The sequence below is a fragment of the Lactuca sativa genome, chromosome 8, assembly GCF_002870075.4.
Source record: "Lactuca sativa cultivar Salinas chromosome 8, Lsat_Salinas_v11, whole genome shotgun sequence".
Lineage (NCBI taxonomy): Eukaryota > Viridiplantae > Streptophyta > Magnoliopsida > Asterales > Asteraceae > Lactuca > Lactuca sativa.
The window spans coordinates 259047510-259119598 of NC_056630.2; the positions used below are offsets into that span (position 1 = coordinate 259047510).

The 72089-nt window shown below is 41.9% G+C and overlaps 2 protein-coding genes across 3 annotated transcripts; both read right to left on the minus strand.

Annotated features, from left to right (window-relative positions):
- Positions 1-25569: 25569 nt before the first annotated feature.
- Positions 25570-46441, minus strand: LOC111903583 (uncharacterized). Of its 2 annotated transcripts, none has more exons than XM_052766068.1 (2): positions 45478-46441; positions 25570-25587 (listed from the first exon to the last, which is right to left on the minus strand). In XM_052766068.1, exon 1 carries the CDS (start codon positions 46218-46220, stop codon positions 45486-45488), a length of 735 nt encoding a protein of 244 aa, XP_052622028.1. In that variant the 5' UTR covers positions 46221-46441; the 3' UTR covers positions 25570-25587; positions 45478-45485. The 2 variants fall into 2 exon arrangements, with proteins under 2 accessions (XP_052622028.1, XP_023755118.1); XM_023899350.3 differs by lacking the exon at positions 25570-25587 and adding an exon at positions 29185-29348.
- LOC111903610 (uncharacterized) lies at positions 42053-42508 on the minus strand. Its single transcript, XM_023899378.1, has one exon. The coding sequence runs from the start codon at positions 42506-42508 to the stop codon at positions 42053-42055; it is 456 nt and encodes a 151-aa protein (XP_023755146.1).
- Positions 46442-72089: the final 25648 nt, after the last annotated feature.

Sequence of the window (72089 nt, forward strand, 5' to 3'; positions counted from 1 at the left end):
ACATCTTACAAACATCTTACAAATTCTTTCATAGAAACGCAGACACTAATATACTTATGATCTCACCAGCTTTAAAGCTGATACTCGCTTTCAAAATGACTTGTATTCTCAGGTCACCAGTAGACAAGTACCGGTGCCAGGTTTTGAGAAGACAGAGCTCGTTCAAGACTACTCTTTTATTTTGATGTATATTTTTGGTGTCTATATAACTTGACAGAACATACTTGTATGAAATTATATTATTAATGCAATGGATGATGTTGTTGCTTGTTTACTACTTTGCATTGTTGTGATACTATACATGACGTCCTCCACCCCAGAACGTTTCCGCCGTTCATCAGTTTTGGGGGTGTGACAATAGCCATTACACCAAAGGATAAAAAGAAAAGAACAGAAATACATGAGAAAATCAAAACAAACTGCTACTTTCCTAATTCTGCGTTCAATACAAGAAGACGGATATGACTAGATAATATTGATTACCAAGTCATATTTATCTTATGGCATGGGCCTTATTCCAAACAGACTCAAATAAACGTGGGCTACCCCAAACATAGAGTTCATCCCAATAAATTCCTTCCCTTAAACAAGTAAGCATTAAGCTTCTTGTTTAACATCTTGCACCCCAATTTCCTTCCTGATAAACTCGAATGAATTCAGTGTTAATGGCTTGGTCATAATATCTACTAACTGTTCCTTTGTTCCACAGAACTTTAGTTGGATGACATCTTTATTCACCAATTCTCTGATGTAATGAAAGCGGGCATTTATATGCTTTGTTCTTCGATACATAACTGAGTTCTTTGATAGATTTATGGCTGAACAGTTATCACACATAACCTCCACTGTGCCAGCCTTTTCTTCAAGTTCTTCAAGTAGTCCTTTCATCCATACATAATGACATGCACATGTTTTAGCTGCCACATACTCTGCTTCTGTAGTTGATAAGGTGACCACTTCTTGCTTACGTGATCTCCAGCATATTACAGCACCACTGAACATACATACATATCCTGAAGTGCTTTTCCGGTCCTCTAGATCATGTGCATAGTTGTTGTTTGTGTACACCCTTAACTTCTGACTTTGATCCCTCCCGTAGTGTAGCCCATGATTTATAGTTCCTTTTAAATACCTCGGTACTCGCTTTGCCACAACCATGTGTTCCTCTTTGGGTTTTGACATAAATCTAGCAAACAAGCTGACCACATACATTAGATCTGGTCGTGTTATTGTTAAGTACATGAGACTTCCTATGAGACTCATATATTTGGTGTTATTCACATCCTTCCCTGCTGTGAGCTTCATAAGTTTTGTGCCCGGAACAATTGGATTCTTCACACCATTTGCATCCCACATTCTGAAATGCTTTAAGACCTCCTTTGCATGTTGTGATTGACACAAAGTGATTCCTTCTGAATTCTGTTTTAGTTCCACTCCAAGAAAGAACTTCATCTTCCCTAGGTCGGTCATTTCAAATTCACTTTGCATAGATCTTTTAAATAACCCACACATCACCGAATCATTTCCTGCATAGATCAAATCATCAACATATAAGCTAACAATGATGATCTTCTCCTGCACCTTCTTTACAAACAGTGTATGATCATGGCTGCTTTTCTTGAACCCTTCACGAATGAAATAGGCCTCAATTTGATTAAACCAAGCTCGAGGAGCTTGCTTTAATCCATATAATGCACGCCTTAACTTGTACACCTTAGCTTCCTCTCCTTTCTTTATGAATCCCTTCGGTTGAGTGACATAAACTACCTCCTTGAGTTCACCATTTAAGAAGGCACTTTTGACATCTAATTGTTATACCGTCCACTTTGTTTGTGCTGCCAATGCTAGTAGAGTTCTAATCGTGTCCCAAGGAGCTACTGGGGTGAACACTTCATTGTAATCTACACCTTCCCGTTGTGCGTATCCTTTGACTACTAATTTGGCCTTGTACTTGTCAACCTTTCCAAGTTCATTGAGTTTTGTCTTGTACAACCATTTTACCCCTATAGGTTTGGTTCCAACTGGCGGGTCAACAAATTCCCATGTTGATTCCTTTCTATAGCTGTCATCTTAACGTTCATTGCCTGTACCCATTTGTCATCTTTGCATGCTTCTTCATATGTTACCGGGTCATCCGTGGCACTAAACATTTCAAGACCGACTTCATCCTCATTCAACATCTCTAGAACTGTGTAATAGTCGTTCATCCACACAGGTGGTCTTCGAGTACGAGTGGATGACTCTAGTTGAGGAGTTGGAGTGCTTTGGACCTATGAGTTTCCTGAGGTAGGCGAGACAGGACTGTTAGGATCTTCATGTGGATTTTCAGTTTGGGGCATACCTTGAACTGGTGAGCCTGCTTCAACATCAGAGTTTTGTGTTGAGTTGGGAGGATTTTGTGGTTCTTCTATATTTTCATTTTCTTGTACATGTTCATCATCTTCTACTGTCAGTATTTGTGTTTTCTGGTTCTCTTTAGACCAATCCCAGGCCGAATCTTCATCAAAAATCACATCCCTGCTAATTACTATTTTCTTGCTTGATGGGTCATACATTCGATAAGCTTTTGATTCTTGACTCACCCCCAAAAACACACACTTATGACTTCTTTCATCCAATTATGTTCGTAATTAAGTAGGTATATGGACATAACCTATACATCCAAATACCTTAAAATGCTCAAAACTTGGTTTTGATCCTGTTTAGAACTCTTCAGGTACCTTTTCATCATGATTCCTGCTTGTACATCTATTTAGCACATGACACGCCCACCTTGCTGCTTCTGGCCAGAAATATGCATGCATAGATTTTTTAGTTAGTAGACACCGAACCATGTTCATTAGGGTCCGGTTTCGTCGCTCTGCAACCCTATTTTGTTGTGCGGTGTAGGCGGCTGTAAGCTGCCTTTTAATGCCTCGAGCTTCACAAAATTCATTGAATGCATTTGATGTGAATTCACCACCACTGTAACTTCTTAAACATTTGACATTCATGCCAGTTTCTTTTTCAACAGACCTTTTAAAGATTTTAAAGAGTTCAAAACTTTCATTGTAACATCCGGATTTCTAGGTATTATGTTTGATCATTTATTTTTGAGTAAAAGAGCGGGACTCGACGAGTTGAGTTGTAGACTCGTTGAGTAGGACCGCGATTGCTGACTGGATTAATCAACGGACTCAACGAGTCGGCAAGGGTGGACTCGACGAGTCCGCGCTGTGGAATGAAACCCTAATTCTCTGGGTATGTGCCCTATTTAAAGGCGTTTATGGCCTCCATTTGTGGCTACCAGTCCTGAGAGAGAAACCCTAGAGAACTTGAGCGAGTTGTGAGAGAGATTGAAGTATTTTGATCATTTTTGGTGTGGTTTAGCCAAGGAGAAAGTGTTTCCAGTAAGAGGAGGTCAAGGGGATTGCTATTCTGTGGGTTTCTAGCTTGGATCTGCAATTTTGAGGTAGAAAATCGATCCCTTTTTCTGTTTAGTATGAGATCCTTGAATTTTAGGGTTTTCTATACCCTTTATTGGCTTGATTTGATGCATATGTTGTCCCATTGAGTGATAGACTCTGGATCCGGACCTTTTGAGGTCTAGAGAGTCTTAGCCAACCTGCTTTATGTGATTTCATGGAGGAAATGAGCTTAGGTTTCCCTTTTAGTAGTTATTTCACCAAAAGAAGCTTTTGGGGCGTTGCATGTGTACCAAGATTCTACCTTTACGAGATTATTATGCTTCGGAAGGTCAGATCTATGGATTAGAGACACAGATTTGACCTCAGAAGGTCATTTGAGTATGATCATGGAGGCAACTAGCCGAGTTCATAAGTGGACTCAATGAGTTGAGTCAGGGTTGCCCCGTGATTCGTGACAGGTGGAACCCGTCGAGTGGAAAGATGACTCGACGAGTCAAGAGAGGCTAGTAGGACTCAGAGGACCCGCTTGGACTCGCCGAGTCACCCATGTGCACTCGATGAGTCGGGTCAAAGTTTGACCGTTGAATTTCGTTGACCTTAGGGTTCTGGCCAAGACTGATTCAAGAGAGTTCGGAGAGGGGTAGCATTCCTTCTACGCAATCTTTAGAGATGAGTCTATGAGAGATTATTGATTGGGGATGTTATTGGAATGATAGGAGGAAGCTAGGTCAGGACCTTGAGCACGAGAGTTTATCCGACTTCATTCGAGGTGAGTCTTCTCACTATACATTACCTAGAGTGGTATCTATGTGTAGACCGGAGGGTCTTGTGCGGTATGTGTATGTATGAGATTATGTGCAATGTGATATATGTATGCTATGTGATTGTATAGACCGGACCAGAGGGTCCAACGATATTGACCGGACCGAAGGGTCCAACGATACAGACCGGGCCGAAGGGTCCTACGAGCTGTGACTGGACCGGAGGGTCCAACAAGCTATGGGACTGGAGGGTCCTGCTGAGACACATCGACCGAAGGGTCGTACTGTATCCTCGAGTGGTGTATGTGTTGTATGTGGTATTTTGGGGAACTCACTAAGCATTTATGCTTACAGTTGTTGTGTTACGTGTTTCAGGTACTAGCAAGGACCGTGGGAAGGTGCCGACATGATACGTACACACTGAGAGGATTTATGTATTTGAGATGTTGGGATTTGTTTGTTGTGAGATCATGTGACACAATGGATTACTATGATATTTTATGAATGAAAGTATGTTTAAAAAACGAAAAATTGTTTTTGAAATTTACGTCGTTACAAGTTGGTATCAGAGCCTTGGTTTGAGGGATTCGGGTGCATCTTCGGACGTAGCTGAACTCAAACTGAGGATTTGAGAAAGTTTTTCATAAAATAAACAATTTTCTAAGAGAGTAAAAGATTTTGAGAGAGACAGAACGGAGCAGTGTGTACGATCAGCTAGCGCCCTAACGGTAATTTCCCAAAAATACCCTTGCATTATGTGTTATGAGATATGATATGATATGTTATGCATGTTAGAGTAGGCTAGGTATTCATATTAGGACTAGAGTTGCCTGATTTGTGATGCCTTAGCCTAGGGGATTACTGCTGCTATGAGATGCTTCGAGAGTGAGTAGGTAGCACTGAGGAGCTTATAAGAAGTCTACCGAAGGGTAGCCTATGCGTAGCGAGATGTAGAGTACTTGTGATCTGGGGTCCAAGGAGGAGGACTTGGGGTGAATACTGATGCGGTGTGGGCGGTAGTATAAGGGCCCATACTACCGAAGACATTGTATCAGTGCGCAGTCCAAGTAAGAATCCCTAGGGTACTAGAGAAAATGTAGGGTTGAGTTATCGAGTGCGAGTATGCACGAGCGAGTCTCTGATATTTTTATGTCGAATTTCAGAGACATCATGGTTGGGACATGCCACACACCTGAGAGCAGTAGTGTCAGTGATGAGGAGATCTGCCGATTGATTCATGAGGAGGTGGCTGCGGCCATCCGAGCTGAGATACAAGAGATGTTATGGTCTATCAAGACCACATTGATCGAGACTTTTGATGAGCGGTACGCTGCTCTTACTGATGCTGCTGTTGCTGCGGCCACCACAGCCATCGCTGCTGCCAGGCCATAGGGAGGTGATTCGTTGCTGTACCGAGAGTTCAACAACACGAAGCCACCAGAGTTCGATGATACACAGGATCTGATCGCTACGATGAGATGGATTGTTGATATTGATGGATGTGTCTATACCTGCTCGTGTCCGGAGCATTTGAGAGTAGCGTTTGCGCTGAACCAGCTTAACTTGGGGGCGAAGGACTGGTGGTAGTTTGTATCGGCAGATTACACCCCCGCAGAGCTTACTGTGGTGACCTCAGAGAGGTTCACCACTATGTTTTGTGATGAGTATGTTCCCCCTGTAGTGAGGGAACGACTGGCTCAGGAGTTTTTGTAACATACACGTTTTGAAATCGTGTTTTAAGTAAATAATATTATGAAATATTATGTGAATTTGAATGTTGAGTTCTAACAGATGGTCTTTACTAGAAATGATGTAAAACTATGCTTAGAATTATTCAGAAAGTATTAGAAACCTTAAGAGATTCCAATCAAATGTCAAATAGTGAAATTTAAGGAAAATATAAAATTTGGAATAAGTAAAATTTTATTAGTGAAAGTTGTAGATAATCTCGTTAGAAACATTTAGGCGAAAACCTCATCGAAGTTTGAGTTATAACGAACAAGTTATGACCAATTGAAGATCCGCGACAAAACCGGCACGACACCGAATGACATAAAAATTGAGTTTCTGATAAACTACTTTTTATCCTTAGTGATCTAAACGAAGGTCGTAGTATTCATTAAACCGCGAAGTTCGATAAAAAGAACGCCAAAATCTGACTTCGTATGAGGAAGTTATGAATTTTTAACGGATTTTCTTGTCCCGGTCTGTTAAAAATAATAATATTAAAAATAAAGTTAAAATTAGCCAACAAAGTCTAAATGAAAGTTGTAGAGAATAATTTTACCTATGCGTGCATATAAACGTCACAAACGAAGCCCGTATAAGAAAGTTATGGATTTTACAAGATTTGGCATATTTTTCGAGAAATTTCGCATGAATAGTGCTGCCACGTCATCCCTCGCATACAGCCTCCACGTGTCGCCTTCTGATAAACCGAGGTTTGCTGTGTCGCCTTCTGATTGGACCAAGTCCTAGGTCCACTAAGGTTCGGACACCTTCACATGAGACACCCCTCGGATGACCCTCGCACCTACATGGAGCCTGCCCATTGGACCGAAGTTGGGTCCAATCCGAAGCTGCCGTCCACGAGCCTACTGTTCCGACCCACGTCATCTGACCAATGCGAAGCGAGCACCTGTCCATCTGAGCCTCGCCCTGCTGCCACCTGGTCCGAGCCTCGCAGCCACCTGCCCTCACCCCTCGCTTCGGATTCGAGGCTCGCACCTATATAAGGGGTGCGAGACCTCCTGGTTAGATGTTTGAAAATTTTCATTTTTCACCCCTGTTCCATATTTTCTTACATTCTGACTTCCCCCGAAGCCCCGATACTAATTCCAAAGCCTGAAACACGCCCCGAGACTCCCGAGAAGCCCGAAAAATTTATCTTTTCGGTTTTCAAGCACTACCTTCGCAGAGCCCGGTTATCAAGAAAACTCCTGGTTTTCAATGAAGAAAGTGTTATTTAGAGCCGAAGTGTTGCCCAAATTAATATTTTAGCCCTTGGTTATTTCACGGTGAGTTTATTATATAGGAATAATTGTATGTTATGTGTTATATGTGCTACATGCTTTTCGGTGTTATTATTCCGAGTTATTTTCCCATGTTATTTTTATTCGCTATTTTTAATAGCAAAGAAATACCTTTGACCATGTGATCAGTGAAAGGACTTAGATTCATGTTGGTACTGGTATGTAGCCTCTGGCTATGTAGAACATGTCTCCGTAAGAGAATGATTTCTATTCTATGGTATTGGCAGAAGGTTAGACAGGGCTATAAGCCTGAAATCTACCAAAATGTTAATCCGAAGTTATATGTCTTCTGTGCCATTTGGGCCAAAGCTTTATTGATGTATATTAAGTATGGAAATTGTTATGTCTCATTGATTTTATATCTTTGAATCAAATCAATGATTGATATGGAAAGTTTGTCACATGATTCACATATGCCCTTGTTGTTCCTTGTTCCTCTTTGCCTCTGCTATATTGAAGTATATATATGACATAACGTTATATTGTATCTATTATTAAACTCACCAAGCGTCACTGCTTACCCTCTCAATGTTCAACAAATTGCAGGAGATAAGCATCCAATATAGTTATATACTGGTAGAAGATTTTTGAATAGTTTGAAACTATTGTATCGATAGAAGCTTATGAATAGTTTAAAACTATTGTATTTTGCACTCCCATATGTATAAAACTATAGAATCCTAGGAAGTTATGTAATATATAACACTCTAAAATAGTCAGTTTGTATCCAGTAGTTTGTAACCTCTTTATCAATATAAAATATTATTTTTATGAATATGCAAGTAGCATGTTTTGGAGTAACTATATTGTCAAGTATAAAAGTTTGGGTCTTTCATAAATACGAAAGTGAGGGTCTTTCAATCATGGTATAAAACAGTAGTTTGAGTGAACTAAATTCCACGGATTGGTATTTAGACTTAAACTATTGGAAATTCAATATATGAACTTAATCGTTGTAAGTATAGGGATACAAACCATAGGAAATATATAAGTAAAAGTATTAGGTAATAATAAACTCTAATATTCTAAAATACAATGTTACTCCGTATTGCAGAGCAATGGCTGAACAGGTAAGTAGCCATACCCCTGAGGTTAGTGGAGGTCCTCAACCCGAGGAAGTGAATAGTCCAATATCTCCTCGTGAGGAGCGACTCTTGGGTAAACTTACCGGTGTTATTCGACAGACTCTCAAAGAACACAAAAAGAATGGTGATAAGGGAAAAGAGAAAGCCACTAGAGAATCTTAAAAAGGAGAGATGAAGCATCCCTCGTTCAAAGATTTCAAGAGTAGTGGTGCTATAGAGTTTTCCGATGTTCTCAATCCCATTATTGTTCTTACTTGGATCCAGAACACAGAGAAAGTGTTTCATATTTCTCATGTGGATAATGAAGACAAGGTTAATTACGCTTCCGCAATGCTCATCGGAGAAGCCTTGGTCTGGTGGGAAGCAACATATGAAGCTCTCAACGGGTTTGACCAGGAGAATTTAGACTGGGAAATGTTTAAAACTTGTTTGCTAGAGAAGTATTGTCCTCTAGACATGAGGAGGAGATTGGAGAAGGAATTCCTCGAGCTTAAACAAGGAAGGATGACTGTGAATGAGTATGAAACTCAGTTTAATCAAAGAGCAAGGTTTGCTACAAAGTATATTCCAACTGAAGACGAGAAAATTCAGTTATTCATGGAGGGACTACGACATGAAATCCATGATTTCGTTGCCAATCGAGAAGTTCTGTCATTCGATAAAGCCATTGAGTATGCTCGAAGACGTGAGCATGACTTAGAAATACGTGGTGCCACTTTTACCACTCTGAAGCATACACGTACTGAAAGAACTATTCATGTTCCTTCTTTTCTACCAGCTCAATCCATTCGGATTGAACATGGTAATCAAGTTCAAACTCAAAATGTCTCTCATGGATGCGGCAGATCACAATCTTTTTCTATTCAATTGCCTTCATGTCGTATTTGTGGAAGGAATCATCTGGGCCAATGCAAAATAGACAAGGAATCCATTGTCTATTATGGATGTGGAGAAAAGCGTCATATAAAGCCAGCTTGCCCAAGAAAGGATGTTACTTGCTATGCATGTGGTATTACTGGCCACAAGAAGCATTTTTGACCTACTCTTACTAGTCAGATGACGGGAAGTCAAGCTTCTGTTCAACAACCGGCGAGAAGTCAAGTCCCTGTTCAACAATCAAAGGGTACTCGAACTAAAAAGGAGGAGGTGCCAAAAGCTAAGGGTCGTGCATTCCAGATTACCTTAGAGGAGGCACGCGAGGACCCGAATGTTGTGACGGGTACATTTCTTTTCAACTCTAGACATGCTCACATCTTATTTGATTCTGGTGCCTCAGATTCTTTTGTGTCTTATGAATTTGCGCATTCCTTTCAAATTGCTTGCTTTGTACTCGCACAACCATTTCACATAGATACTGTGGGAAGTATATCATTACTTGCTAATAAAGTCTATAGGGATTGCGTTATAGAAATTTAAGGCTATACTTTTCTTGCTAACCTAATCCCTATCTCCTTGCCCTACTTTGATATTATTCTCGGTATGGATTGGTTATCAAAGAACCATGCAGAACTCTTATGTTATGAAAAGATAGTACGCATTCCTATTGAAGGGGAGAATCTTATCTATGTCTACGGTGAACAGAGACTCTTAAAAATAATCTCTTTCCTTAAAGCTCGTAAATTCATATCGAAAGGGTGTTCTATCTATCTGGCCTACACAGTTGATGTCTCAAAAGAGGAGAAGAAAACTGTAAATGATGTTCCCGTTGTTAACGAATATCCTGATGTTTTCCCCGATGACTTGCCTGGCCTTCCTCCTGATAGGCAAGTAGAATTCCGAATTGACCTTGTGCCTGGTGCTGCTCCGATTACAAACACTCCTTATCGTCTTGCACCAGCTGAGATGAAAGAAATGATGATCCAACTGCAGGAACTACATGACAAGGGTTTCATTCGGCTGGGTACCTCTCCCTAGGGTGCTCCGGTACTATTTTTCAAGAAGAAAGATGGATCAATGCGAATGCGCATTGATTATCGTGAGCTGAATAAGGTAACTATGAAGAACAAGTACCCACTACCTCGCATCGACGATTTGTTCGATCAACTTCAGGGTGTTAGCTATTTCTCAAAGATTGATTTAAGATCTGGCTATCATCAGTTGAAAGTTCATGAGCAGGATGTACCGAAGACTGCTTTTCATACTCGATATGGGCATTATGAATTCCTTGTTATGTTGTTTGGTTTAACAAATGCTCCCGCTGTATTCATGGATATGATGAATCGGGTATGCCGCCCAGTGCTCGATAAATCAGTCATCGTATTCATTGATGATATTCTAATCTATTTGATGTCTGAAGCTGATCATGTCATTCATATTCGTGCAGTATTAGAACTACTTCGAAAGGAGAAACTATATGCTAAATTCTCCAAATGTGAATTTTGGCTTCGCCAAGTTCAATTTCTCGGCCATGTTATTTCTAGTGACGGTGTATCCATAGATCCTATCAAAATCGAAGCCATTCAAAATTGGGAAGTGCCCCGTAATGCTTTCGAAATTCGTAGTTTCTTGGGTCTCGCGGGATATTACGGGAGATTCATTAAAGACTTTTCTCGTATAGCCGTACCTCTCACGAGTCTTACACGGAAGGAAGTGAAGTTCAAATGGGGTGAAGCCCAAGAAAAATCTTTCTCAACCCTAAAAGATCTTTGACTCATACTCCAATCTTATCACTCCCAGAAGGTGATGATGATTTCTCCGTGTATAGCGATGCTTCAAGATTGGGACTCGGTGGTGTGTTGATGCAACGTGGCAAAGTGATAGCCTATGCCTCAAGAAAACTGAAAGATTATGAAAAAAATTATCCCACTCATGATCTCGAACTCGCTGCAGTGGTATTTGCCCTAAAACTTTGGAGGCATTATCTATTTGGTACAAAATGCCAATTATTTACCGACCACAAAAGTCTTAAGTACATATTCCGTCAGCAAACTTTGAATACGAGACAACAACGAGCCATGGAGCTGATCAAAGATTATGATTTTGAAATCCTATATCATCTTGGAAAAGCCAACGTAGTTGCCAATGCACTTAGTAGAAAGGTTTATCGCAATAGTATGTGTTAGGCTATTACTCATACTACAGTAAAATTCACTATTTTAGATGAATTAGAGAAATGGCAAGAAGAGGCCCTAAAGCCATAAAATGTGATGAAAGAAGGGATGATACATTATAATGATGCTTTACTTGATGATCTGCGAGGATTAAAAGTATTCAAGAATCGGCTGTGGATTCCAAAGATTGGTGGATTGAGACAGAAGATTTTAGATAAAGCCCATAAATCTAAACTGTCAATCCATCCTCGTACAAGTAAAATGTACTATGATGTAAGAGTTGATTATTGGTGGCCTGGATTAAAGAGAGACATTGGAAGATATGTACATGAATGCTTAGTATGCTTACAAGTCACAGCAGAGCACCAAAAGCCTTATGGAACCCTAGAAAGTCTTAGTGTTCCTGTATGGTAATGGGAAGAACTGTCCATGGATTTAATTACCAAATTGCCAAAGACTGCTAGACAGCATGATAGCATTTGGGTAATCGTCGACCGTCTGACTAAAAGCGCTCATTTTCTTTCCATGCGTGAAACGGCTCCAATGGAGAAATACGCACAAGTATACTTCGATGAAATGTTGCAAGACATGGTGTGCCACTAAAGATCATTTCCAATCGTGATACTCGCTTCACTTCTCACTTTTGGGCAAGTATGCAACGTGAATTAGGATCTCGAGTTGCTCTTAGCACAGCTTATCATCCCCAGACAGATGGTCAGACGGAGAGAACAATCCAAACAGTAGAAGATATGCTTCGTGCATGTGTCTTGGAGTTCGGTAGTAACTGGGATAAATACTTACCTCTTTTCGAATTCTCGTATAATAACAGTTACCACGTGTCACACCGCAAAACCGAGAACGACAGAAACGTTCTGGGCCAGAGGACGTCATGTAAAGTATCACAACAATGCAAAGTAGTAAACAAGCAACAACATCATCCATTGCATTAATAGCATAATTTTAAATACAAGTGTGTTCTTTCGTAGTATACAACAACATAAAGAATAATCAAAATAAAAGACGAGTCTGGACTGCTCCGTCTTCACAAAACCTGGTCGTCGTACCTGTCTATTTGTGACCTGAGAATACAAGTTATTCTGAAAGCGAGTATCAACCAAAAAGCTGGTGAATTCATAAGTATTAATGTGTATTTGATTTGTAAAACTTGTAATGAAAGATTTAAAATTTGTTTTGAAAGAAAGTTTGTATAAGTATGAAAATGTTTGTAAGTAGTTGAAAACCTTTGAAAAACCGTAGAAATCCTTATGATTCCTATTAGTATAAAAGAAATCTTCTACTAAGACCTAACTATTTTGAAAGTAGCCTTCTACCAAGACTCGACTGCTTTGAAAGTAGCCTTCTACCAAGACCCGACTGTTTTGAAAGTAGCCTTCTACCAAGACCCGATTGTCTGACTATTATTATTATTATTATTATCTAACCTACCTCATCGATTATGTGAATATGACACATAGTAAAGGTATTAATAATATATTGACTGGAGTTTTATATCCTTTTGTAATTTTCGTAAGTACTGTAGTATTTGTAATAAGTGACTACTTTTGTACTATTTTGCCTTAATTGAGAGTTAAGGCATAATGTGATGGCTAGATCCCAGGCTACACGCTCCCCTGTCAAGAGATTTTGGGACCCACACACGACACCTACATGATTGCAAGCTGCGAACATCCACATTACTATGATCATGTATACCCAATATAACTATCATAATGCTTTAGTGATTCATTGGTATAGTTAGATCCTAAAATTGTTCCATGCTATAGCACCTAGTTATGTCTGTTCTATTATCATATATCGTATCCTTATTTAGGTAAGCCTATCTATGTAAACGTACTCATGTAAGCGTATGTATGTAAGCGTAATCATGTAACCGTATCTATGTAAGCGTATCTATGTAACATGTAATGTATTAGTATAGACTCATGAATGAACCGACTCTGGTGTGATTCCTTGTACTTGGAATAGTAAGTAGTGTCTCCTAAATATACCTATAATAGTTACTAATGATGTATGTGTATAATCGAAAGTATGCCTTTGCTACCCAAAGGTACTGAACTAATTCAAAGAAACTTTTATGTCTATATATGTATACATGATATAACACTAATATTTAGACGACATTCGGACGGATAACCGATACCTTATAGCCACATCCCAACAAGGAAACGGAAATAGGGTGAGCCAGCCTTCCTAAGTCCTTTAAACATTTCTTATATAACTATACATATATGGGCATGAAATTGATAATATAAAAGCATAAAAGAAGTTTTGTAAAACCTTTGAAAAAGATTAATATCTAAGAAAAGATTGACTTGATGTCTGTTTATAAAACGATTTGAAAGTATTATGTTTGATAAACCAGTTTAAGTATAAAGAAAACCTTTGTTTGAAACGCAGTTATAACAGAGTTTAAAAGGAAACATACAGTGTATAAGAAAATTTAATAAAGAGTTTTAAACATATAAAACGTTTATGAAAATCATTTGAGGAAAAAATCTGTTTGGTAAAACAGTTAACGTATAGTAAATCCATTTGCATGTTAGTTATTAATCACATGTGATTTATATAATAACTAGCATGATTCAACTTGTATTCCCCCCCCCCCCATAAAGCATTTGAAACATTTAGAAACATTTAAACGGTTAATTTGAGGGGTATGAACTCACCTTTAGTGACCGGATCGGAAGGAAGTGTCGGATAAGTGCTTGGTGTCAAGTGAAGACTTGTACACACTCAATGACCCTAATAACATATGAAGACATATGTGTATATATATATATATATATATATATATATATATATATATATATATATATATATATAATTAGTGATTATAACACTGATTAAACATGTATAAACATCCTATTGCGAGGAAAACACATTGGTCAAGTGCTAGGAGGCTATCGGGTTGCAACAAAGGAGTGCAGAGCCTTATATGGGAGTGTATGGTTGATGGACCATGTTTGTTGGAGTTTACGGCCCAGGGAAGTTTACTCCTGGCCGTAAACTCTTAATTGGTCACCAAAAGGGGCTTAAAACTATAAGGGATTAATTGGTTAAGTGTTCCAAAGCTTAAACAAGTGTTTAGGTGAGTTTAAGGTCCAAAAATGACCCTAACTTGTGTTTACGGTCTAGGGACCACTTCCCCATGAGTTTACGGCCGTAAACTCATGGTAAGAAGTACCATTTCGTGAATTGTGGTCCTTAGATCAATGGTGTAAGGTTCTAGGCTACTATCCAAGGCTTAATAAGGTGTTTAGGGCATCAAAACACACTTTGGGGGAGTTTACGGTTTTGGGAGATCCTGAAACCGTAAACCCATATTCAAGGGGTTTTTGGTGTTTTTCATGTACTACAATCATCAAGGAAGGGATCCATGCTAGGTTCTAAGCATAAGGAAGGAGTTAGGAACACTTTGGCACCCAAATTAGGGTTTACGGCCTAAGAAGATCTTGGGCCGTAAACTCCTTTTTCTTGTGATTCTTGGGTGATTTCAATGATATCTAGACATGTAATAAGCTTTAAAACACTCTAGGGTAGATGTACTTACAATTTGGGACGAAAGATTGAAGATCTTAGGGAGAGAAATCGGGTTTTCTCTAGTTGAAAATGGAAGAAATGAAGAAAAATGGCTAAGTGTCATATATATATATATATATATATATATATATATATATATATATATATATATATATATATATATATATATATATATATATATATATATATATATATAGGGAAGAGTTATATGGAAAATGAATGATTAGGGCAACACATATTTGAACCAATGAAAACATGACAACACATCACTTCCACAATAACTTCCATAATACATTACTTGTGAAGAAAGAAATGGACACGTGTCATTTGATTATTGGTTCCGGTAAATGTTGCCCTAGTTATTTGTTTTCCATAGAACTCATTCCTATATATATATATATATATATATATATATATATATATATATATATATATATATATATATATATATATATATATATATATATATACTCCATGGAGTTTACGACCGCAAACTCCATGTTTAGGCCGTAAAATCCAAATTCTTGTAGTTTCGATACTTCTAAGATGTACAATATGCCCTGGATTATACGTCCTATGATTATCACTTGAAGGATTAAGGCTCAGAATGCTCAAACAGACACCAAACATACTTAAAGGTAGCAGAAATGAGGTTGACTCTCTATGAAGTGTTTGACTGTACAATATAGAAAATTTTGGGTTGTCACATCATCCCCCTCTTAGAGGGAATTCATCTCGAAATTAGAATTTAGGTAAGGAAGTATGGATTAATGATCGATTCAAGAGGTGGGGATACTTCCTAATCGATTGATTTTTGCGCTCCCAAGCGAATTCAGGTCCCCGATCGGCATTCGAGCGAACCTTCGCTAATGGGACGTGGCGTTGCTTCGTCCGCTTGACCTCTTGGTCGGTGGTCACTACGGTTCTTCCACGAAGGCGAGGCTCTTGTTGATCTTGATCTCATCGAGTGGGATTATGAGAGTCCTGACGGAAAGGTACGTTTTCAAGTTCGAGACGTGAAGGTACAATGTACATTACTGATTTCGTGGGGTAGGTTAAGTTGTGGATGTTTCCTTGCCCTCTCTTACTACGAGCGTAGATAAGTAAGTCATTTACAAGGACAATGAGTAACCGATCCAAGTAAGAATGGCGTACCCTATTCATTACGCTCATGAATACTACGGGCGTATTCGTCCTATCCGAGGCGTATCACTACGGACTCGTAGTGTCCGTATCGAGTTTGGAAGATTGTCCTTGGGACATCCTTCGCTAACACTCGTATCTGGTGATATTCGGATCTCAGGTCTATTTCTGAAAGGTAAATAGTTCCTTGCGGTTGGTCAACTGACTCATTTATGCGAGGCAGAGGGCAATGATTTCTAATGTAAATCTTGTTGAGGTCTCTGAAGTCGATGGACTTACGAAGCAATCCGTCTATCCTCTTGAAGAATAAGACCGAAGCTCTCCAGGGTGAGAAGCTTGGTCTTTCCATTCTATTGCTGAGTAGTTCGTTAAGTTATCCGGACGGTTCTTGTATCTCCGTGGGTGTTAGTCTGTAGGGCGATCTGGTTACATGTGTCGTATTGGGTTCTAAGTTTGTTCACATGACGATGAGATTACTTGTAGTCTTGGACAGTCTCCGTCCTGAAGTTCATATTAAAGATCATACAGGGTTCATCAATCACAGCCACGTGTATACGAGTCGTATATAATTTAGATTGAAAAGGTAGTCGAATAAATGATTCTTCTTTAAGCCACATCCCAACGAGGAAAAGAAGTTAAAGTGGAATCATCAATTCTAAACCTGTAGAACCTTATTTATATACCACCCCCATGTATACATTCTTCAGCGATAGATCAACCGTATGGGCTTTAGATTAAACTTGACGTACTGTACGAGTGGTACTTCGGGGAGGTTTGCTGAGATTTCTTAGGAAAGGATAAGAAATATGAGGTACTCTATGCATGAGTACTCAGGTGTTCTAGAATGGCGGTTTTGCTAGAAAGACGATTTTGGAGAAAGAGATGTGCGCACAAAACTGGTATTGCGAGGATCGAATTGACTCAAGTTGTATGATAATGTCGGAATCATATGGAAACTAAAGACATTAGATTTGAACATAAGGCATTACAGACAAAACATAACAGTGCAACCTTTAACAGAGTTACTGTACTTTAGATTTACTACAAGACTATTGATGCGAACAAGGTATACTACAAAAGACAAGTATACGCAGCACGAGGGTCCCTTTACTGATGGGATCTCACAAAAGATAAGACTCTAGTTGCACTAGTTTTAAACAGTTTATAAGTATGTTACAACGAAACGCCTTAATTACTTTAACGTGGGTTAGGAGTAGTCTCTCCTGCCGCAGTGATCCTTAGTATTCTGCCGTCTGCGCTGGAGTTCTTTGTTATGGGACAATCCTTCTTGAAGCGCCCTATCTCACCGCAGTGGTGACATGATTGGCTAGTACTAGCATTGGCAGTGGGAGTGAGGTGTTGAGTCAGAGTTATGTGCACACGAGTGCCCTCCTCATTCATCCACTTTGAAACTTTCCTCTTATAGGGTCCGGTTTTACCACCACCTTTGGGTGTAGGGTTGGTCCCCATGCCAGGGACTTGAGAAATGGGTCGTGCTGGTGCTCCACAGCTACGAGCATGGTGCCCTATTTTTAGGCAATTGAAACATTGCATTTCATGGCAAGCTCCATTATAATGAGATCTACACTTATCACACTTCGGTAGCTTTCCCTCGTATGGTTTGATCGGTACTGGGAATGCAGGGGCTATCACTTGTTGCTGTTTCATGGCAAGTCTTTGGGATCGCTTGCGTTCCTTCTGGGCTTGGCGCTTTCGTTTCCTTGTCATTCTTGTTCGTGTTAACAACGTTGATGTGTGCAAGGAAAGCTGTCACGGCAGCTGTTACTGCGGCTTGTAATGTAGCGGCGTCGATATGGAGGATAGGGGTTTCGTTGCTCGGCTGACTATTTCTGGGTGACGACATGATTCTGTTACACGGAAATAGAATGAATTCGTGAGCGAGTATGGTTGAACCTAGATGTAGTTCGATCGTTCAACTAAAGAGTAAGAATATGTTCTCAAGGGTTTTGACCTACATCTGTATGATGCAGCCCTAGTACGGAATAGAATATGTTCGCAAAGGTTTGACCTACGTCCCTATGATGCATTCCTAGTAGAAGTAAGTTTTCGATGGTTTGATCTACATCCCTATGATGCAGTCCTAATACAGAGTAGAAGTATGTTTGTAGAATGGTCTCAAGACGTTTGACGTTCAAACTGGGGTATTATTTGTGACATCCCCAAAATCTCGGCCAGAAAAGACCGATTTTCATTTATGCTTTTAAATATTTTCAGAGTAAATCCTTTTGATTTGAAAGAGTTGCGGAATTTGTTCCCAAAAACAAAACATGATAAAACATTGTTTACCGAAGCATTTCATAAAAGAAATGTATTTTCATTATAATCAAAACTCGGGGTGTCATGTTCCGATACAGACCAATAAGCATAAACGAATACATTACAAGTCATATAACAAATATAAACATATGCAGACTTGTAAACAAAACAACTTGATGGTTCATCCATCTCATGCCCTTCCGCCACTACCTGTAATACAATTTAAAACTGAGTGGGTCAGGCTTGGGAGCCTGGTGAGCATATAGGGTTTTCAACCCACAATAAATATCATATTTAATTTTCACCAACCAACAATAACCCAATTACCCATTCCCGTTATTCTCACTTTAATGTCCCTAAAACAACTAACATAAGGGACCTAGTCTAAGAATATTTCATCGGGGCGACAACACATGCTTCGGGGGTACCTCAGCAATATAAGTCAAATAAGGCAACCATGAGGGGGATGGAGTACAGCGAATGAACACCCAAGTTCATTAACACCTACAGGTGGCGAACCTGCTAATGTTTCCACAAGACTGTCTAGAATAGCCAGTGGTCGTCATCTAAACTCCGCTAGATGACTCAATCAAACAACAACGAGGCCTCTCATCTGTTTATTACACACCAACTGTCTACCCATGTTCTACCCAACATATTAGTAGATAAAAATATACATTTGTATACATAGTTTAAAGAAAACCTGTATAGCATGCTTTAATCAACACATATATCACATAACAGATGAGGCACACACACACATAACACATATCTCATAAAGAAATAAGCAGATCTATAAGATAGAAGAGAGTGAATACTCATTCACACATAACACAACCAAATATATATACATAGCACGTATTTTTATATAAAATACTTCGTATTATTGTATTAGAAGAAATAACTACACACTCACTTGATCAGAAGATGATCGGACAACACTACGGCTTATAGAAGTAGTAATCCACAGCAGATCTGGAAGATCTTCTCGAAAATCGAACTTCTCGCGGGCAGAGCTTCGACTCGGGAACCGCACTTTTCGGGATCTTCGGGATCTCGGGACTTGCCTCGGGGCTAGAGTATAATACCGGGGCTTCGGGATAGCTTCGGCACGAAAAACGATGCAAAAGACTAGAGAGAAGAGAAGAAAATGAACAACAAAGAAGGCTGTCTTCGGATCCTTTATATAGAGGCTGGAGCCTCGGAGTACGCGGGGCGTACAGGCGTACGCAGCGCGTACGCGTCCGAAATCGTCACTGCATGCGTCATCCGAAGTGTCGACACTAAGCTGAGTACGCGATAGCGTACTCACGTACGCGGGGCGTACCATGGATCAGACGGGTGACTCGGCTTCGGATAATGCCTCCAATTTTGATTTAAAAATAAATATAAAATGATTAATAAACTTCGGAAATTCATAACTTCTTCATACGAACTCCGTTTTCGACGTTCTTTATATCCACGCGAAGGTGAGACCATGCTCTACGACTTTCGTTTAGACTCCGTCGGCTAATTTTGACTTTATTTTTATTAATTATTTTTAATAGGCCGGGACAGAAACTTTCGTTATAAATTCATAACTTCTTCGTTTGACGTCCGTTCTCGCCTAACTTTTTATCGTTTCAATACCAACAATGAGATCTTCGATTCTCATTTAGATTGCTTCGGCTAACAACCGCTCGATCTCAAATCGAGTAAAACAGGCTGTATATCGCTAAGCCGGAACTTCGATAAATCATAACTTCCTCATACGAAGTCAGATTTGGGCGTTCTATATATATTCGGAAACCTCGTTTCAACTACTACAACATTAACCAAATATATTAAGTTTATTTTACACTTAAATTTTGACGCTTATTTTTATTCTTAATTAATCAAACCACATAATTAAGCAATTAAGCACAAAACACACAATACTCAAATAATACAATCTTATTATTTCAAAACGGGTTACAGAGGTTAACCTAGACTATTACATTGCTACAAATGGCAAGCCCGAAACACAGGCGTTACAATTCTCTCCACCTTAGAATGATTCCGTCCCCGGAATCACACATCAACAAACAAATGCGGATAGCGACTCAACATGTCACTCTCCGTCTCCCAGGTGAGATTCGGCCCATTCGTGTGTTTCCATCGGACAAGCACTAACCCAACCATTTTGCGTCGCAACTTCTTAGTCTTTCGGTCAACAATTGCCTCTGGTTCTTCAATCAACCTTTTGTTCTCATCAATTCTCAATTCAGAAATTGGAATTATATCGGGAACTTCTCCCGTGAACTTCCTCAAATAACACACATGAAAGGTGTTGTGAATTCCATTCAGTTCTTCGGGTAATTCGAGCTTGTAAGCTTGATTCCCAATCCTCTGAAGGACTCTAAACGGTCCAATAAACCTTGGACTCAACTTTCCCCTTTTACCAAATCTTATAAGTCCCTTCCACGGCGAGACTTTAAGCAAAACCGAATCTCCAACCTCAAAAGTCATCGGTCTTCGCTTCTTGTCAGCATAGCTCTTTTGACGATCTTGAGCTGCTAACATTCTTTCCCTAATTATTTTCAACTTTTTAGCAGTTTGATGAACCATCTCCGGTCCCATAAACTGCTTTTCCCCAGCCTCAAGCCAACAAGACGGCGTACGACACTTCTGTCCATACAAAGCTTGATAAGGTGCCATCTTAATGCTCGAGTGAAAACTATTATTATAGGAAAATTCTACCAACGGTAAATGTTCATCCCAATTACCTAGGAATTCCAAGGTACATGCTCTCAGCATATCTTCAAGTGTTTGTATTGTTCTTTCACTCTGACCATCAGTCTGCGGATGGTAAGCTGTGCTTAAACATAACTTGGTACCCATTTCCTCTTGTAGACTTTTCCAAAACCTTGAGGTGAAACGGCTATCACGATCCGATACAATCGTTAACGGAACACCGTGAAGCCTCACAATTTCCTTCACGTAAGAATTCGCAAGCTTTTCCATAGACCATTTCTCCCTGGCCGCTATGAAATGTGCACTCTTAGTGAATCGATCAACGACCACCCAAACCATGTCGTGACCATTCTTTGTTCTGGGCAGTTTAGTGACAAAATCCATAGCAATGTCTTCCCACTTACCCATAGGCACAGGCAATGGTTCTAAACTCCCGTAAGGTTTCTGATGTTGTGTCTTGACTCTCGCACAAGTCACACACTCGGCCACATACTTTGCAACATCAAGCTTCATCGTCGGCCACCAGTAGTAGGGTTTCAGGTCCCTATACATTTTAGTGCTACCCGGATGAATCGAGTACATGGTCTTGTGAGCTTCTTCCATCAGAAGATCCCTAATTCCTCCTGACTTAGGTACCCAAATACGATCTTGGAATACCTTCAGTCCATGACCGTTAGTAGCAAACACCAACGTTTTACCCAAACGTTCCTCCTTTCGGTCATTTTTCTCAGAAGCTTCCTCTTGAGCTTTCCTTATACTTTCCACAATAGTCGAGACAACTTCAATTTTCAACGCTCTTGGCCTCTTCCTTTCAAGATTGACTTTCCGACTGAGAGCATCAGCAACAACATTAGCTTTACCGGGGTGGTAAAGTATCTCGCAGCCGTAGTCTTTAAGTAATTCTAGCCAGCGTCGTTGCCTCATATTCAATTCTTTCTGATTAAAGAGGTATTGGAGACTCTTATGATCAGTGAAAAGTTTGCACTTCGTGCCATAGAGGTAATGCCTCCATATTTTCAGAGCGAAAACTACCGCTGCCAACTCCAAATCATGAGTCGGGTAATTCTTTTCATGCTCTTTCAACTGTCGAGACGCATATGCTATCACCTTTTCTCTTTGGGTCAAAACACAACCCAATCCAACACCAGACGCATCGCTATAAACAGCGAAGTCTTCGACTCCATCGGGTAGAGAAAGTATCGGTGCCTCGCATAGCTTCTTCTTTAACTTCTCGAATGCTTCTTTATGCTTCTCACTCCAAGCATAAGTAGCTCCTTTGTGGGTCAAAGCTGTTAATGGAGTAGCAATCGAAGAAAAGCCTTGGATAAACCTTCGGTAATATCCGGCTAATCCTAAAAAGCTTCGAATCTCCGTGGGACTTTTCGGTTGTTCCCACTTCGTCACAGCTTCAATCTTCGCTGGATCAACCATTATCCCTTCTTGGTTGACCACGTGACCCAAGAATTGGACCTCACGAATCCAAAAATCACATTTGGAGAACTTCGCATAAAGCTTCTCCTTCTTCAAAACTTCTAACACTTCTCGCAAGTGTCTGCCATGCTCCTCCTGGCTTTTCGAGTAGACCAGAATGTCGTCTATGAACACTATCACGGATTTATCAAGGAAAGGATTACAAACCCTATTCATCAAATCCATGAACGTTGCTGGAGCATTGGTTAGTCCAAACGACATAACCAAGAACTCGTAGTGTCCATATCTAGTTCTGAATGCAGTCTTCTCGATATCTTGCTCTCTTACTTTCAGCTGATGATATCCTGACCTAAGATCGATCTTCGAGAAATAGCTCGAACCTTCCAATTGATCAAACAGGTCATCAATCCTAGGCAACGGATATCTATTCTTTATTGTTGCCTTGTTCAGCTCTCTGTAATCGATGCACATTCTCATACTTCCATCTTTCTTCTTTACAAATAACACCGGAGCTCCCCAGGGCGATGAACTAGGTCTAATGAAACCTTTGTCCAACAACTCCTGAAGTTGCATCATTAACTCCTTCATCTCCGTCGGTGCTAATCGATAAGGTGCTTTTGCTATTGGCGTGGTTCCTGGTAACAAGTCTATTCTGAACTCCACTTGTCTATCAGGTGGTAATCCAGGAAGATCCTCGGGAAATACTTCCGGATAATCACACACCACTGGAATGCTCTGCATCACCTTCTTTTCCTTCTTAGCATCAATCACGAATGCTAAATATGATGTACATCCCTTGGTCAAACACTTTCTGGCTTTCATTAGAGAAATGATTCCAGAATTCACTCTGCGTTTGTCCCCATACACCATAAACGAATCTTTTCCAGACGGGTTTACTTTAACTATCTTTTTCTTGCACAAAATTTCGGCATCATTGGCGCTAAGCCAATCCATTCCCAAGACGATGTCGAAACCATTTAGTTCGATAGGCAATAATTCCTCGAGAAACTTATTCCCATTAAGGTCGATCAAGACGTTTTTCATACGATGGCTAACAGGTACAAACTTGCCACTAGCTACTTCGACTAATAAAGCATTATCTAGTCTATCAACAGGCAAAGCTAGCTTTCTACCAAACTCATGCGAAATAAAGGAGTAGTTGGCTCCAGAATCAAACAATATATGAGCAGGTAATTCGTTTACGAGAAAGGTACCTGAAGCGACATCAGCTTCATCTTTCGCAGCCTCAAGTGTCATCTGGAAGGCTCTTGTCTTCGGCTTTGGTGGAATGTTGGGCCTAGCTGCCTCCTTCTTCTTCGGACAGTCTTTCAAAATATGCCCCTCTTCATTACACCCAAAACACATCCTTTTGTTGTTCGGACATTCATTGGCAAAATGTCCAACCTTTCCACACTTGTAGCAGGTTACATCCTCGCTACATTTCCCAAAGTGCTTTTTCCTACACTTATCACACCACTTCGCTTCGCCTCCTTTTCCTCCAAACTTTTTCGAATCAAATTTCGAAAATTTACTCTTCTTACTGGAACCAGATGTTCCTTCAAACTTCCTTTTCTCACCAACCTCAACCTTGTCGGTGGTTCTCCCCTTGATCATGTTCTCCACAGACTTGGCAGCCCAGATAGCTGCCTCTAGAGTAAGTGCCTGACGTACTGGCACCTCGTACTCCCATGGAAGTCCCTTCGCATACCGATCCACCTTTGTCAACTCGTCTGGGACGATACGCAAGGCAAACTCCATCTTATCGGTGAAGTTATTGGTGTACTCATCCACTGACATGCTACCCTTCGTCAATGTCAAAAACTTGTTCTCCAACTCCAACAGATTTTGAGCCGAGCAGAACTTGCGCTTGAACTGCACCAAGAACTCTGCCCATGACAATTGCAGTGGCTCGTTAGGGCTTAAGGTCTTCCCTAGAGTGTTCCACCAACGAACGGCTCCACCTCGGAATTGTCGCACGGCATAGATAGTCTGCAACTTGCCTCTACAGCCACATGTCATAAAGGCTAACTCCATTTCGGAGATCCAATCCATAACCCCAATCGGATCCTCCTTTCCATTGAAGGTCGATGGTTTGCAAGTCAAAAAGTCCTTGTACTTGCATCCCATTCCATCATTCCTTCCATCATGGTTATCTTGCCTAACTATCGGTGGGTTGGCTGGACCAACAGACCCACTGAAGTTTCCACCTTCCGAGTGCCCTTCATTCAGTTCAGGCTCTTCCACACGAATCGACAGTTCTTCACGATTTTGTTGAAGCAACCGTCTAGTTTCATCCATCTGACGATCCAACATCGTCTGAATCATCAATTGCACACCAGCCATGGTTATTGGCTCAGGTGCTGCTGCTACGACAGGTATTGGCTCAATCACTGGTGGTTGATTCCTGTTTTCGTCAGCATTTCCAACTCCACTTCTTGTTCTCACCATTTTGATCTACACCGAATAAGGTGAAATTAGATCCTCAATCATGATAGATATTCAAATCATCCTTATCACTCCGAAACGTTTACATGCTAGTTCTAATATCGTAGACGTACGCTTAGAATCCTACACACATAAGGTTTCTAGATCCGGTCGGCAACAGACCATAGATCCGAACAAATAATATCATATATGGCAACATATAACATTTAGCACATAAAGCATTTTAGGCAACTTTCCTAAAATAAACTAGTGCTCGTGTCTAAAACTTAACAGACACGCATCTCAAAACTTCACTTAGCATTCTAAGTTTAAGTCTAGAAATCCAACAAATTCCTAGTTCGCTTAAACTAATGCTCTGATACCAACTGTGACATCCCCAAAATCTCGGCCAGAAAAGACCGATTTTCATTTATGCTTTTAAATATTTTCAGAGTAAATCCTTTTGATTTGAAAGAGTTGCGGAATTTGTTCCCAAAAACAAAACATGATAAAACATTGTTTACCGAAGCATTTCATAAAAGAAATGTATTTTCATTATAATCAAAACTCGGGGTGTCATGTTCCGATACAGACCAATAAGCATAAACGAATACATTACAAGTCATATAACAAATATAAACATATGCAGACTTGTAAACAAAACAACTTGATGGTTCATCCATCTCATGCCCTTCCGCCACTACCTGTAATACAATTTAAAACTGAGTGGGTCAGGCTTGGGAGCCTGGTGAGCATATAGGGTTTTCAACCCACAATAAATATCATATTTAATTTTCACCAACCAACAATAACCCAATTACCCATTCCTGTTATTCTCACTTTAATGTCCCTAAAACAACTAACATAAGGGACCTAGTCTAAGAATATTTCATCGGGGCGACAACACATGCTTCGGGGGTACCTCAGCAATATAAGTCAAATAAGGCAACCATGAGGGGGATGGAGTACAGCGAATGAACACCCAAGTTCATTAACACCTACAGGTGGCGAACCTGCTAATGTTTCCACAAGACTGTCTAGAATAGCCAGTGGTCGTCATCTAAACTCCGCTAGATGACTCAATCAAACAACAACGAGGCCTCTCATCTGTTTATTACACACCAACTGTCTACCCATGTTCTACCCAACATATTAGTAGATAAAAATATACATTTGTATACATAGTTTAAAGAAAACCTGTATAGCATGCTTTAATCAACACATATATCACATAACAGATGAGGCACACACACACATAACACATATCTCATAAAGAAATAAGCAGATCTATAAGATAGAAGAGAGTGAATACTCATTCACACATAACACAACCAAATATATATACATAGCACGTATTTTTATATAAAATACTTCGTATTATTGTATTAGAAGAAATAACTACACACTCACTTGATCAGAAGATGATCGGACAACACTACGGCTTATAGAAGTAGTAATCCACAGCAGATCTGGAAGATCTTCTCGAAAATCGAACTTCTCGCGGGCAGAGCTTCGACTCGGGAACCGCACTTTTCGGGATCTTCGGGATCTCGGGACTTGCCTCGGGGCTAGAGTATAATACCGGGGCTTCGGGATAGCTTCGGCACGAAAAACGATGCAAAAGACTAGAGAGAAGAGAAGAAAATGAACAACAAAGAAGGCTGTCTTCGGATCCTTTATATAGAGGCTGGAGCCTCGGAGTACGCGGGGCGTACAGGCGTACGCAGCGCGTACGCGTCCGAAATCGTCACTGCATGCGTCATCCGAAGTGTCGACACTAAGCTGAGTACGCGATAGCGTACTCACGTACGCGGGGCGTACCATGGATCAGACGGGTGACTCGGCTTCGGATAATGCCTCCAATTTTGATTTAAAAATAAATATAAAATGATTAATAAACTTCGGAAATTCATAACTTCTTCATACGAACTCCGTTTTCGACGTTCTTTATATCCACGCGAAGGTGAGACCATGCTCTACGACTTTCGTTTAGACTCCGTCGGCTAATTTTGACTTTATTTTTATTAATTATTTTTAATAGGCCGGGACAGAAACTTTCGTTATAAATTCATAACTTCTTCGTTTGACGTCCGTTCTCGCCTAACTTTTTATCGTTTCAATACCAACAATGAGATCTTCGATTCTCATTTAGATTGCTTCGGCTAACAACCGCTCGATCTCAAATCGAGTAAAACAGGCTGTATATCGCTAAGCCGGAACTTCGATAAATCATAACTTCCTCATACGAAGTCAGATTTGGGCGTTCTATATATATTCGGAAACCTCGTTTCAACTACTACAACATTAACCAAATATATTAAGTTTATTTTACACTTAAATTTTGACGCTTATTTTTATTCTTAATTAATCAAACCACATAATTAAGCAATTAAGCACAAAACACACAATACTCAAATAATACAATCTTATTATTTCAAAACGGGTTACAGAGGTTAACCTAGACTATTACATTGCTACAAATGGCAAGCCCGAAACACAGGCGTTACATTATTGGTTGGTGAATAACATGATCCAACCCTTGGAAGAGGATTAGGAATGATTCCTGAGCTAAGTTACTCTAGTCCAATAACTTGACTAGAGTGGGATTCAGATAGACTCCTATGAAAGTATGATGAAAGTATTTGAACAAAGAGTGGCACAAAAGTTAGCCGACTACCAAAATCATTGATGTTTAAGATGTAACAAGTTTGGGAAAAATTGACCTTGTAGAAGGTCTTACATCATATCCGGAGTAGAAAAGTTTTGGCCGCATAACGCCTAACTAAAAGTACTTATAGTACCAGTTAGTTACATAGAAAATATCTCATAGGACATAAACAGGAACACGGTTCTTTAAAATAAAGAAGGAAAGTAAAGCATCTCCTACTGGCGACGGTCATCCCTCTAGTGAACTCTCAGTTCAGCCAGTTGTCGTTCCATATTGAGCAGGTATCTTTCGTACACTCTCTGGCATACTCGAAGCTCTATGACTTCGGCTCGAGTTTCAGCTAATGCTTGCAGCAGGGTTTCATGGTCTCTCTCATATCTCTCACGAGCATGCTCAAGGCGATTGGTGCGAAGGATATGCATTCCTCCATTGGTATCAACTTCTGCGATACGTCGTAGAGTTGTCCTGCCCTGAATTTCGTTTCGGGCGACTCTACGGATCAGGATAGGTAGAACTCTGTCTGCTGAGCTCCCTTCGTTTACGTTGTAGAAGCTTCGGTCTCCATTAAACAGCATAGGTTGATCTTGATCTTCGCTTCATGTTTCCACACATTCTACCCAAGGAGGCGTCGGGCCATGAAAAGTCGGACGAGGGTTAGGATTTGGAATGGGAGCTACCGGGGGTAGGTTCTCAACTTCGGGTTCGGAGTTATCATCATCCGCAAGGTCTTCAGCGTGGTGATCATTCAAAGGGATAGGATGATCATTCTCTGGTTCTTCTCCAAACCATCTAGCAATGACTTCGTTCGGAAGGTACGGGTTGCCGTGGGGATGGAGTCCAGCCATGTTATCTATGCGAGAATTGGGGTAAGGAAATAATTATTATATGAACTATCTAGATAATTATTAGAAAATCTTCATTAGTTACATCACTATTTGTAAAGTGTATACCATTTATATGTAATCAAAACAGGATAGGACTTCGAATAAGTGACCTTAACTCCAAATTCACAAGGAATAGGGGTAAAGCAAAAATTTCACAGATTCTGAGTCTATAACATCCTAGTTACATATAGCCTTAGTGTATCCACTTAGAAACTATCATCTTAGTAATGAAGATCCTTTTAAGTTCTCAAGTAAGTAATTATACTAACACAAAATACTCCCATAGTATCTTATACTTAGGTTCTGTTATAATGTTCTCATTGTGGTAGTGTTGGTAAGTTTTTTAGACTTGTTGACACATCACAACCATTCTTGGGAATGTGCTAATCCTCCTCGGACCAGCATAGTTGATCAGGATATGCCACTCCCAAGACTGACCATACATCCCCGAGCTTACCTGTGATATTCAACAATCGTAATACTTTTGTTCTTGTCATTGTGACACGGATTTTAGTATGAATGCAGGCACGTATACTTTGTGAAATATTTTATTATTTAAAAGTATAAACTCTTGGTCAGAGTATTTTTTTAATCCCATTGTATTTATAGTTAGTATATCTTTTATGGATTGATATACTTAATTCACAATAAACAACGCTCTGATACCAATCTGTCACACCCCAAAACCGAGAACGGCAGAAACGTTCTGGGGCGGAGGACGTCATGTAAAGTATCACAACAATGCAAAGTAGTAAACAAGCAACAACATCATCCATTGCATTAATAGTATAATATTAAATACAAGTGTGTTCTTTCATAGTATACAACAACATAATGAATAATCAAAATAAAAGACAAGTTTGGACTGGTCCGTCTTCACAAAACCTGGTCGTCGTACCTGTCTATTGGTGACCTGAGAATACAAGTTATTTTGAAAGCGAGTATCAGCCAAAAGGCTAGTGAATTCATAAGTATTAATGTGTCTTTGATTTGTATAACTTGTAATGAAAGATTTGAAATTTGTTTTGAAAGAAAGTTTGTATAAGTATGAAAATGTTTGTAAGTAGTTGAAAACGTTTGAAAAACCCTAGAAATCCCTATGATTCCTATTAGTATAAAAGAAATCTTCTACTAAGACCTAACTGTTTTGAAAGTAGTCTTCTACCAAGACCCGACTGCTTTGAAAGTAGCCTTCTACCAAGACCCAACTGTTTTGAAAGTAGCCTTCTACCAAGACCCGACTGTACGACTATTATTATTATTATCTAACCTACCTCATCGATTATGTGAATATGACACATAGTAAAGGTATTAATAATATATTGACAGGAGTTTTATATCCTTTTGTAATTGTCGTAAGTACTGTAGTATTTGTAATAAGTGACTACTTTTGTACTATTTTTCCTTAATTGAGGGTTAAGGCATAATGTGATGGCTAGATCCCAGGCTAGACGCTCCCCTGTCAAGAGATTTTGGGACCCACACGTGACCCCTGCATGATTGCAAGCCGCGAACATCCACATTACTATGATCATGTATACCCAATATAACTATCACAATACGTTAGTGATTCATTGGTATAGTTAGATCCTGAAATCGTTCCATGCTATAGCATCTAGTTATGTCTGTTCTATTATCTTATATTGTATCCTTATTCATGTAAGCGTATCTATGTAAACGTACTCATGTAAGCGTATTCATGTAAGCTTATCTATGTAAGCGTAATCATGTAGGCGTATCTATGTAAGCGTAATCATGTAAACGTATCTATATAAGCGTAATTTCGGGGACGAAATCCTCAAAAGCAGGAGGTATTTGTAACATACATGTTATGAAATCATGTTTTAAGTAAATAATATTATGAAATATTATGTGAATTTCAATGTTGAGTTCTAACAGATGGTTTTTACTAGAAATGAAGTAAAACTATGCTTAGAATCATTCAGAAAGTATTGGAACTCTTAAGAGATTCCAATCAAGTGTCAAATAGTGAAATTTAATGAAAATATAAAATTTAGAATAAGTAAAATTTTATTATTGAAATTTGTAAATAATCTCGTTAGAAACATTTAGGCGAAAACCTCATCGAAATCCGAGTTATAACGAAGAAGTTATGACCAATCGAAGATCCGCGACAAAACCGGCACAGCGCCGAATGACGTAAAAAGTAAGTTTTTGATAAACTACTTTTTAGACTTAGTGATCTAAATGAAAGTTTTAGTATTCGTTAAACCGGGACGTTAGATAAAAAGAACGCCAAAATCTGACTTCGTATGAGGAAGTTATGATTTTTCGAAGTTTCAGCTTAGCAGTAGACAACTAAAAACTCGAATTTTGATCGAGTGATTTTAAGCCGACACAACCTAAACGAGAATTGAAGGTCTCGTCATCAGTAGTACAACGGTAAAAAGTCTGACGAAAACGGATGTCGGATGAAGAAGTTATGAATTTTTAACGGATTTTCCTGTCCCGGTCTGTTAAAAATAATACTATAAAAAATAAATTCAAAATTAGCCGACAAAGTCTAAACGAAATTTGTAGAGCATAATTTTACCTACGTGTGAATATAAAGAACGTCAGAAACTGATTCCGTATGAGAAAGTTATGGATTTTACAAGATTTGGCACATTTTTTGAGAAATTTCGCATTAATAGTGTTGCCACGTCATCCCTTGCATATAGCCTCCACGTGTCACCTTCTGATAGGACCGACGTTTGCTGTATCACCTTCTGATTGGACCAAGTCCGAGGTCCACTAAGCTTCGGACACCTTCGCATGAGACACCCCTCGGATGGCCCTCGCACCTACGTGGAGCCAGCCCATTGGACCGAAGTTGGGTCCAATCCGAAGCTACCGTCTGCGAGCCTGCTGTTCCGAACCGCGTCATCCGACTAATGCGAAGTGAGCACCTGTCCATCCGAGCCTCGCCCTGCTACCACCTGGTCCGAGCCTCGCAACCACCTGCCCTCACCCCCTCGCTTCGGATCCGAGGCTCGCACCTATATAAGGGGTGCGAGACCTCCCGATTAGATGTTTGAAATTTGGCATTTTCACCCTTGTTCCATATTTTCTTACATTCCGACTTCCCCCGAAGCCCCGGTACTAATTCCAAAGCCCAAAACACGCCCCGAGACTCCCGAGAAGCCTGAAAAATTTATCTTTTCGGTTTTGAAGCTCTACCTTCGCAGAGCCCGGTTATCAAGAAAACTCCCGGTTTTCAACGAAGAAAGTGATATTTAGAGCCGAAGTGCTGCCCAAATTACTATTTTAACCCCCGGTTATTTCACGGTGAGTTTAATATATAGGAACAATTGTATGTTATGTGTTATATGTGCTACGTGCTTTTCAGTGTTATTATTCCAGGTTATTTTCCCATGTTATTTTTATTTGCTATTTTTAATAGCAAAGAAATACCTTTGACCATGTGATCAGTGAAAGGACTTAGATTCACGTTGGTATTGGTATGTAGCCTTTGGCCATGTAGAACATGTCTCCGTAAGAGAATGATCTCTATTCTATGATATTGGCAGAAGGTTAGACAGAGCTATAAGCCTGAAATCTACCAAAATGTTAATCCGAAGTTATATGTCTTCTGTGCCATTTGTGCCAAAGCTTTATTGATGTATATTAAGTATGGAAATTGTTATGTCTCATTGATTGTATATCTTTGAATCAAATCAATGATTGATACGGAAAGTTTGTCACATGATTCACATATGCCCTTGTTGTTCCTTGTTCCTCTTTGCCTTTGCCATATTGAAGTATATATATGACATAACGTTATATTGTATCTATTATTGAACTCACCAAGCGTCACTGCTTACCCTCTCAATGTTTAACAAATTGCAGGAGATAAGCATCCAATATAGTTATATACTGGTAGAAGATTTTTGAATAGTTTGAAACTATTGTATCGATATAAGCATGTGAATAGTTTGAAACTATTGTATTTTGCACTCCCATATGTATAAAACTATAGAATCATGGGAAGTTATGTAATATATAACACTTTAAAATAGTCGGTTTGTATCCTGTAGTTTGTAACCTCTTTATCAATGTAAAATATTGTTTTTATGAATATGCAAGTAGCATGTTTTGGAGTAACTATATTGTCAAGTATGAAAGTTTGGGTCTTTCATAAATAAGAAAGTGAGGGTCTTTAAGTTTTTGACCCTCAAGCAGGGTGTTGATTCTGTTACTGTGATTACCTGGAGGTTTCATGAGAGGGTGATGTTTTTCCCTGAGCAGGTGTCTACCGAGTAGACACGCATGAGCTGATATCTGAGCATTCTGAGGAGAGATATTCGCGAGTTCGTGGCGAACTCGACATACCAGACATATTCCGAACTTCAGGAAAATGCTCGAAAGTGGGAGATCGAGGAGTTCGTGGCGAACTCGACATACCAGACATATTCCGAACTTCAGGAAAATGCTCGAAAGTGGGAGATCGAGCCAGAGACTCAGGCCAGGGAGGAGGCGAAGTCTCAGGGAAGGGATTGGCGGCCGGCACAGTCTCAGCCGGCAGCCAAGCGGGCAAAGCCCGCAGATTCAAGATGTGGGGGTCAGAAGGGCCGCACTTGCGGGAAGCGCGACAAGAGTCACGAGGGGGTGTGCAGAGCTGGGGTGTGTTACAAGTGTGGGAAGGAGGGGAATTACACGAGTTATTGCCCCAAAGGATTCTCGGTTTGCTTTCATTGCAAAAGACCAGCCATCGGAAGGTCGAGTTCCCTCAGCTACATCAGGGATCAGCGTAGGCACCGAAGGCTCGCAGGAGAGCCACCTGCTGCTAGAGCTACCGAGACCCGGCCAGTGAAGGCCAAGGCACCGAAGGCTCGCAGGAGAGCCTTCCAGTTGAAAACGGAGGAGGTCCGCGCAGCGCCCGATGTCGTGGTTGGTATGTATTCTTTCATGTAATTATTTGATGTTTGAGATATTGTGCTTATATTATGATATGCGTGGGTACTTTTCTTGTAAATTCTGTACCTGATTTGGTGTTATTTGACTCGGGTGCTAGTCGGTCATTTGTGTCCTTAGCATTTAGTCAGCACATCAGTATTCGACGAGAGGCGTTGAGTCGACCTCTACGAGTTTCTATAGCTAACGGGCGAGCGGTGTATGCTATGGATATGATTTGAGGTAGTGTACTTTAGATCTTCGGCATTGAGTTCCCGATAGATCAAGTCCCGATTGCAATGGGGACGTGTGTGTCATAGTGGGTATGGATTGGTTGAGCCGATTTGGGGCTGTTATAGATTGCGAGCGAAAGTTGGTGACGATACAAGACCCTAGTGGGGCAGTACTTACGGTGTACAGCGAGGGTACCCGGTGTGAGTCGGCATTCTGTTCAGCTGCCAGGGCGAGACAGAGTTTACAACAGGGCTGCAGCAGGTTTGTAGCCTATGTGATGGATACACAAGTGGCCGTTGGGAGGCCAAGTTCGATTGATGATGTTCCGATATTGCGAGAGTTCCCAGATGTTTTTCCCGAGGAGTTGTTAGGTGTGCCTCCCGAGAGGCAGGTAGAGTTCCGCATTGATTTGGTTCCGGGTACAGCGCCTATCGCCAAGGCGCCTTATCGCCTTGTGCTGCCAGAGATGCAAGAGTTATCCTCGCAGCTTCAGGAGCTGCTGGGGAAGGGGTTTATTAGACCGAGTAGTTCCCCTTGGGGAGCGCCGATCCTTTTTGTCAAGAAAAAGGATGGTTCACACCGGATGTGCATTGATTACCGGGAGTTGAACAAGTTGACAATCAAAACCGTTATCCATTGCCGAGGATCGACGATTTGTTCGATCAGTTGTAGGGAGCGTCTTGGTTCTCCAAGATTGATCTGAGGTCTGGATATCATCAGATGAGAGTGCGTGATGAGGATATCCAGAAGATGGCGTTTAGGACTCGTTATGGGCATTACGAGTTCGTGCTGATGCCTTTCGGGCTCACCAATGCACCGGCAGCGTTCATGGATCTCATGAACAGGGTGTGTAGGCCGATGTTGGATCATTTGGTGATCGTGTTCATTGATGATATTTTGGTGTATTTGAGATCTAGAGAGTAGCACGAGGAGCATCTGAGGCTTTATGCCAAATTCTCGGGGTATTGAGGTCGGAGAGGCTTTATGCCAAATTCTCCAAGTGCAAATTCTGGTTACGGGAGGTCCAGTTCTTGGGATATCTCGTCAACCAGAATGGGATTTGGTCGATCCGGCCAAGATTGAGGCGGTTATGAGGTGGGAGGTGCCGAGATCACCCACCGAGATCAGGAGTTTTCTAGGGTTGGCCGGCTATTATCAGATATTTATCAGGGATTTCTCCAAGATCGTCGTGCCTCTCACCAGGTTGACCCAGAAGGGTGTTGCTTATTCATGGGGTCCGGAGCAGCAGACCTCGTTTGAGACACTTCGCCGGAGATTATGTGAAGCCCCGGTGTTAACCCTCCCGGAAGGGATGGAGGATTTTGTGGTGTATTGTGACGCATCGATATCGGGGTTGGATGCAGTACTTATGCAGAGGGGGCATGTGATAGCGTATGCATCGAGGCAGCTGAAGCCTCATGAAATGAGGTATCCCACCCACGATCTGGAGTTGGGGGCTGTGGCATTCGCCCTTAAGATCTGACGTCACTATTTGTATGGGGTTCGGTGTACCATCTACACGGACCACAAGAGCTTGAAGTATTTGATGGATCAGCCCAATCTGAATATGCACCACAGGAGATGGTTGGACGTGGTAAAGGATTACGATTGTGAGATCCCGTACCACCCGGGCAAGGCTGATGTTGTAGCTGATGACCTAAGCCGTAGATAGGAGAGCGCCCCGATTCGAGACATTTGTATGTGGTTGACAGTGATGACTCCGGTGTTGGACACCATTCGGGAGGCCCAGGAAGAGGCCGTGAGACCGGAGAATCGTAAGAGAGAGCGGGCGATTGGGCAGGTATTGGAGTTCATTGTCGATAGCCGCAGGCTTATGACCTTTCAGGGTCGGATTCGGGTACCGTATGCAGGCGGGGCGCGCACCACTTTGATGGAGGAGGCGCATAAATCGAGATTTTCGATCCATCCTGGGGCCACGAAGATGTATTTGGATCTGAAGAAAGATTATTGGTGGCCCTGTATGAAGAGGGATGTAGCATGGTTTGTTGAGAGGTGCTTAACCTATCGCAGGGTTAAGGCCAAGCACTAGCATCTGCATGGCATGTTGCAGCCACTTGAGGTTCCCCAATGGAAATGCGAACAGATTTCTATGGATTTCATCACCAAGTTGCCGAGGACCGCGAGGGGTGTCGACACAATTTGGGTGATCGTCGACCAACTGACGAAGAGCGGTCACTTTCTTGCTATCAGTGAGAGCTCTTCTGTTGAGAGGCTGGCAGGGTTGTATGTGAGGGAGGTGGTATCGCGACATGGAGTGTCGATCTCGATTGTATCAGATCGGGATGTACGTTTCACTTCCAGGTTCTGGAAGAAGTTCCAAGAGGAGTTGGGCACGTGGCTGCATTTCAGTACTGCTTACCACCCTCAGACGAACGAACAGAGTGAGCGGACGATTCAAACGCTCGAGGACATGCTTCAGGCATGTGTGTTGGACTTCGGAGGGAGTTGGGATACGTATTTGCCGTTGCCTGAGTTTTCCTATAACAACAGTCACCATTCAAGCATTGGTATGCCTCCCTTCGTGTTGTTGTATGGGAGGAGGTGTCTGTGACAACCCGAAGTTTGCTGCATCGCCGTAACCCGTTCCCGTCCATAAAATTCATCTTTTCGAATTGTTTTCGTCTAAGTTTTTTTTTTAAAATTAAATCATTATTTTTTAGACTTCCATTATGACTTAATTGGTATCCAAAGACATTAGAAACTCATGAAAGCGCCCCAATTTAGAAATTTGAAAATTTTTAGTTTAGACCACGTCAGGTTACAACAACTTAATCGGGTGCGACCAAAAGCCTCGCTTAACATCAGTATCGGGTAGAATTCCACCGTGTCTCAAACTTTAACCATATATAAAGTGGAATGAGCCTCATTTGAAGCCTTTTCCACTCTCTCTCTACTCTCTCTCCTCCAATCCAAGCTCTCGGTCCAAAATCATCAAATTAAAGCTCCAAATCATCAAGGTAACTACCCTAACTCATAATAGTATAACATCTTTAGCCTTCAATTTCGTATTCAAATCATGGAATAGGACCATAAACATGTGTTTACGGCCCTGGAACAGCCTTAGGCCGTGAACACATGCAAATGGGGTTTTTGAGCCTTAAAACCCTTCCAAACCACCTTTAGAGCTTAGATATGACTTAGGGGCTTACCATACTGGACTTAGAACACCTAAACCTTAACATTTAGGGAGTAAACAGGAGTTTACGGCCCAAGCACATGCTTGGACCGTCAACACCATTTCTTGGGTAGTAAACTCATTTTAAGGTGTTAAAATGCCACTTAAACACCTCATAAGCCTTGGAATAAAGTCTAGAAGCAACCACAAACGAGTTAGGGACCTTAAACTTGATGAAAACCACCCCCATAGGAGCTTACGGCCGTAAACCCCCCAAGGATGGGTTCCTGGGCCGTAAACTCCTATAACTTACGCAAATGGTGCCTTAACTTCATCCTCTGACTTGTATATTGGACTAGAAACTCTTGTGATTGACCTAGGAACACCAAATCATACTTTGAATGGGCACATAAGAGTTTATGGCTGTAAACTCCTAGTTTACTGCCGTAAACTCCTCAAATGTTCCCTATGATGTTCAAAACCCATTCCAATGCCTTAAAACCAAGCCTAACATTAACCCTCAAATGTTATAAGGCCATTTAGCACCCTAGAACACCCCACCATGAGTTTACGGCTGTAAACTCATGGGGAGTGGGTGATTAGGGACGTAAACTCTCTTATGAGTTTACTCTTGAAGAGTAAACTCCATATCCAAGCCATATACGTCCATAGATGTCACCCGGGTCACTCCAAACACTTATAATGAAGTGTTTTCGCGACAAGAAATGTATATACTCAACTAATTAGTAGTACAAAGCCTAACTAGATACAAATGTGTATCTTTTCATATTACATAGGAACCTCACACGTGTTCAAGCCTCGAACTGACATTTAGCACCCAAATCGACACGCTTCTCGACCGGTGAGTTCATACCCCTACGTTTTTCCATGTTTTCAATGTTTTCAGGGGGGAATACAAGAAAAAGTACAAGGAAATCTTGTACTCAAACTTATGATTTCATTTGATCTAATTCATACTTCGTATGCTTTTAACACGGAAAATTGTATTAACCAATCGTTCAACTTGCAGAGTAAACTGTCATGTTATTTGTGAAACTCGTTTTAAAATGTTATATTTTATATTTCACAAATGTATTTCCACATCATTACTGTTAAAAGTATGAACCTTAGACATTAAGACGTCCTTGATAACACTCCCCGTAGATATGAGAGTGAAGGACTAATAACATTAAACTTAGAACTTTACCACTCCCCCTAGTTACGAGAGTGGTGGAATAGTAACATTAAACTTAGAACTTTAGACAAGTCCTTGATAACACTCCCCCTAGTTACGAGAGTGAAGGACTAAATAAACAGAATTTCCTATTTTATTATCTTTTAATTCATTAATCTTAAGATTGGAGACACGTCCTTGTAAGACTCCCCCTAGTTACGAGAGTGTAGGACTATCCCTATAACTAGAATCTCTTGGAGGGAGAACGTGACTTGAGTGTATAGATCTATACGGGATTGACACCCCCGCACCTGGTTGCTAGCTACAGTCGAACCAAAAGGTTCAAGAGTGACAAAAGTCATAAAAAGATACTAGCCCCTGTTTCGAGCCTTATCCAGTCTATAGTATGGTTATGGAACTCACAATTTAGATTATGAATACTTTTATACTTATTTATTAGTTTTATATACGTGTTAAAACTAATGTACTTTTCAAGGATAAACAGGTTTTCAGGAAACATCACACGAACACATAAAGTATAGTAGACACTTGTATATTACTTTCTGAACCGATCACCAACTATAAACTTTTAAGGAAAATAAGGGTTTTTCCTGGGATAACAAACTGTACATAACCGGATCGTATAACGAACGGATAACTAAACTTTACATATAAGAAAATATGGGATTTTCTTGGATAACAAACTTTTTCTGAAAACCAAAGGAAACTTGTACATTTTCATAAAACAAACCTCTTATGAACTCACCAGCTTTATGCTGATTTTCAAACTGCTTGTATTCTCAGGTCCACATTAGACAGGTACCCCGCGATCTTTTGGAAGTCGGAGCGTATAGAAGACCCGTCTTAGCTTTTGTTCATATGATACTTATATGTATAACACTTGTAACACTTTGATTTCAAACAAATGTAATGTAAAGTTTTGTGTTTACTATGCTTACTATGTACATTGGTTGCGATACTTCATGACGTCCTCCGCCCCGGAACGTTTCCGCCTTCGGTTTCGGGGTGTGACAGTGTTGGACTCCCATCTATTATGGAGAGGTAGGGCAGTGAGTGATGGGCAGCACTGAGATAGTGCTTCAGATGATAGAGCAGATTCAACAGGTCAGGCAGAGGTTGTTAACAGCTCAGAGTCGCCAGAAGAGTTATGCGGATAGGCGACGATCCGAGCTTGAGTTTCAGGCCGGAGACTTCATACTCCTGAAAGTGTCTCCTTGGAAAGGAGTGATTCGTTTTAGGAAGAACGGCAAGCTGGGGCCCTGGTATATTGGGCCGTTTAGGGTGACCGCGAGGGTGGGAAGGGTAGCATATCGGTTGGAGCTACCTGCGGAGTTGAGCCAGATTCATGATACCTTCCACGTGTCTCAGTTGAGGAAGTGTATAGCCGACGAGTCGGCAGTGGTTCTGCTGGAGGATATTCAGGTGGATGCGAGCCTAAATTATGCTGAGAGGCCAATCGCGATCTGGGATCGGAAGATCAAGGTTCTGAGGAACAAGGAGGTGTCCCTGGTTTAGGTCCAGTGGCAACATCAGAGAGGGTCCGAGCCAACTTGGGAGCCGGAGTTGGAAATGCAGGAGCAGCATCCAGAGTTGTTTGCGGATCAAGACTTCGGGGGCGAAGTCTGATTCTAGTGTAGGAGAATTATAACATCCGGATTTCCAGGTATTATGTTTGATCATTTACTTTTGAGTAAAAGAGAGGGATTCGACGAGTTGAGTCGTAGACTCGTCGAGTAGGACCGCGATTGCTGACTGGATAAATGAATGGACTCGACGAGTCGGTAAGGGTGGACTTGACGAGTCCGCGCTGTGGAATGAAACCCTAATTCTTGGGGTCTGTGCCCTATTTAAAGGCCTTTATGGCCTCCATTTACGGCTACCAGTCCTGAGAGAGAAACCCTAGAGAGCATGAGCGAGTTGTGAGAGAGATTGAACTATTTTGATCATTTTTGGTGTGGTTTAGCCAAGGAGAAAGTGTTTCCAGCAAGAGGAGGTCAAGCGGATTGCTATCTGTGGGTTTCCATCTTGGATCTGCAACTTTGAGGTAGAAAATCGATCCCCTTTTCTATTTAGTATGAGATCCTTGAATTTTAGGGTTTTCTATACCCTTTATTGGCTTGATTTGATGCATATGTTGTCCCATTGAGTGATAGACTCTGGATCCGGACCTTTTGAGGTCCAAAGAGTCTTAGCCAACCTGCTTTATGTGGTTTCATGGAGGAAATGAACTTAGGTTGCCCTTTTAGTAGTTATTTCACCAAAAGAAGCTTTGGGGGTGTTGCATGTGTACCAAGATTCGACCTTTACGTGATTATTATGCTTGGGAAAGTCAAATCTATGGATTAGAGAAACAGATCTGACCTCAGAAGGTCATTTGAGTATGATCATGGAGGCAACTCGCCGAGTTCATAAGTTGACTTGACGCGTCGAGTCGGGGTTGCCCCGCGATTCGTGACAGGTGGAACCCGTCGAGTGAAAGGATGTCTCGACGAGCTAAGAGAGGCTAGAAGGACATAGAGGACCCGCTTGGACTCGCCGAGTCACCCATGTGCACTCGACGAGTCGGGTCAAAGTTTGACCGTTGACTTTCTTTGACCTTAGGGTTCTGGCCAAGACTGATTCAAGAGAGTTTGGTGAGGGGTAGAATGGCCTTCTACCCAATCTTTAGAGACGAGTCTATGAGAGAGTATTGATCAGGGATGTTATTGGAATGATAGGAGGAAGCTAGGTCGGGACGTTGAGCACGAGAGTTTATCCGACTTCATTTGAGGTGAGTCTTCTCACTATACATTACCTAGAGTGGTATCTATGTGTAGACTGGAGGGTCTTGTGTGCTATGTTTATGTATGAGATTATGTGCAATGTGATATATGTATGCTATGTGATTGTATAGACCGGACCGGAGGGTCCAACGATATAGACCAGACCGAAGGGTTCAACGATACGGACCGGGCCGATGGGTCTAACGAGCTGTGACCGGACCAGAGGGTCCAACGAGCTATAGGACTGGAGGGTCCCGCTGAGACACATCGACCGAAGGGTCTTACTGTAGCCTCGAGTGGCGTATGTGTTGTATGTGGTATTTTGGGGAACTCACTAAGCATTTATGCTTACAATTGTTGTGTTATGTGTTTCGGGTACTAGCGAGGATCGTGGGAAGGTGCCAGCATGATACGTACACACTGAGCGGATTTATGTATTTGAGATCTTGGGATTTGTTTGTTGTGAGATCACGTGACACAATGGATTACTATGATATTTTATGAATCAACAGTATGTTTTAAAAACGAAAATTTGTTTTCGAAATTTACATCATTACATTCATCTTTCTGTGACAAGAAATAGACCCATGACTTCCGAGTGTAATCATCGATAAACACAAGTATGTACCTTTTTCCACTGTTTGAGGCAGAAGTAATGGGCCCACACAAGTCTGTGTGTATCAATTGTAGTTTCTCTGTTGCATGCCAGTTACTCTTCTTGGGTATTGCCTCTCTTTGTTGTTTTCCTAATGCACATGTCTCACATACAACATGTTTTTCAGCAACCGAGGGTAGTCCTACCACCATTCGCTTGTATAGCATGGTCCTAATGGCTTTGTGGTTGACATGTCCAAACCTATTATGCCAAAGTTGGGTCTTTGAATCATCTCTAACTTGTAGACATTGCAGTTGTTGAGGTTGGAATGAAACATGCACAGGGAACATCCTGTTCTTTGTCATGTTGGATGATATTATCAAACCTTTTTGTGGGTGGAACACCATACAAACAATGCCTTGAATGAAAAAAGTCAAAGATTTTTCTTGAAGCTGACCAACACTCATGATGTTTGATGTGAGTAATGGTACATAGTACACATTGGCGATTACTTGTGACATGTCATTCACAATGATGCGAATGTCACGTCTTCCTTTAACTTCCAGCTTGGGGTCATTTCCCAATCTAACCTTGTGTTGATACGTCTCATCAATATGAATGAACCATTCCTTAACACCTGTCATGTGATTAGAGCAAGCTGAGTCCCGAAACCAAAATGCCTCCTTATCGTGCTTCTCTTCTTCTACTGTTGCCATCAACATTTTGGTTTCTTTTTTGTATTCTTCAATATCAACAGAATCCATTAATAAAATTTCTTCATTGTCTTCAAATTCTATATAGTTTACTTATCGGTCATCATTTGGACATTCATATTTAAAGTGTCCCAACTGATGGCATTTATAACATTCAATCTGAGACTTATCAATTGTGGCTTGTTCTCGCCTTGTGCTCTTTCTCGGCCATGCCCTCTTCCTCTGTTGGAGTTTCCACTGCCTTGGCCTCTTCCACGTCCAATACTTCGATCACATTCAACTTTTAGGACTTGTTCATCGTTCACCTTTCTTCTGATTTTTTGCTCATGAATCAGTAGTGTGCTTTGAAGTTCATCCACTGTCATAGTATCAAGATCCCTTGATTCTTCTATGGTACAGACCACAAAGTTGAAGCTTTCAGGCATGGTTCTTAGTACTTTTTCTACAATTTTCACATCACTGATATCTTCACCTACATTACACATATCATTTGAGATGACCATGACACGTCCAAAATAATTCATAACAGTTTCTCCAGTTTTCATCTCTAGTATCTCAAAATCTCTACGGGGTCGCTGCAATTGAGCTCGTTTTACTCTAACATTTCTTGGTATTTAAGTTTCATAGCATCCCATATCTGCTTGGACTTCTGCTTCTGTTGGATCGTCTTTAAAATCGATTTGTCTATTGATTGAAACAAATAATTGTAGGCTTTTAGGTCTTTAAGCTTGCTTTCTTCATAGTTTTTCTGTTGTGTCGCTGTTGCCTGCTCCCCTGGCCCGATTACTTGGTACCCCTTATCCACCACTCGCCAATATTCCTTTGATCTGAGAAGATTTTCCATCACCATGCTCCAATGATCATAATCTCCATCAAATTTTGGTACACTGGGACCATGAAATTGTCATGTTTCTTCCCCCATAGCAGCGATCTCCTGAATGCTCTTAGGAACTCTCGAGAATGGAATTGTGCTGTGATACCACTTGTTGCAGATAATTGATAACAAGGTTGAATAGACTCACAAACTCCAATGCTTTTATTCAAGAGCTAAGAGGCTTATATAGCCATTACACCAAAGGATAAAAAGAAAAGAACGGAAATACAGGAGAAAATCAAAACAAACTGCTACTTTCCTAATTCTGCATTCAATACGAGGAAGACGGATATGACCAGGTAATATTGATTACCAAGTCATATTTATCTTATGGCATGAGCCTTATTCCAAACAGACTCAAATAAACGTGGGCTACCCCAAACATAGAGTTCAGCCCAATATTTTTTTGTATGCACCATGTCGCAAAGGATATATTGAAACTTGGTTATTCTAACATATTGACCCAAATTATTATATATTTGTGGATAACCTAAAAAACATGAAAAACTAATATTTGATTTACATCTTACTAAGCTGTAAGCTTTTTATTATTTTAATATTTCATTACGATCAAAAACATTATTATTTTAAAATCATGTCTCTGTCCATATACATAATTTGGTACATGGTTTAAAAACTTAACCCTTCCTTTTAGATTATTTTTGTATTTTAACTTTTTTATAGTCAAATTCAGAATTTCTAAACTATATAGAAATTGTTTCATGGAGAAATTACGTGTGACAAATGACAAGTAGCTTTCAAGTCTTTACGTTTTTAAATATGACAAATCGTCTATTCTCCACACTTTAATTACAAACACTTTTTATACATTCAAAACTCAAAAGTGTGGCACCAAAATTATATGTTCATTTTACACATTTTCACGCTTATAAATGTGCACATTGGTTATAGGTAGGGCATCTCGATTATATATATTGCACTATTTTGGTATAAAAACCATATAAACAATAATTCATCTTCGATGCAATCCACTACCTTTTACATAAAAAAACAAAATACTGTGACTATGTTAATTTGTTTTTATTATTATACTTTTAGTAATATCCTCACACTTATTATACTCATATATTTTATATTTTTTTTAACAACTTAATATACAATTTTAACGGAAGGAAATGATAAGTCCATAAATTCCCAATTAGAATATATTTTTGTTTAAAACAACATTCTATTAAATAACAAAAGTTATACTTTCAACATGTTTAGAAAAAATAATATATACTCACTTAATTTAGACATTAAAATTGATATATTTTAATACAAATTTATTTAATTAGAATATACATATGTAAGGAAGTTTTATTAATATGATGATAACTAAATTTTATTAAATATGATATTAAAGAAGGATTGATTGTCAAAAAAAAAAAAAAAAGAGGATTAAGACACTAAAAGGCAATCAATTATGCTTTTGATCGATAATGTTAGAATTAACATTTCAATTGAATTAAGAATATGTCTAAATTTTGTAATATTGATTGGTCTTTACGTTATGTCATCTTTATCGAACTTTTTTTTTTTGTATTTGACTTGAACTCCTCATTCAAGTCATTCTTTTGTGCTAATATACTTAATTGCCGTTGAAAAAAAAACATAAACCACCAAATTTTTTAGCTATCTTGTAAATATCATCATTTGATAAAAAAAAATAGTGTTGTTTAATAATGTCATATCACATTCGATACTTTATTATTAATAATTTTAAAATAGTGCCAGAAAATACGACATGTATTGAAAATGATTTTGATAATAGATTAGTAAAATACTTTATAATTTTAAGAGTTTGGTATACCATGATTGTATATTTTCAATTATTTTGCCAATATGCATTTCAAAATATCGAGCAAAGCATCAAACTCCGTTAGACCGTTACTACTTTGTTTGTTTGTGTTCGTCCATTCTGTGTAGACGAGAGAAAAGGTGTCATAATAATGTCGAGTGGGACGGCTGAACTCGCATACCGAGCTGGTGGGGCGGTGTACATTCGGCGAGAGCTATAGCTTCTATGGGTTGGTTCTAGTTTACGCATTTAATTAAACAATTTAAACTATCTAAGTTTCAACCGACCCAACATCGACCATGACTTATTAAAAGAACTAATTAATGTTTTACTTATTTAAATTTGAAAGTTTACATAAGTTTAAACTTGTTTATATAATTTATAAACCCAAATAACTGTCAACATTCAAAAAAAATAATACAACGTATAGGCTGTTTCATAACCTCATAATGGAACAATTTAAATGTTATTTAAATCGGTCAAGATTCAACATATTTTACGTAATGTTTAACAAATTAAAATCCTATAAAGTACTCTACTGTCACGTTTGGTTTAGGTTTTATGCCATAAATGGTAATATATTAAGGTTATATGGTTTTACTTCGGTAATTTTTATTACATAAAAATAGGTTCGTTTGGATCATATGATAAACCGGTCCAAGATCATTTATATGCCTGCAGACTAACTAGTAATAAAACTAATATGAGATAAATCATAATCTCTTCAAAAAGGAAGAGAGGTTAATATATACTTGTAAATGAATATGTGATCTTACTTCATTAATGCTTAAACAAGCATACTTACTGGGTTTATTTGTAGTTATGGAAAGGGGATTTACCATTATAATCATTTCTTGGTCTTGTGATCACTGCCATGACGAAACAAAGAACCTAATCCCAAGAGATTCGCAACACTTTTGGAAATGAAAGGAGGTGGCATATTAAGCACTGGACTGACTCGAATCCCATAGTCATATCCTCGTCCATAGTTCCTCTTCAATGGCGGCTTCATTGACGAATAACCATTATTATTACTCACAACTGCCATTGACGAGTTCTTATTGCTTTGCTTTTGGGAGGTATTCTGCTTGTTCTGACGGTCGACTTTCATCATAGATCCAGTTGAGTTACTTCGAGATAGAAGTGGCAGTGATGACCAAAATGAACTCTTCGGTTTCGTGCTCTCACAATGAAGACTGCTACTTCTCTTGATCCTCCAAAAGGATTTCGAGTGGTTTCCTTCACACCCTTCTACAAAAAGAACTTCTTTCGGCTTTTCGTCCATCCATAACTGATTAGTTGTGGCGGAAGTAACATGTTTCAAAGCAGAAGAATTCTTGTCGAGCAAGATATTATCTTCACTGTTATACCGACGGATTAAGCCATTGCTAAAAAGTTCATCAGCAGAAGAAGCTTCATTTTGGATGGAAACACTGGTAAAGCAAAAGTCGAAATCTGGACTGGAGTTGGATTGATATGGGTAGCTTTCAATGAAGGAGTTATCGATATTATGTGAGAACGAGATTCGAGGAGTAGCTGCAGTTGGACTGGAGCTTAAGTTCTCTGTAGAGAAGATGTCCATGGCGATTTCTTTGTTTGGTATTGGAAGATAGAAAGATTCTGCATAGGTTTTGTTCAATGATTTTTCTCTTGTAAAAGTTGAAGAACAATAAGAATTATTGTCAGAGAAGCAAATAGTTTCATAGGTATTTTGGTTATGAAAACATGGAGAAAAGATATACAAAGGGTGTCGTCAGAGAATATTTTCCATTGGATTGAATTCTTAAAGAGTGATTGAATTCTTAAAGAGTTTAATGCCTTAGCATTCTACTAAAAATACCATTTAATTTATTAAATTTTATACTCCATCAAGGATTGTCACATCAACATTTAATTCTTTTATAAATAATATTAATAAATAAAATTACAATATTACATTAATTCAATTCTTTTATAAATAATATTAATAAATAAAACTACAATATTACATTAATTTGAAATTCAAAGTTATAATTACTAAATATTAATTAGAGATTACAATTTAAAATTTAAAAGTTACGAATAATACATTAAATAAGATGTTATCTTTTTAAAATATTTCTAATATTTATAAATTTTTTATAGTTTAGAATAAAAAAATATAAAGTAACTTGATGCGACAACCGGAAACTTATCCTGTTTCCGTTACGCGATTCTGTTAATAAAAATTCAAATTTGTTAACTTTTCCGTCAAACTCTTTGGTTAATTAAAATAATCTAGTTATATTTAATTAAATTATTTACGAATCGGAACCAAAAATTGAGCAGAAACCCGAAAATCTGGAGAAAAATCAAACATTTCTGGTCGAAGTGGGATTACGACCGTAAACGTGTTTACGAACGTAAACCTGTTTACGGTCAGTGACGAGTGGACCCCTCACCTCACCCCTATAAATACGATGCTTCCGACTTCATTGGGGCGTTTTTAGCCGCATTCTCTCCTCCTCTCTCTAAGATTCATCAACCGTAAACTCACAAAATCACATTTAAACTTCGGAAAACATTGAGAAAACCACGTTTGGAGCCCTTTGGAACGCCTGGAAACACTCAGCTCGTCGAAATCAGCATCCAAACATCATTTTTCCGAGTTTACGGTCCAATCTTTAAAGACCGTAAACTCAGTTCTTGAGTTTACGGCCGTAAACTCGGCAATCTTCAGAAACCGTAAACTCGCCAATCTTCAGAAACCGTAAACTCGCCAACCTTCAGAGACCATAAACACCTTTTTGGTGGTACTTTTGGCTGTAAACTCATTTCTTTGATTCAAGCAAGTCTCGGTAACATTCCTCAACCAAAATCAAGTGTTTTCCGACACTTTAGTCATCGAAATCGCTAATTTAGATACATATATGTATTTATTTGACAATAGGATTTCGTTAAGTGTCACGTGCAATAACTCGGGAACCTTCTTTTCAGTCAACAACTCCACACAACAACTATGAGCTCATACCCCTACATTTTTCCGTATTTTTTTTAAGGTTTTCAGGGGGGAACACAAGCTAAACATAAATGTTTTCTGAAATACACATAAAACTTATGCAAGATTTCATACTTTATTTCCCTTTCGTACTATGTCGAGCATAAGGGACGTTTTCACAAATATTACATAGTTTTTTTACGGATACGCTATTCACTACGTTATACATGCAAACTATAATCGGTATAGTTTGAGATTTCTCTAAAAACCTATCAAGCATAGGAACTTCTCTACTAAACATATGCACTGGAACAGAAACCGTTTACAGTTTATATCACTGTTTAATCATGATTTTCATAACTGTAACTTATCACTATACGCGGTATACATTCGGATTCTCACTACGGTAGAACACTACTGCATCACTTGTAAACTAGATTGTACGATACTGTGAGGCGCTACTTCACTACTATACCCTTAGGTGTACAGGGATAAATCCTACCACTGTATAACCAGAGTCTCCTGGAGGGAGAGCGTGGGATTTGTGAATAGATCTATTCGGGACTGACAATCCCACATCTGGACTGCTAGCTACAGTTAAGCGGGCACGCCTGAGATGTACAAATGTCATTTAACATCAACGCCTGAAGAACGCTGGAAAGGTCACTAGTCATATCAAGCATGGTTATACGACTCACATTATGTATAAATCACCGATAGTTTACCAACCTGGTGTTCTTCAGTAGTTTTATTTATACCAAGTAGAACTAAACACACTATGCATACTGGCCGACCAGGGTTTTCAAAAATCGAATCATTTATGCTATGGTTTTACATTTAAATACGTATACTTCATGATTAGCTTTAGCCAGTCACATGAAGTAGTATTTTGCATATCTATACGATGATCAGAAACGAACATTCATAGTTGTATACGAAATCGATCACACTATGTTTTTCACAAAAGAAAATATCGAATTTTCTTGAAACTACATAATCATTTCGGCTCGCTTATCAATAAGTTTTCATTACAAATTACTACTTATGAACTCACCAACTTTATGCTGATATTTTTCAAACTGCTTGTATTCTCAGGAAATCCGTAGACAGGTACTTGTTGGATTTTCGAGGAACCGAAGCATTTAGAGATTTTAAGTTTTTATTTTGTAAAACTATTGGATGTATTTCAAACTGAGTTTCAAACAAATGTAAACATTTTATTCAAATATTCACTGTAATGGTTGTGTTGCTATGATTGTTGTTATTCATTAGTTGTGATGCTATACATGACGTCCTCCGCCCCGGAACGTTTCCGCCATCGGTTTCAGTGTGTGACAGATTGGTATCAGAGCCCATGTTTATAGCGAACTAGTATACCGAACCTTACGTGGTATACAACTATAAACACTAAGGGGCCTAAGTGCTCTACACTAAAAGTATACTTTCAAAAATATAAGTATTTTTATAAGAAGTATACGAGCATGCATACATAACAGGACTCATGTTGCTAGTAGAACTGAACAAAATTATTATGGATGTTGGAATGCTGCGGTTAAACCTGGGCAGTTATGTAATCATGTCTAGGGTGAATATAGCCTGATCAACTATATTCAGTCGAGACATGGCCAACATGTGTTTGGGAGTGACTGTGGTGCTACAGCAGGCATAAAACTTACCAAAAATCATCTCACATAAAATACTATAGGAGTACTTTCGCTAGAGCCAAACTTAGTACGCAGATTCACTGTAAGTATTGCTACGTCTCCTTCCTTAAGCGATAAGTTACTCATGTTAGTAACCTTTCTATGATTATCGCTCGGTAGAATACTTTCATTATCAGGATGAGATATATTTTGTTTCTATATATCTCGAGGACTTACCATCCTCTTCTTCCTCATTGTTTCTAGAACAAGATGCCTCCCCGACCAAGACCCATCAGAAGGAACAACGACACTCTGCCACCACCACCACCTCCTCAGTTTGACCCTGCCATGTTTCAGGCAGCAGTTACCGTCGCTGTGACTGCAACAATGGCACAAGTGAATGCTGTTGGAGCTGGAGGTGGAACCAACCCCCAGAGACAAGATGGAAGTCAGGGACATCAGAAAGAGTGTTCCTACAAGGACTTCATGACTGCGAAACCTAAGTCCTTCGATGGAAATGGAGGTGTCATCGCCCTGACTCGATGGTTCGAGAAGATCGAATCCATTTTCGAAATTTGCATCTGTTCTGAAGCCAACAAGGTGAAGTTTGCCGCTTGCACCTTTACCGACAGAGCCTTGACCTGGTGGAATGGTCGAGTAAAAACCTAACCCTGCCAGTGGCTAATGCCATGGGTTGGGAACGACTTAAGGAGCTCATGCTAGCGGAGTACTATCCGAGGGGCGAAGTGCAAAAGTTGGAGCACGAACTCTAGAATCTGAAGATGAAGGGTTCTGACATTGCTGCCTACACCGCGAGATTTTGTGATCTGGCTCTTCTCTGTCCGGGAATGGTCACCCCTGAATGCAAGAAAATCGAGAGGTACATCTGGGGACTGGCGCAACCCACCAAAGGAAATGTCTTGGCTGCTAGGCCGACTACATTTGAAAGCACGAATGATCTAGCACAGACTCTGATCGATCATGGAATCGATCTGGATGAAGTGACAACTGTCCCTGAACCCCAAAATGATGGCAGTGGGAAGAAGAAGAAGTCTGGCAACAAGCGTAAGGGTCAGTCTTCGTAGGATCCCTCCAAGAAGCAACAAATAGTAGCAGTTCATGCTGCTACTGCTCCTGCTGCTGCTCCCACTGCTGTTCCAACCATCCAATCTCCTACCGGTGGTTATGCTGGAAAGCTACCCCTATGCAACAAGTGTAACTTCCATCATCACGGACCCTACGGTGAGTTGAATTGCAACAGCTGTGGGAAGAAGGGGCACACAGCTCGATACTGTAGGACACCGGCTCAACCAACCAACTAGGCTCCGGGAGCGGGCGCTGGTCAGACTTGTTATGGATGTGGAGAGGCTAGGCACTATAGGAGAAACTGCCCCAAGGCAACAACAGGTGGCAATACAGGGAGAGTTTTGGCTATGGGTGAGAATGAAGCAGTTGTTGATCCTACCGTTGTTATGGGTACGTTCCTCCTTGACAACTCTTATGCATGCATTCTCTTCGACTCTGGTGCGGAGAGGAGTTTTGTTAGTCATTCATTCAAACATCTAATCAAGTGTAAATCCCAACCTCTAACCGAAACATTTACCGTCAAGATGGCTAACGGAAAGAAGGAGAACACTAACGACATATTCAAAAACTGTACTCTTACTCTAGACAATTATTCTTTTCCTATCGATCTTATGCCTGTGTTCATCAAGAGCTTCGACGTCATTATCGGCATGGACTGGTTAAGCTCCAATCATGTTGATATTCTTTGCTTCGAGAAGGTTGTTCGTCTCAATCTTTCTTCTGGCGAAACTCTTATGATTTATGGTGATAAGCTCAGTTCGAACCTCCATATCATTTTGTGCTTCAAAGCTCAGAAGTATCTGCGGAAGGAATGTCATGCATTCCTAACTCATGTTGTCAACGAAACGCGAAAAGTTAGAGACCTCGAGAGCATCCCCGAAGTCTGTAACTTTCCTGATGTCTTCCTTGAAGATCTCCCATGAATCCCTCCCGAACGTCAAGTTGAGTTTCGTATTGACTTGATCCCCGGAGCTACTCCTGTAGCTAAATCTCCCTACCGTTTAGCGCCAGCAGAAATGCAAGAATTATCCAGTCAGCTCAATGAGCTGATCAATAAAGGATTCATAAGGCCAAGTTCCTCACCCTGGGGAGCTCCGATCTTATTTGTGAAAAAGAAGGATGGATCCTTTCGGATGTGTATTGACTACCGAGAGCTGAATAAGCTGACCATCAAGAACCGATATCCTTTACCTAGAATCGACGATCTCTTCGACCAACTTTAGGGAGCTAGTTATGTAACACCGAAAATTTCAAAACAATTTTTCATTTAAAATAATCATTTTATTCTTAGAAACACGTGTTTAAAAATCTCATAAAGTAATCGAATTACAAAATATAACTCCATTTTCACTTGCATAGAAAACCAGGATCCTCCAAAACATGACTCTTTCTCTGGTGTGTACAATCAAGCCGGTGCCGTCCCGTGATACTGAAAGAAACCTGAAAAACATAACACAAAACACTGTAAGCACGAAGCTTAGTGAGTTCCCCAAAATACCACACACATAACACATATTAGCCACTCGAGGCTATAACTCTATGAGTCCGTGCACCCAAACTCTGTGAACCTTCCTGTTCTAACTCTGTGAACCTTCCGGTTCTAACTCTAGGAACCCTCCGGTTCCAACTCTGTAAACATGCACAACATAAATCACATAGAAATAATGCAGTACAACACATAACATACATAGCATACAAATACTCTGTCACATAACTCTGGTTACCTACTCAAGGTAAAGTATAGTGAGAAGACTCACCTGGCAGGCAGAAAGCAGATATCTCCACACTTGAATCTCGAACTCGCCACCGCCTAACACGTAAGGCAAATACTCTCATGAATATAACTCTCGAGACTAGAATCAACCCTCTCATGGCACCCTCTTAAGGGTAAAAGACTATTTTACCCCTCTCTTGGCCCCAAGGCCACATCGCTGACCAAACCCTAAAAGTCAACGGTCAACACTTGGTCAAGGACAAGGTCAAAGTCAACCCCTGACTGACCTTACTCGCTGAGTCCGCCCTATGACTCGCCGAGTTCCCATAATTAGAACTTCACTCAATCTGCGACTCAACTCGCCGAGTCACCCCGAGACTCGCCGAGTCCCACAACTCTGAGTCCACTCGCGCACAACTCACCGAGCCATCCCTTGACTCACCGATTCTCGACTCAACCAGAGAATATCGGGACTCTTCGACAAGACTCGCCAAATCCAAGAACAAACTCGCCGAGTCTAAGGTTATCATCAACCTACTCGCTTAGTTGTTCGTACAACTCGCCGAGTTCCAGGCCATCTTCATCCAGCTCGCCAAGTTGTTCTTCCAACTCGCCGAGTCCCAGCTCATCTTCAAGCAACTCGTCGAGTCCACCCATGTGACTCGCCGAGTACCACCGGTCTGAATCCCTTCAGAAGCACTCCAGGCCATGCAATTGATCAAAAACGTAGATCTAGCCTCCTACAACCCATCCATCACGTAAAGTGGCAAACTTTACGTGAATCCAAAGAGATCTAGGCCTTATTCACTTTATAGCTAGGGTTTGGGACATGATGCCTTCACTAAGCACCCTAACACAGGAACTTTGATGCACTCTGGGCCTTCAATATTCCATATCTGAGGTAGCAACCTCAGATCTAACCTCCAAACTCTAAAACATACCAAACCCCACAAACCCCAAAATGATGAATCCATATGATTGATAGCCCCAGAACGAGATATTACCTCCAAAAGAATGCCCCAACTGCAATGAAACTCGAATCCAAGCAAAGCCCTTTGATCCAAGCCTCTTCTCCTTCAAGATTTCTTCAACAAACACCTCCTTAAGCTCCAATACACTCCAATCTTCTTCAATCACGCTTTCTAGGGTTTCTGGACTTCAAGGGGAATCAAAGAGGCTGCGGAGAGGATATAATGTTCTTTAAATAGGGCTCATTCCCCAGATTTAGGGTTTTTTCCACTCAGCACCTACTCGCCGAGTCCATCTTTGGACTCGCCGAGTAGGCCACTTAAGACGCGACCCAGTCGCGACTCTACTCGCCGAGTCACTCTTTCACAACTTACTCTTGATATTTCAGGATGTTACAATTCTCCCCCACTTAAATTAGGCTTCGTCCTCGAAGCCTACATCAACTCAACTCTAGAAATACTCCCACAGCGTGCCACCTGGCCTTAATCGAACCAGGTCTCACAAGGCATACCCATCGAAACTCGAACACACTTTCCCTTCCTTCACGGTGTCCTGACCACTGTCTCGAACCGGGCACCGACTGTACCCCCTGATCATCACTCTCAATAACCGAGAATTACCCAAGATGCATCACTGCCCCAAATCTCAATAATCACTTGACCCATAAGGGTTAGAAAACCATGAACCATCGGATCCCCGATCCGAATCCCACTCTATCCATTCCGGGACGACTGAGAGACCCATTCTCAATCTCAGAGCAACTCTCACGAGCTCTCCTCTTGCAATCGCATACACATGCCGAACTAGCTCCAACACCCCCAGGTTGGAAAACCCGATACACTGATGATATCCTCAAACATCCCCCAGGATGAACCACTGATACATACCCAATACCCTGATCAGAATCACACTGAGAGTCCAGGATTCTCTCCCTGTATCCCTTTCGAGCCTCCTGGCTCTATACCCGCGGAATCCCTTCCGCGTCCTCAGCAGACATCCCATCATGATGTCATTCCATACCACTGTCACAGACACAGTGTTCAACCCCCATACTCCAAATCATCCACTCTCGCTACTACCTTCACTTCCGTGAACCAACACTTCCCCCCCCCCCCCCCCCCGGGGTTACATACCTTTCTCTTCCCTTACCCAGGGAAATCCACTTGACAACCTTGCCATTACTCCATGTATCGCACATGCTCTGGATCTGCTTGCAAGTGCTCTCGGGTCCATGCGCTACCTCTCCTCAGCAAATGAGGGTCCGACACCTCCTCCCATACAACAGCTCAAAGGGTGGCATACCAATGCACTAATGATGGTTGTTGATATAGGATAACTCAACCAAGGATAAATACGTGCCGCCACTCCCTCCGAATCTAATACACATGCCCGAAGCATGTCTTCGAGCGTCTGAATCGGTCGCTCTCTCTGAAGTGTCCTCAGACATCATCATGATAAGCTCTAGCTCATTTCGCATATCCCTCTTCGAGAGTAAGCACCAGGTCAGCTTTTGACTCCACAGCTGAGCCCCCAAAGGTCACCCATAGCATGATCCAAATATCCCACTAGCTTCTTCCCCGTGACCACTATCCCGGCCCAGGGACACGCAAGTCACGAAATCCTCTTTTCCTCATGTACAACCCAACCGAGGATCGTCTCAACTCCGATCTTTGGTTTCTGCTGCGCATATTCCTTGCGCATCTCACCACATTTCCCGACAGAGACGGAGACCCCAGTCTCGCCCCCGGTTCAACATTCAGGCTGCAAAAACTCAATACGAAGGCTACTCAAGCCCAAAACTCTTCCACATAATACACTGTTCGGAAAACATTCCATCATCACATTCTCTTGCCATCTAGTGAGTACTACGGCTCCCCGTAGTATCACAACACCCTCTGACTAGTGAGTACTACGGCTCCCCGCAGTATCACAATACCCTCTGACTAGTGAGTACTACGGCTCCCCGCAGTATCACAACACCCTCTGACTAGTGAGTACTACGGCTCCCCACAGTATCACAACACCCTCTGACTAGTGAGTACTACGGCTCCCTACAGTATCACAACACTCTCTGACTAGTGAGTACTTACGGCTCCCCGCAGTATCACAACACCCTCTGACTCCACTAGCTCGTGCTCCGCAGACTATCATAGGCGGCTACCCATACTCGACTCGAATATTCATCACAGACTCTGGAGGCAATCGGCATAACAAATGCCCACCCTTGCAAAGATCCATTCTCTCAAATAATCTCCCTGGATGCCCATACTCGAAGGGCTCCCACTAGATCCCTAGATACCTGATATACCACAAATCATCTCAATTCAAGATTCACGAGTAACTCCGAAATAAAGATAACATACCCAGATACCCCGGAATACCCCAACAGAACATCACCAGATCCTGCCACAACCACTGATCTCCTGCCCCAAGCATCATATAGACACAATAATACATTTCCTCTGAACCCCATAAATAGATCTACATTTTTCCCACATTGCAACTTCGGTGCATCCAGTTTCTCCATTGGAATACAAGAAAACGCTGACGCTACGAAATACGCTGATAATTCTCTGAAACCCTTTTCCCGTTGCTCAAAATCCAAACAAGGATACGCATACCAACCCCGGGAGTTGGCTGCCCAATCATTCTCTATCTACTTGCCCCAACATTGACCAATACCAGATTCCTGACCAATGAACACCTGTCGTGGAGACATTCATCCTTCTCAAACAAGTACTTCCCGCATTAACTCACTCTAGCCCCCTTTCCTCGATCACCGACATATCTGGTCTCATGATTTTTTACCACAGATCTCTATACTCCACTTACAACTGCTCTTGACAAATCTCTGCTTTCTTACATACGGCACCCGGTTCTCCCCCACTTAGGGTTCGAACCATCACCAAATAGCACACAACCAACCCGTAATTATTTTCACCATCAAAATCGCACCTGCCCCCAGAAAGTGCTACACAACGCCCGATAATCCCCCCTTAAGGAAATCAATCAACCTCATATACTCTGAACCTCTGATGAACTCCTCAAGAACTTCTCGTCACGACTTCCTCTAGTCGTTCCAAATCTCGTACCAATCTAGTACCAAACAACTCAACTACTCAATAACATCCCTAGCTCATGGACTGAACCACAAAATCATCGTACCCCTCGCCTCAACTCATCAACCAATGCTCCAACACCGGGATCATCACAAGAACAGGGACCCACTCCCATATTCGACACCCAACATAGATAGAAAAACTTTCTGCACTGCTAAACTCGACTGAACTCCCCACTGATACCACTACAATCCATCCTACTATACTCGAATAGGTGTAGTGTGGTCCTCAACTATCTCAGTCCCAACTGACTATCTGCTCATGATAAATCACTGCTTCGCGGCACACATGCTACCTGATACTCTGGTGGGAAATCATCGTCAATGACGACCTGCAGGGTTTACCCCCAAACCCAAAACTAAAACATCATGCTTCTCACACGAACATAATCAGTACCTCCCAGATCATAGAAGGTGACATCCCCTTTATCGACTGATCGCTCAACCCAGATCGGAATTTTCCTTCTCACTGACTCCTTAATAAAATACTCTGAGGGGCTCTCGATCTCCCTCTCAAGGGACACCTCTTCGAACTTAATCATGACCGGATAACAGGAGAACCACAAGCATCATCCACTACAAACCATGGTACTCATTCCATGACATCTCTTCTCAATATGCTCCGGTGTATGGTACCCTATCCATAACATCACTCCCCAATCCGCTCCGATGTATGGTACCCGGACCATAACATCACTCCTCAATCCGCTCCGATGTATGGTAATCGAACCATAACATCACTTCTCAATCCGCTCCGATGTATGGTACTCGAACCATAACATCACTCCTCAATCCACTCCGATGTATGGTACTCGAACCATAGCATCACTCCTCAATCCGCTCCGATGTATGGTACTCGAACCATAGCATCACTCCTCAATCCGCTCCGATGTATGGTACTCGAACCATAGCATCACTCCTCAATCCGCTCCGATGTATGGTACTCGAACCATAGCATCACTCCTCAATCCGCTCCTTAGGACCTTCAGAATACTCCCTATATCAAGTATGGGTCCTCTGCTTTCAGTAGTACGGGCCCATACTACCTGCCACATCTACCCATACTTTCCACACGGACCATCCTAGAGCTCCTAAGTAGCTGCTCGACCTGCTCTTTCACCAATCCCATCGCGCATGCTCGCTTCCCAGCGAAATTCTCTACTCTACCAGCGCACTCATCTGGCTAGGGTTACTCCCTAGGCTCTTCCGTTGTCCTCCCACTTCTTTGCTATCATCTGCTGAAGAGCTCTTAATGATGCCCGCCATCTACCTCCTGAATATCGTCATATTCACTTGGTAGCTGACTCCCATCATCGAGAGTTCCACAAAGCACAAAGCACAAAGCATTCGAGCATCGAAGAATACATAGGACTCCCTCTCTGTGATAACTCCACTTTCTCGGCTCATCCTTGGAAGTACCACTGAACTCTATAACTCTACCCCTCATGGGTTCTAACTGGATACTCTCACTCATCACATACTCAAAAGCATAACACATATAACAACAAGTCCTAGGCTAAGGCATCACAAATCAGACCACTCTAGTCCTAAGATATGAAATACCTAGCCTGTTTCTAGCATGCAATAATATCTCATAAAGTGCATCATAAATATCTCATAACACAAAAGTAAGGGTATTTTGGGAAATCACCGTTCGGGCTCAAGCTGATTGTACACACTCCTCTTTCTTGCTTTCTCCTTGAACTCTTATTCACTTTTAGAAAATTATTTCTTTGAAAACTTTTCTTACTTCCTCAGTTTGAGTCCAGATTTACCCGAAGGCGCATCCGAATCCCTCAAACCAAGACTTTGATACCAACTTGTAACACCGAAAATTTCAAAACAAATTTTCATTTAAAATAATCATTTTATTCTTAGAAACACGTGTTTAAAAATCTCATAAAGTAATCGAATTACAAAACATAACTCCATTTTCACTTGCATAGAAAACCAGGATCCTCCAAAACATGACTCTTTCTCTGGTGTGTACAATCAAGCCGGTGCCGTCCTGTGATACTGAAGGAAACCTGAAAAACATAACACAAAACACTGTAAGCACGAAGCTTAGTGAGTTCCCCAAAATACCACACACATAACACATATTAGCCACTCGAGGCTATAACTCTATGGGTCCGTGCACCCAAACTCTGTGAACCTTCCGGTTCTAACTCTGTGAACCTTCCGGTTCTAACTCTAGGAACCCTCCGGTTCCAACTCTGTAAACATGCACAACATAAATCACATAGAAATAATGCAGTACAACACATAACATACATAGCATACAAATACTCTATCACATAACTCTGGTTACCTACTCAAGGTAAAGTATAGTGAGAAGACTCACCTGGCAAGCAGAAAGCAAATATCTCCACACTTGAATCTCGAACTCGCCACCGCCTAACACGTAAGGCAAATACTCTCATGAATATAACTCTCGAGACTAGAATCGACCCTCTCATGGCACCCTCTTAAGGGTAAAAGACTATTTTACCCCTCTCTTAGCCCCAAGGCCACATCGCTGACCAAACCCTAGAAGTCAACGGTCAACTCTTGGTCAAGGACAAGGTCAAAGTCAACCCCTGATTGACCCTACTCGCCGAGTCAGCCCTATGACTCGCCGAGTTTCCATACTCAGAACTTCACTCAATCTGCGACTCAACTCGCTGAGTCACCCCGAGACTCGTCGAGTCCCACAACTCTGAGTCCACTCGCGCACAACTCACCGAGTCATCCCTTGACTCACCGATTCTCGACTCAACCAGAGAATATCGGGACTCTTCGACAAGACTCGCCGAGTCCAAGAACAGACTCGCCGAGTCTAAGGTTATCATTAACCTACTCGCCGAGTTGTTCGTACAACTCGCCGAGTTCCAAGCCATCTTCATCCAGCTCGCCGAGTTGTTCTTCCAACTCGCCGAGTCCCAGCTCATCTTCAAGCAACTCGTCGAGTCCACCCATGTGACTCGCCGAGTACCACCGGTCTGAATCCCTTCAGAAGCACTCCAGGCCATGCAATTGATCCAAAACATAAATCTAGCCTCCTACAACCCATCCATCACGTAAAGTGGCAAACTTTACGTGAATCCAAAGAGATCTAGGCCTTATTCACTTTATAGCTAGGGTTTGGGACATGATGGCTTCACTAAGCACCCTAACACAGGAACTTTGATGCACTCTGGGCCTTCAATATTCCAGATCTGAGGTAGCAACCTCAGATCTAACCTCCAAACTCTAAAACATACCAAGATATACTCCCCACAAACCCCAAAATGATGAATCCATATGATTGATAGCCCAAGAACGAGATATTACCTCCAAAAGAATGCCCCAACTGCAATGAAACTCAAATCCAAGCAAAGCCCTTTGATCCAAGCCTCTTCTCCTTCAAGATTTCTTCAACAAACACCTCCCTAAGCTCCAATACACTCCAATCTTCTTCAATCATGCTTTCTAGGGTTTCTGGACTACAAGGGGAATCAAAGAGGCTGGGGAGAGGATATAATGTTCTTTAAATAGGGCTCATTCCCCAAATTTAGGGTTTTCTCCACTCAGAACCTACTCGCCGAGTCCATCTTTGGACTCGCCGAGTAGGCCACTTAACACGCGACCCAGTCGCGACTCTACTCGCCGAGTCCATCCATGGACTCGCCGAGTCACTCTTTCACAACTTACTCTTGATATTTCAGGATATTACAATTCTCCCCCACTTAAATTAGGCTTCGTCCACGAAGCCTACAACAACTCAACTCCAGAAATACTCCCACAACGTGCCACCTGGCCTTAATAGGACCAGGTCTCACAAGGCATACCCATCGAAACCCGAACACACTTTCCCTTCCTTCATGGTGTCCTGACCACTGTCTCGAACCGGGCACCAACTGTACCCCCTAATCATCACTCTCAATAACCGAGAATTACCCAAGATGCATCACTGCCCCAAATCTCAATAATCACTTGACCCATAAGGGTTAGAAAACCATGAACCATCGGATCCCCGATCTGAATCCCACTCTATCCATTCCGGGACGACTAAGAGACCCATTCTCAATCTCAGAGCAACTCTCACGAGTTCTCCTCTTGCAATCACATACCCATGCTGAACTAGCTCCAACACCCCCAGGTTGGAAAACCCGATACACTGATGATATCCTCAAACATCCCCCAGGATGAACCACTGATACATACCCAATACCCTGATCAGAATCACATTGAGAGTCCAGGATTCTCTCCCTGTATCCCTTTCAAGCCTCCTGGCTCTATACCCGCGGAATCCCTTCCGCGTCCTCAGCAGACATCCCATCATGATGTCATTCCATACCACTGTCACAGACACAGTGTTCAACCCCCATACTCCAAATCATCCACTCTCACTACTACCTTCACTTCCGTGAACCAACACTTCCCCCCCCCCCCAGGGTTACATACCTTTCTCTTCCCTTACCCAGGGAAATCCACTTGACAACCTTGCCACTACTCCATGTATCGCACATGTTCTGGATCTGCTCGCAAGGGCTCTTGGGTCCATACGCTACCTCTCCTCAGCAAATGAGGGTCCGACACCTCCTCCCATACAACAGTTCAAAGGGCGGCATACCAATGCACTAATGATGGCTGTTGATATAGGATAACTCTACCAAGGATAAATACGTGCCGCCACTCCCTCCGAATCTAATACACATGCCCAAAGCATGTCTTCGAGCGTCTGAATCGTTCGCTCTCTCTGAAGTGTCCTCAGACATCATCATGATAAGCTCTAGCTCATTTCCCATATCCCTCTTCGAGACTGAGCACCAGGTCAGCTTTTGACTCCACAGCTGAGCCCCCAAAGGTCACCCATATCATGATCCAAATATCCCACTAACTTCCTCCCCGTGACCACTATCCCAGCCCAGGGACACGTAAGTCATGAAATCCTCTTTTCCTCATGCGAGAAAAATACAACCCAACCAAGGATCGTCTCAACTCCGATCTCTGGTTTCTGCTGCGCATATTCCTTGCGCATCTCACCACATTTCCCGACAGAGACGGAGACCCCAGTCTCGCCCCCGGTTCAACATTCAGGCTCCAAAAACTCAATACCAGGGCTACTCAAGCCCAAAACTCTTCCACATAATACACTGTTCGGAAAACATTCCATCATCACATTCTCTTGCCATCTAGTGAGTACTACGGCTCCCCGTAGTATCACAACACCCTCTGACTGGTGAGTACTACGGCTCCCCGCAGTATCACAACACCCTCTGACTAGTGAGTACTACGGCTCCCCGCAGTATCACAACATCCTCTGACTAGTGAGTACTACGGCTCCCCGCAGTATCACAACACCCTCTGACTAGTGAGTACTTACGGCTCCCCGTAGTATCACAACACCCTCTGACTCCACTAGCTCGTGCTCCGCAGACTATCATAGGCGGCTACCCATACTCGACTCGAATATTCATCACAGACTCTGGAGGCAATCGACATAACAAATGCCCACCCTTGCGAAGATCCATTCTCTCAAATAATCTCCCTGGATGCCCATACTCGAAGGGTTCCCACTAGATCCCTAGATACCTGATATACCACAAATCGTCTCAATTCAAGATTCACGAGTAACTCCGAAATAAAGATAACATACCCGGATACCCCGGAATACCCTAATAGAACATCACGAGATCCTGCCACAACCACTGATCTCCTGCCCCAAGCATCATATAGACACAATAATACATTTCCTCTGAACCCCATAAATAGATCTACATTTTTCGCACATTGCAACTTCGGTGCATCCAGTTTCTCGATTGGAATACGAGAAAACGCTGACGCTACGAAATACGCTGATAATTCTCCAAAACCCTTTTCCCGCTGCTCAAAATCCAAACAAGGATACGCATACCAACCCCGGGAGTTGGCTGCCCAATCATTCTCTATCTACTTGCCCCAACATTGACCAATACCAGATTCCTGACCAATGAACACCTGTCGTGGAGACATTCATCCTGCTCAAACAAGTACTTCCCGCATTAACTCACTCTGGGCCCCTTTCCTCGATCACCGACATCTCTGGTCTCATGATTTCTTACCGCAGATCTCTATACTTCACTTATAACTGCTCTTGACAAATCTCTGCTTTCTTACATACGGCACCCGGTTCTCCCCCACTTACGGTTCGAACCATCACCAAATAGCACACAACCAACCCATAACTATTTTCACCAGCAAAATCGCACCTGCCCCCGGAAAGTGCTACACAACGCCCGATAATCCCCCCTTAAGGAAATCAATCGACCTCATATACTCTGAACCTCTGATGAACTCCTCAAGAACTTCTCGTCACGACTGCCTCTAGTCGTTCCAAATCTCGTACCAATCTTGTTCCAAACAACTCAACTGCTCAATAACATCCCTGGCTCATAGACAGAACCACAAAATCATCGTACCCCTCGCCTCAAATCATCAACCAATGCTCCAACACCGGGATCATCCCAAGAACAGGGACCCACTCCGATATTCGACACCCAACATAGATAGAAAAACTTTCTGCACTGCTAAACTCGACTGAACACCCCACTAATACCACTACAATCGATCCTACTATACTCGAATAGGTGTAGTGTGGTCCTCGACTATCTCAGTCCCAACTGACTATCTGCTCATGATAAATCACTGCTTCGCGGCACACATGCTACCTGATACTCTGGTGGGAAATCATCGTCAATGACGACCTGCAGGGTTTACCCCCAAACCCAAAACTAAAACATCATGCTTCTCACACGAACATAATTAGTACCTCCCAGATCATAGAAGGTGACATCCCCTTTATCGACTGATCGCTCAACCCAGATCAGAATTTTCCTTCTCACTGACTCCTTACTAAAATACTCTGAGGGGCTCTCGATCTCCCTCTCAAGGGACACCTCTTCGAACTTAATCATGACCGGATAACCGGAGAACCACAAGCATCATCCACTAAAAACCATGGTACTCATTCCATGACATCTCTTCTCAATATGCTCCGGTGTATGGTACCCTAACCATAACATCACTCCCCAATCCGCTCCGATGTATGGTACCCGGACCATAACATCACTCCTCAATCCGCTTCGATGTATGGTACTCGGACCATAACATCACTCCTCAATCTGCTCTGATGTATGGTACTCGAACCATAACATCACTCCTCAATCCGCTCCGATGTATGGTACTCGAACCATAACATCACTCCTCAATCCGCTCCGATGTATGGTACTCGAACCATAGCATCACTCCTCAATCCGCTCCGATGTATGGTACTCGAACCATAGCATCACTCCTCAATCCGCTCCGATGTATGGTACTCGAACCATAGCATCACTCCTCAATCCGCTCCAATGTATGGTACTCGAACCATAGCATCACTCCTCAATCCGCTCCTTAGGACCTTCAGAATACTCCCTATATCAAGTATGGGTCCTCTGCTTTCAGTAGTACGGGCCCATACTACCTGCCACATCTACCCATACTTTCCACACGGACCATCCCAGAGCTCCTAAGTAGCTGCTCGACCTGCTCTTTCACCAATCCCATCGCGCGTGCTCGCTTCCCAGCGAAATTCTCTACTCTACCAGCACACTCATCTGGCTAGGGTTACTCCCTAGGCTCTTCCGTTGTCCTCCCACTTCTTTGCTATCAGCTGCTGAAGAGCTCTTAATGATGCCCACCATCTACCTCCTGAATATCGTCATATTCACTTGGTAGCTGACTCCCATCATCGAGAGTTCCACAAAGCACAAAGCAAGCAACATTCGAGCATCGAAGAATACATAGGACTCCCTCTCTGTGATAACTCCACTTTCTCGGCTCATCCTCGGAAGTACCACTGAACTCTGTAACTCTACCCCTCATGGGTTCTAACTGGATACTCTCACTCGTCACATACTCAAAAGCATAACACATATAACAACAAGTCCTAGGCTAAGGCATCACAAATCAGACCACTCTAGTCCTAAGATATGAAGTACCTAGCCTGTCTCTAGCATGCAATAATATCTCATAAAGTGCATCATAAATATCTCATAACACAAAAGTAAGGGTATTTTGGGAAATCACCGTTCGGACTCTGGCTGATTGTACACACTGCTCTTTCTTGCTTTCTCTTTGAACTCTTATTCACTTTTAGAAAATTATTTCTTTGAAAACTTTTCTTACTTCCTCAGTTTGAGTCCAGATTTACCAGAAGGCGCATCCGAATCCCTCAAACCAAGGCTTTGATACCAACTTGTAACACCGAAAATTTCAAAACAAATTTTCATTTAAAATAATCATTTTATTCTTAGAAACACGTGTTTAAAAATCTCATAAAGTAATCGAATTACAAAACATAACTCCATTTTCACTTGCATAGAAAACCAGGATCCTCCAAAACATGACTCTTTCTCTGGCGTGTACAATCAAGCCGGTGCCGTCCCGTGATACTGAAGGAAACCTAAAAAACATAACACAAAACACTGTAAGCACGAAGCTTAGTGACTTCCCCAAAATACCACACACATAACACATATTAGCCACTCGAGGCTATAACTCTATGGGTCCGTGCACCCAAACTCTGTGAACCTTCCGGTTCTAACTCTGTGAACCTTCCGATTCTAACTCTAGGAACCCTCCGGTTCCAACTCTGTAAACATGCACAACATAAATCACATAGAAATAATGCAGTACAACACATAACATACATAGGATACAAATACTCTGTCACATAACTCTGGTTACCTACTCAAGGTAAAGTATAGTGAGAAGACTCACCTGGCAAGCAGAAAGCAGATATCTCCACACTTGAATCTCGAACTCGCCACCGCCTAACACGTAAGGCAAATACTCTCATGAATATAACTCTCGAGACTAGAATCAACCCTCTCATGGCACCCTCTTAAGGGTAAAAGACTATTTTACCCCTCTCTTAGCCCCAAGGCCACATCGCTGACCAAACCCTAAAAGTCAACGGTCAACTCTTGGTCAAGGTCAAGGTCAAAGTCAACCCCTGATTGACCCTACTCGCCGAGTCAGCCCTATGACTCGCCGAGTTTCCATACTCAGAACTTCACTCAATCTGCGACTCAACTCGCTGAGTCACCCCGAGACTCGCCGAGTCCCACAACTCTGAGTCCACTCGCGCAGAACTCACCGAGTCATCCCTTGACTCACCGATTCTCGACTCAACCAGAGAATATCGGGACTCTTCGACAAGACTCGCCGAGTCCAAGAACAGACTCACCGAGTCTAAGGCTATCATCAACCTACTCGTCGAGTTGTTCATACAACTCGCCGAGTTCTAGGCTATCTTCATCCAGCTCGCCGAGTTGTTCTTCCAACTCGTTGAGTCTCAGCTCATCTTCAAGCAACTCGTCGAGTCCACCCATGTGACTCGCCGAGTACCACCGGTCTGAATCCCTTCAGAAGCACTCCAGGCCATGCAATTGATCCAAAACATAGATCTAGCCTCCTACAACCCATCCATCACGTAAAGTGGCAAACTTTACGTGAATCCAAAGAGATCTAGGCCTTATTCACTTTATAGCTAGGGTTTGGGACATGATGGCTTCACTAAGCACCCTAACACAGGAACTTTGATGCACTCTGGGCCTTCAATATTCTAGATCTGAGGTAGCAACCTCAGATCTAACCTCCAAACTCTAAAACATACCAAGATATACTCCCCACAAACCCCAAAATGATGAATCCATATGATTGATAGCCCAAGAACGAGATATTACCTCCAAAAGAATGCCCCAACTGCAATGAAACTCGAATCCAAGCAAAGCCCTTTGATCCAAGCCTCTTCTCCTTCAAGATTTCTTCAACAAACACCTCCCTAAGCTCCAATACACTCCAATCTTCTTCAATCATGCTTTCTAGGGTTTCTGGACTTCAAGGGGAATCAAAGAGGCTGGGGAGAGGATATAATGTTCTTTAAATAGGGCTCATTCCCCAAATTTAGGGTTTTCTCCACTCAGAAACTACTCGCCGAGTCCATCTTTGGACTCACCGAGTAGGCCACTTAACAGGCGACCCAGTCACGACTCTACTCGCCGAGTCCATCCATGGACTCGCCGAGTCACTCTTTCACAACTTACTCTTGATATTTCAGGATGTTACGATTCTCCACCACTTAAATTAGGCTTCGTCCATGAAGCCTACAACAACTCAACTCCAGAAATACTCCCACAACGTGCCACCTGGCCTTAATCGGACCAGGTCTCACAAGACATACCCATCGAAACTCGAACACACTTTCCCTTCCTTCACGGTGTCCTGACCACTGTCTCGAACCGGGCACCGACTGTACCCCCTGATCATCACTCTCAATAACCGATAATTACCCAAGATGCATCACTGCCCCAAATCTCAATAATCACTTGACCCATAAGGGTTAGAAAACCATGAACCATTGGATCCCCGATCCGAATCCCACTCTATCCATTCCGGGACGACTGAGAGACCCATTCTCAATCTCAGAGCAACTCTCACAAGTTCTCCTCTTGCAATCACATACACATGCTGAACTAGCTCCAACACCCCCAGGTTGGAAAACCCGATACACTGATGATATCCTCAAACATCCCCCAGGATGAACCACTGATACATACCCAATACCCTGATCAGAATCACACTAAGAGTCCAGGATTCTCTCCCTGTATCCCTTTCGAGCCTCCTGGCTCTATACCCGCGGAATCCCTTCCGCGTCCTCAGCAGACATCCCATCATGATGTCATTCCATACCACTTTCACAGACACAGTGTTCAACCCCCATACTCCAAATCATCCACTCTCACTACTACCTTCACTTCCGTGAACCAACACTTCCCCCCCAGGGTCACATACCTTTCTCTTCCCTTACCCAGGGAAATCCACTTGACAACCTTGCCACTACTCCATGTATCGCATATGCTCTGGATCTGCTCGCAAGGGCTCTCGGGTCCATGCGCTACCTCTCCTCAGTAAATGAGGGTCCGACACCTCCTCCCATACAACAGTTCAAAGGGTGGCATACCAATGCACTAATGATGGCTGTTGATATAGGATAACTCACCCAAGGATAAATGTGTGCCGCCACTCCCTCCGAATCTAATACACATGCCCAAAGCATGTCTTCGAGCGTCTGAATCGTTCGCTCTCTCTGAAGTGTCCTCAGACATCATCATGATAAGCTCTAGCTCATTTCCCATATCCCTCTTCGAGCCTGAGCACCAGGTCAGCTTTTGACTCCACAGCTGAGCCCCCAAAGGTCACCCATATCATGATCCAGATATCCCACTAACTTCCTCCCCGTGACCACTATCCCAGCCCAGGGACATGCAAGTCATGAAATCCTCTTTTCCTCATGCGAGAAAAATACAACCCAACCGAGGATCGTCTCAACTCCGATCTCTGGTTTCTGCTGCGCATATTCCTTGCGCATCTCACCACATTTCCCGACAGAGACGGAGACCCCAGTCTCTCCCCCGGTTCAACATTCAGGCTCCAAAAACTCAATACTAGGGCTACTCAAGCCCAAAACTCTTCCACATAATACACTATTCGGAAAACATTCCATCATCACATTCTCTTGCCATCTAGTGAGTACTACGGCTCCCCGTAGTATCACGACACCCTCTGACTAGTGAGTACTACGGCTCCCCGCAGTATCACAACACCCTCTGACTAGTGAGTACTACGGCTCCCCGCAGTATCACAACACCCTATGACTAGTGAGTACTATGGCTCCCCGCAGTATCACAACACCCTCTGACTAGTGAGTACTTACGGCTCCCCGTAGTATCACAACACCCTCTGACTCCACTAGCTCGTGCTCCGCAGACTATCATAGGCGGCTACCCATACTCGACTCGAATATTCATCATAGACTCTGGAGGCAATCGACATAACAAATGCCCACCCTTGCGAAGATCCATTCTCTCAAATAATCTCCCTGGATGCCCATACTTGAAGGGCTCCCACTAGATCCCTAGATACCTGATATACCACAAATCGTCTCAATTCAAGATTCACGAGTAACTCCGAAATAAAGATAACATACCCGGATACCCCGGAATACCACAATAGAACATCACGAGATCCTGCCACAACAACTGATCTCCTGCCCCAAGCATCATATAGACACCATAATACATTTCCTCTGAACCCCATAAATAGATCTACATTTTTCCCACATTGCAACTTCGGTGCATCCAGTTTCTCGATTGGAATACGAGAAAACGCTGACGCTATGAAATACGTTGATAATTCTCCGAAACCCTTTTCCCGCTGCTCAAAATCCAAACAAGGATACGCATACCAACCCCGGGAGTTGGCTGCCCAATCATTCTCTATCTACTTGCCCCAACATTGACCAATACCAGATTCCTGACCAATGAACACCTGTCGTGGAGACATTCATCCTTCTCAAACAAGTACTTCCCGCATTAACTCACTCTAGCCCCCTTTCCTCGATCACCGACATCTCTGGTCTCATGATTTCTTACCGCAGATCTCTATACTCCACTTATAACTGCTCTTGACAAATCTTTGCTTTCTTACATACGGCACCCGGTTCTCCCCCACATAGGCTTCGAACCATCACAAAATAGCACACAACCAACCCATAACTATTTTCACCAGCAAAATCGCACCTGCCCCCGGAAAGTGCTACACAACGCCCGATAATCCCCTCTTAAGGAAATCAATCGACCTCATATACTCTGAACCTCTTATGAAGTCCTCAAGAACTTCTCGTCACGACTGCCTCTAGTCGTTCCAAATCTCGTACCAATCTAGTACCAAACAACTCAACTGCTCAATAACATCCCTGGCTCATAGACAGAACCACAAAATCATCGTACCCCTCGCCTCAACTCATCAACCAATGCTCCAACACCGGGATCATCCCAAGAACAAGGACCCACTCCCATATTCGACACCCAACATAGATAGAAAAACTTTCTACACTGCTAAACTCGACTGAACTCCCCACTGATACCACTACAATCCATCCTACTATACTCGAATAGGTGTAGTGTGGTCCTCGACAATCTCAGTCCCAACTGACTATCTGCTCATGATAAGTCACTGCTTCGCGGCACACATGCTACCTGATACTCTGGTGGGAAATCATCGTCAATGACGACGTGCAGGGTTTACCCCCAAACCCAAAACTAAAACATCATGCTTCTCACACGAAAATAATTAGTACCTCCCAGATCATAGAAGGTGACATCCCATTTATCGACTGATCGCTCAACCCAGATCGGAATTTTCCTTCTCACTGACTCCTTACTAAAATACTCTGAGGGGCTCTCGATCTCCCTCTAGAGGGACACCTCTTCGAACTTAATCATGACCGGATAACCGGAGAACCACAAGCATCATCCACTAAAAACCATGGTACTCATTCCATGACATCTCTTCTCAATATGCTCTGGTGTATGGTACCCTAACCATAACATCACTCCCCAATCCGCTCCGATGTATGGTACCCGAACCATAACATCACTCCTCAATCCGCTCCGATGTATGGTACTCGAACCATAACATCACTTCTCAATCTGCTCCGATGTATGGTACTTGAACCATAACATCACTCCTCAATCCGCTCCGATGTATGGTACTCGAACCATAGCATCACTCCTAAATCCGCTCCGATGTATGGTACTCGAACCATAACATCACTCCTCAATCCGCTCCGATGTATGGTACTGGAACCATAGCATCACTCCTCAATCCGCTCCGATGTATGGTACTCGAACCATAGCATCACTCCTCAATCCGCTCCGATGTATGGTACTCGAACCATAGCATCACTCCTCAATCCGCTCCGATGTATGGTACTCGAACCATAGCATCACTCCTCAATCCACTCCTTAGGACCTTCAGAATACTCCATGTATCAAGTATGGGTCCTCTGCTTTCAGTAGTACGGGCCCATACTACCTGCCGCATCTACCCATACTTTCCACACGGACCATCCTAGAGCTCCTAAGTAGCTGCTCGACCTGCTCTTTCACCAATCCCATCGCGCGTGCTCGCTTCCCAGCGAAATTCTCTACTCTACCAGCGCACTCATCTGGCTAGGGTTACTCCCTAGGCTCTTCCGTTGTCCTCCCACTTCCTTGCTATCAGCTGCTGAAGAGCTCCTAATGATGCCAGCCATCTACCTCCTGAATATCGTCATATTCACTTGGTAGCTGACTCCCATCATCGAGAGATCCACAAAGCACAAAGCAAGCAACATTCGAGCATTGAAGAATACATAGGACTCCCTCTCTGTGATAACTCCACTTTCTCGGCTCATCCTCGGAAGTACCACTGAACTCTGTAACTCTACCCCTCATGGGTTTTAACTGGATACTCTCACTCATCACATACTCAAAAGCATAACACATATAACAACAAGTCCTAGGCTAAGGCATCACAAATCAGACCACTCTAGTCCTAAGATATGAAATACCTAGCCTGTCTCTAGCATGCAATAATATCTCATAAAGTGCATCATAAATATCTCATAACACAAAAGTAAGGGTATTTTGGGAAATCACCGTTCGGGCTCTGGCTGATTGTACACACTGCTCTTTCTTGCTTTCTCTTTGAACTCTTATTCACTTTTAGAAAATTATTTCTTTGAAAACTTTTCTTACTTCCTTAGTTTGAGTCCAGATTTACCCGAAGACACATCCGAATCCCTCAAACCAAGGCTCTAATACCAACTTGTAACACCGAAAATTTCAAAATAATTTTTCATTTAAAATAATCATTTTATTCTTAGAAACACGTGTTTAAAAATCTCATAAAGTAATCGAATTACAAAACATAACTCCATTTTCACTTGCATAGAAAACCAGGATCCTCCAAAACACGACTCTTTCTCTGGTGTCAAGCCGGTGCCGTCCCGTGATACTGAAAGAAACCTGAAAAACATAACACAAAACACTGTAATCACGAAGCTTAGTGAGTTCCCCAAAGTACCACACACATAACACATATTAGCCACTCGAGGCTATAACTCTATGGGTCCGTGCACCCAAACTCTGTGAACCTTCCGGTTCTAACTCTGTGAACCTTCCGGTTCTATTTTTATGAACCTTCTGGTTCTAACTCTAGGAACCCTCCGGTTCCAACTTTGTAAACATGCACAGCATAAATCACATAGAAATAATGTAGTACAACACATAACATACATAGCATACAAATACTCTGTCACATAACTCTGGTTACCTACTCAAGGTAAAGTACAGTGAGAAGACTCACCTGGCAAGCAGAAAGCAGATATCTCCACACTTGAATCTCGAACTCGCCACCGCCTAACACGTAAGGCAAATACTCTCATGAATATAACTCTCGAGACTAGAATCAACCCTCTCATGGCACCCTCTTAAGGGTAAAAGACTATTTTACCCCTCTCTTAGCCCCAAGGCCACATCGCTGACCAAACCCTAAAAGTCAACGGTCAACTCTTGGTCAAGGACAAGTTCAAAGTCAACCCCTGACTGACCCTACTCGCCGAGTCAGCCCTATGACTCGCCGAGTTCCCATACTCAGAACTTCACTCAATCTACGACTCAACTCGCCGAGTCACCCCGCGACTCGCCGAGTCCCACAACTCTGAGTCCACTCGCGCACAACTCACCGAGTCATCCCTTGACTCACCGATTCTCGACTCAACCAGAGAATATCGGGACTCTTCGACAAGACTCGCCGAGTCCAAGAACAGACTCGCTGAGTCTAAGGTTATCATCAACCTAGTCGCCGAGTTGTTCGTACAACTCGCCGAGTTCCGAGCCATCTTCATCCAGCTCGCCGAGTTGTTCTTCCAACTCGCCGAGTCCCAGCTCATCTTCAAGCAACTCGTCGAGTCCACCCATGTGACTCGCCGAGTACCACCCGTCTGAATCCCTTCAGAAGCACTCCAGGCCATGCAATTGATCCAAAACATAGATCTAGCCTCCTGCAACCCATCCATCACGTAAAGTGGCAAA

Excerpts from the sequence above, each read along its gene's own strand:
- LOC111903610 (XM_023899378.1), bottom strand. The coding sequence starts at position 42,508 with ATGAAAACTGGAGAAACTGTTATGAATTATTTTGGACGTGTCATGGTC.
- LOC111903583 (XM_052766068.1), bottom strand. The coding sequence starts at position 46,220 with ATGGACATCTTCTCTACAGAGAACTTAAGCTCCAGTCCAACTGCAGCT.